The sequence below is a fragment of the Vigna unguiculata genome, chromosome 1 (genome assembly GCF_037176805.1).
Source record: "Vigna unguiculata cultivar grain cowpea cultivar isolate G323 ecotype 2 chromosome 1, ASM3717680v1, whole genome shotgun sequence".
Lineage (NCBI taxonomy): Eukaryota > Viridiplantae > Streptophyta > Magnoliopsida > Fabales > Fabaceae > Vigna > Vigna unguiculata.
In genome coordinates this window covers 46,906,988-46,976,070 of record NC_140792.1, presented here as the reverse complement: position 1 = coordinate 46,976,070, position 69,083 = coordinate 46,906,988, and the positions used below count along the sequence as shown (strand labels likewise).

Sequence of the window (69,083 nt, the reverse complement as noted above, 5' to 3'; positions counted from 1 at the left end):
CCTGTATAAATACAGTGACTACCAAGTGTGTAATACTGAATGAAAAGGTATAAAAACTATGAGAATAGAATTTACATGCATGATAATGATCCCTGGTGTAATCTAGTGGTGTAGGAGCAAAGCATGTGAAGTTGGTGAGAATTGCTTACCTACTTCTCTTAGCCGAGCATAAGTGCGACGCAGAAACTGCAGGCCTATAACTATCTTTCTTATTATTGCCATTGTTCTGATAAGATGCCATACAAGCGATTCGACAAAGAATAGGACAAAAACATAACAGTAAATTTAAGAAAAAGATGTCAAGATGCATGCATTCCACTCTCTTTAAAACACCAAAATGCTCATTATCACAACATTTATCCTACAGGAACAGCAACTGCACCAAACAGACATCGCACGTTATTTCAGTGTTGTGGAGCTGCAGAATCAATAACAAAATTAACAAATAATACATTCTTAAAAATATTAATTATTGTCTAATTTCATGTTGTATACAAAAGATTTTGTTATAATAAGAGACATTCTCGTATTTTGTTTCCATGTGAAAAATATTTCAGCAAGGGAGAACATATATCTCCAAAACGTGGAAAGTGTATTTGTGGTGGGAATAATGAAATGTTGGTGTGGACCATCAATAATATTTCATGTGATCTCCACCACCGATGTTGCCAGAACATGGTCGTATCGGAGAAAGATTACACCACCATATATATGTACGGTAACCTTTTAAGACTAGCTCCTACCACAACCATATCCTGTGGAATTCCACGTTGTTCTTCACTTCCACTGGTGCACCATGCATGCAGATTTTACTTCATAAAACTACTACCAATATTATTCAACAATATATATATATATATATATATATATATCTATATAAATCATTTTTATACTGTTATTTATAAACTATCATATCTATAATATATTTATGAACTATTATATATAATGCTTATCTAAAATTCGATCTAACCCCTAAACTCCTGGCTTATTCTCGTAAAGTGTCTACTTGTGTAACTTAAACTTATCTAGATATATAAAGGGGAAAACAAAAATATTATCTACTACTTTGAAGGATGATATGTGCTAGCTAGCATTATTCTCTTTCTGAGATTCTCAAAACGCTTTTGTCTTTATAGAGTGCACCATAGTGGTCATTACATTTTGTATGCATATAACAAAATAAATGAGAAACTTTAATGTGTATATATATATATATATATATATATATATATATATACATATATATATATACATATATATATATATATATATATATATATATTTCAATTTTAAAGTACAAACAATTTAAAAAATGTAATTTATGGATTCCATCTCAAAAATGCCTTTAAATTATCATTATCATCACCTAACATGTTTTCTTACTAAATAAAGAAGACAATTTAAAAGTATTCATATTTGATATTATTTATATTTATGAAGTATAATATTTTTTTATTTCATATATTTTAAAGACTTTGAGATATAATTTCTAAGTTTCACTTTATTTTTTTAAATATAAGAAAAGAGAGGTAATCATATTTTTTTTTATTGATACATTTAACATTTTAAAACTATTTTGGTAGTATTTAATGAAGGCGAAAAGTTAAGAGAATAAAGGAACATGAAGAGAATAGAGGTAGTTAAAACTATCATAGTTTATTGTTTAGTCGGAATTTAATCTGCACTCAACTGGTTTTCTCCTTACTTGACTAAAATATAGATTAGAGAGCGATGTATCATGAGCATATATGTCTCGTCCAAAAAATTTTATATGTGTTTATTTCTGATTATTGATTTGAGGGAGATGGAGGAGATAGATTTGAGTCGATTAGAAAGTGAAGTTTACCTTATTCACTTCAAAAGATTTAGAGGTGAAAATGAGAAGATTTAGAAATAAAGTTTGTGAAAATTTATGAATGATTTGATGGATATGATAGATTAAAAATTAAGTTTAATAGAAAAAAAAATAAAATTATTAAATTGTTTTTAATTTTAAAAGTAATTTAAAATTATAATTAGATGAGTAATATTTAATTTAGAAAAAATATTAAAATGAATAAATTAAAATAACATATTTTAATAAAAAAATTATAAAAAATTTTAATGAACAAATTAAAATTAATAATTACTTTTTAAATTTTTTTTATAATTTTTAGATTGTCAGTATTAATTATTTTTGTAAACATAATTTTAAAAGTCATATTTTTATAATATTATCATAATTAAATTAAAAAAAATAAGCTAAACATATAAATGTAATTTGACTGATATCTCCTAGAATCATAGCATAGGAAAAATAATTAAAAAATAGAGAAATTTCTTCTCCCTTCATCTCTCTCAAATATGTTGAAATAAATAATTACATCACTTACAAATCATTTATATCACCTCTCTATAATCAATAAATATGTCCGAGTTAACACAACATTACTATTATGAGATGAGAACTGGAATTGAAAAATTGTTATTTCCTTGACCAGGCATTTTCCATTTTAAGAGGAAGGGTGGGAAATAAAATTTTCAGATATTTAATTTTGAGTGAAATATATGAAATAATGTAAGTGGGTGTTATGGTCCATAACATTGTTTCAGATATTAAGGAAATGTGAAGACAAATTAGATAGGGAATGTATAGCATAAATATGGGACTCTTCCCTCAAATGAATTGTGATATTTGGTTTCGCATTTCCTTAGCCAAAAATTCCAACTTTCTTCAGCCCAACCAACCAAGCCTATGGGCTTTGTAATTAGAGAGTTCTATTCTCATCCCTATGTTAGTTAATTTCATCCTAACATTTTTTAAATTTGTAAATTTAGTGCTTAATTCCTTGATTGTTTGGGTTACGATTTTCATATTCATTTTTAATTTGTATTTATGGATGAATTAAGACCTGCTGCTTGGTTGTAGATGCAAAAGGCCTTTAATGATACATAAGTTCTTCATGTAAAGCCACATTTCTTAAAGATACAAACATAAATATGTTTCCATTCTATAAATTTCATCAAAATTGTATTAAAACACGCAAAGAAGAGTTATATATATATATTTAGTAACATCTTATGTAAATGCATCTAAAAAAATATATCGTACTATTGTTTTCAATGAAATTTTGATAATGGAAAATAAATTATTTCAAATAAAAATAAATAACTTTTGTACGATTTTTTCTGTTAAAACCAGTCATTTATAAAAAAAATTACAATTTAAATATATTAAAGTAATCTTAAACTTAAAAATTTAAAAATTACAATTTGATAATAAAAAATATTTTACTTTTTTATCTATTTATTTTATTTCTTAATATTATTCATTTATATTTATTTTTTTGCCATGTGCATAGAATTTATTTTACTTTTTTAACCATCTATATTTTTTCAAACTAATTTCTTTATATTATTTTTTATTCTTGTATTAAAGAATAACTTATATTAAAGTATTAATTATTTTCTATACTTATTTTTTTTCATTTTTATTTTTAATTTTTTATGATTTTTAATTACTTGATCATTTACTAATATTAAATTTAGGAAATTTTATTTTATTTTTATTTCTTAAAATAGTATTATTTAAAAAATAATATATATTTATTAACAAGTGCCATACAAAAAATTATCTCTCTTATTAATTTTATTTTTTTTAATCAACTTAAGTCATGATTGACATCACTAAAAGTTATTTTAAAAATTAGTTGATTTTTAAAATAAAAAAATAATTAGTTCTTTTAATTTGTATTCTTAGATTCATTTTAATCATAAATAAATAATTCTTTTAAGGTGTATTTTTACACACATTTTAACGACTATTAAAATTTCTTTCTAACTTATTTATAACATATATATATATATATATATATATATATATATATATATATATATATATATATATATATATATATATATATATATATATATATATATGTTAAAGAATAATTTATATCTAAATTCATAAATTTTCTTATATATTACTTTTTTTTCCTTTTTGTGATATCTAATCACTTCTATTATAATCTATTGTCTATTGTAATATAAGAAATGAAGATATTAAAAGTTTACTTTATTATTCATTTTATTATGTTGACAAATTTTCAAAAAGCTAGTTTTTTAGTCATCCATTATAATAAATATATATTATCTATTATAATATGAGAAAATAATTTATTAAGAGATTTACTTTATTATTCATTTAAGTGTCTAAAAAGTTAGTATTTTAGTCATTTCACATTTATAATTTATTTTTTATTTATATTTATTTTTGGTGTCACATGTTTATAAAACTTATTTTACTTTTTTATCAATTTATTTTTTTTTGAACTAATTTGCCTATATTATTTTTTTATTCTTATATTAAATAATAACTTACATTAAAGTATTAATTATTTTCTATTCTATTTTTTCATTTTTCATTTTATTTTTTTTACTTTCTAATTAATCAATCATTTAATAAAATTAAATTTAGAAAAAATATATTTTATTTAATTTCTTAAAATAATATTATTTAAAAAATATTATATATTTATTAAAAATAAAAAATTATTTATAAACTTAAAAATATTATTATTTTTTAAAAATATCTTTAACATAATGTATATCTAAATATTTTTTTAATGTAATATATATTTAATAACATTAAAAAAACAAAAAAATACATCTCGTGCATATACACAGATTTAAAATTAGTGATTTTAATTAAAAGATTAACTTCTTAACCTGAATTGAAAAATTTTTGTTCTTGCTATTTTTGTACCAAATGCAAAACAATGTGCTGAGAGGGTTTACAAACCAAAACGTCAATGCTTCATTAATAAAGGTTTTGCTAACGGGGTGTATTAATAGAATAATTAATAAATATTTCATTTTGACATTAAATGAATTTTTATCTTAATAATATTAATGAGGTTAATATATCAATTATTGAGTAGTAAAGCATTAAACATCTAATTGTATAACATTTATAAATTTATATTATTTTAATAAAAAATGTTAATCAGTGTCCTAAAAACACTCTTTAATAAATAATAAATGTACATTGGCTTTATTTTTTCACATATTAAAAGTTGAAATAATTAATTTTGTTAACTAAAATAATATAAATGTATATATCTAAATTTTTAAAGACGAAAATATTTTTTAAATCTCCAAGCAATAAAAAAAAAGTATTTTCAAAACTCAATAAAATCTAAAATTCATACTTTAATTTTTTGTAAATTTTTTACATTTTTAATACTATTTTTTTTATTAATTTTTTTTTATATTTAATTATATTTTAATTTTTAATAATATTAAAATATAATTATTTTATTTTTTAATTATTTTTTAAATTTTATCCGTAAATATCATAACAATTGTATTATATTTATGGATATTTTTGTATTTAATATAAATAAAATAAAACTATATTAATTTTGATTAGATCATATTTCATTTAATATTATTATTAATTATAAACTTTTGTATATTTTAATATATATTAATTATCTTTAATAGGTGTTTTTAGAACATCGGTTAACATGATCATATTTTAATTAATAAAATTAATTATTTTAAATTTTAATATAAATACAATAAAATAAAAAATTATTAATTATATCTTACTTATTAAGACTCTGGTTACCAATTTTTCATTAATAAATAGCTGAGAACTAATTAGAGCATTCATGACACAAGACAAAGTAATGAACGTAGATGGCTTTTCGGACACGCGTGTCCTAGCTCTTTATTTTTCTCATATTTGCATTAAGGCAGCTTTACTTTACTTTATTTAAAAAAAATATCTATAAATATTAAAAATTTAATTCATAATTTATTTAATATAAAAAAACAACATTATTGTACCGTTTTTCTTTCATAGATGTTACTAAAAATTAAAATATAATTATATGTAAAATACTTAAATTAATAGAGAAAACAATAAATAAAAATCAAAGAAAGTAAGAAATTTCATATATCAATTAACAAATAGTAAAGTGTTAAACATCTAAAATTATTTTATTATTTAATGTTTTGTGTGCATCAAATAAATAATGAATTCTATAATATATTTATAGGCATTTTTACTTTTTTAATAAAGTAAAACTATATTAATAATTATTGATGTTAGAATTTATTTATCAGAATCAATTATATTTATATAACACTTATAAATTTAGGAGAACATTGATCAGTGTCTTTAGATACTGGTTAAAGAATAATTAATATGCATTAATATCATTATTTTTACATTAAAAACTAAAATAATTAAATACATTAATTAAAATAGTATAAATGTATATAATATACTTTTTCAAGACAAAAATATATTTTTAATTTTTAGACAATAATTTTTTGATACAAAAATAAAAATTTTGGAATTTTTAAAGTCTTTACTCAAATTGATACTTTAATTGTTCTTTTTTTTTATAATTTTATATGTTTAACACTATTTTCTTTTTTTTGATTTCTCTGTTAATTTAAACTTTCTTATGTTTAATTATATTTAGTTTTTAGGAACATTAAAAATATATTTATTTTATTATTTAATTTTTATTGATGAGCATTAAATAAAATATTAAACACACATATACAATATTTATGGACATTTTTGTCCTTTAATTAAACTAATATTGCATTAATGGTTATTAGGTCCGGTTTTATTTAATATCACATTTAATTATGTATTTTTGTAGGATTCCGTGTATATTAATTATCCTTAACCAATATCATTAGGACACTTATTAGCAAAAATCCATAAATTTATATTATTTTAATTAATAACTTTAATTATTTCAGATTTCAATTTAAATACACTAAAACAAAAAAATCATTAATTATATCTTACACCTTAAAACACTTGTTACCGTTTTTTCATTAATAAATAGCTGAAAACTAATTAGAGCATTCATGGCACAAAACAAAGTAATAAATGCCCTAAGTAATTTTTTGCTCTATATATACAAATAATTTAGTAGTTTCTTCAATAACACAAACAAAAATTTGAGTTTTTAGAGTTTGAGAATGATGGCTTTTGAGACACGCGTGTGCTTGCTCTTCCTTTTGCTCACATCTGCAGTGATGTGTTCTGCAATCAACAGCCCCAAAGGTAATTTTTTTTATATAGTTCTTTGCTTAAATGATTGAAAACATCTCCTTTTTAAAGTATTTTTACTTTATTCTTACAATGAAAATATAGTACTTTTTGTTTGATAGATCTGGATTATCATGTGAAAGAAAATTTATAACTAATTTGGTAGACATATGATGGTAAGATACTTAAAATCGGTATTACTTTTTATAAAAGTATAATATACATGTCTAAATATATATTAATTACATTTTATTTTATTTTAATTAAAATTTATTTAATTAAGAAGATGAAGGAAGCAACAGAAAATTTCTTTAACTTTTAACTAGATCGGTTTGAATTTTGTTTTAATTGAAAAATAAATAATATTAATTTTTAATTAGGTGTTTAATCATAACACATTTTAATTTCTTTTATATATTAAAACTGATTTTTAATTGTATTTAAATTTTAATTAAATTTAAGTTTTATTTTAATGGAGACAATTTAGAAAAATCAATGATTCTTGCGATTTAATAATTTTGTTGGATGACCCTAAAAAATTTATTATGCTACGATCGTCTTTAATATCTGAATCAAAATATTATATCAAATCGTAATAACTTAATATTTTTTTTAGGAATTAAATATCAATTTTAAGTACAATAATTATAACCAAATCAATCAAGTATATATCAATCGGTCAAATTCACCTATCTATTCCAAATTTAATAACATTATTTATGATGTTTTGATGTCATTATAAGTCAAACTAAACATTATTATAAAATCATCTTCTCTTAATTATAATAATTTATTATCGGAAATCAAATTGGTGTTGCAGCACAGATAAAAAAAAAGAAAATTTTGGTAAATTTTACATAATAATTTTTTGTACATCCCTCTTTTAGTCGTGCTATTTCCAATGCTTAAGGATTTAAGTTGGTACAGATATTTCTTTGTATGTCTTCTTCATTATATTTGTAATTTTAAAATGCATAATGTGAGCTTAAAGGGAGATGCAAATTGTATAAATAGAATTGAGTTTTATTTTCGGTTTAAAGTTACGTTAAATTCGATTATTATAGCAAAGTTAAAAATATATAAAAATGATGATATAACTTTAACAGGAGATCTAAATGACCATTTCGAAGTGGATGATTATCCAGGCACAGGATCTAATCCTAAGCATAAGCCTCCACCTCCAAGTCAATACTCTTTTTATTTATATTTTAATTAAGTTCTACTGTTAAAATATCTTATACGCATAACATCAATGTTCTTAAACAAACAAATAAGAAAAAAAAATAGAAACACGACTTTTTACATAGTCTTTCTATAATTGATTGAAATCTTATAATTATACTAGTGATATATTATATATTTTACTAACATAATTGTTATTATTTACATATTTTACGTTAACTTTAACATAATTATATATTTTACTAACATAATTATTATTATTTGCCTAACTTATATTAACTTTAACAGGGGATCTAAATAACCATTACGAAGTAGATGATTATGCAGGCACGGGATCCAATCCTAAGCATAAGCCTCCACCCCCAAGTTGGTCCTCTTTTTCTTACTTTTTTATGTTTTAATTAAGTTCTACTGTTAAAATATCTTATACACATAACATTAATGTTCTTGAACAAACAAATAACAAAGAAAAATAAATAAAAACATGACTTTTTACATACTTTATCCATAATTGATTGAAATCTTACATATGTTCTAGTGAAATATCATATATTTCACTAATATAATTGTTATTATTTACATATTTTATGTTAACTTTAACATAATTATCTGTTTTACTAACATAATTATTATTATTTGCATAACTTATGTTAACTTTAACAGGGGATCTAAATGACCACTACGAAGTAGATGATTATCCAGGCACAGGATCCAATCCTAAGCATAAGCCTCCACCCCCAAGTTGGTGCTCTTTTTGTTACGTTTTTATGTTTTAATTAAGTTCTATTGTTAAAATATCTTATACCCATAACATCAGTGTCCCTAAACAAACAAATAAGGAAGAAAAAAAATAAAAAACACGACTTTTTACATACTTTATCCATAATTGATTGAAATCTTACAAATATTCTAGTGAAATATATTTCACTAACATAATTGTTATTATTTACATATTTTATGTTAACTTTAACATAATTATTTGTTTTACTAACATAATTATTATTATTTGCATAACTTATGTTAACTTTAACAGGGAATCTAAATAACCACTACGAAGTAGATGATTATCCAGGTACAAGATCCAATCCTAAGCATAAGCCTCCACCCCCAAGTTGGTGTTCTTTTTCTTACCTTTTTTATGTTTTAATTAAGTTCTACTGTTAAAATATCTTATACACATAACATCAGTTTTCTTAAACAAACAAATAAGAAAGAAACAAAATAGAAACACGACTTTTTACATACACTATATATAATTGATTGAAATCTTACAGTTATACTTCTTCAAATATTATATATTTCACTAATATAATTGTTACTATTTGCATATTTTATGTTAACTTTAACATAATTATATATTTTACTAACATAATTATCATTATTTGCATAACTTATGTTAACTTTAACAGGGGATCTTAATGACCACTACGAAATAGATGATTATCCAGGCACAGGATCCAATCCTAAGCATAAGCCTCCACCCCCAAGTTGGTGCTCTTTTTCGTACTTTTTTAATGTTTTAATTAAGTTCTACTGTTAAAATATCTTATACACATAACATCAATGTTCTTAAATAAACAAATAAGAAAGAAAAAAATAGAAACATGACTTTTTACATACTTTATCCATAATTGATTGAAATCTTACATATGTTCTAGTGAAATATCACATATTTCACTAACATAATTGTTATTATTTACATATTTTATGTTAACTTTAACATAATTATCTGTTTTACTAACAATTATTATTATTATTATTTGCATAACTTATGTTAACTTTAACAGGGGATCTAAATAATCACTACGAAGTAGATGATTATCCAGGCACAGGAGCCAATCCTAAGCATAAGCCTCCACCCTCAAGTCAGTGTTATTTTTCTTACCTTTTTATGTTTTAATTAAGTTCTACTGTTAAAATATCTTATACATATAACATTAGTATTTTGAAACAAACAAATAAGAAAAAATAAAAATAAAAAGCCAACATTTTCCATATATCTATATTTGATTGAAATTAGGGGTGGCAATGCGAGCCGACCCAACCCGTTTAGGCCCGACACGCATAAGGCCCGCACAACGTGGGCTGGCCCGCCCCGTCCCGCATACTTTGCGCGGGCTGAAAACACTGGCCCAAAACCTCACATACTTCTTGACTCGCGGGCCCCTTTTTTTTTAAATTTTTTAAAATTTTTTTAATTTTTTTTAATTTTTTTTTATGATAAAACTTTCAATGTTTAAAAATTGGGAAACATTAAGAAGTTCACAAAATTAAGTAAAGACTTTGGGGAATTAGATGATAAATTGATAATTCAACATTTTCATCATATTCATACTATGACATACACAATGTATTCTTTAAATTTTAGCACATTAAAAATTACATAATACTTGTTTTTTCCAGTTATACAAGAATTTGAAACGTTAATGCAAGATTTCACAAAAGAAGTAATTAATATACACAAGTGTAAATTTTTTTTTTTAATTTTATGCGGGCTTGCCGGCCGGTCCGCACGGACCGCGGGCTTGCCCATGCGGGCTACGGGCCTATGCAGGTCGGGCCCACGTAGGCCTGCGGGGTCACTACCCTGACCCGCCCCGCGTTTTTTCTGCGGGCCGGGCCCGCGGGTCAGGTCCTAATTACCATCCCTAATTGAAATCTTACCGTTATACTAACAAAATGTTATATATTTCACTGACATAATTCTTATTATTTACGTATTTTATGTTAATTTTAATAGAGAACCTAAATAACCACTATGAAGTAGACAATTATTCAAGCACAGGGTTCAATCCTAAGTATACGTCTTCACCCCAAGTCGTGCTCTCTTTCTTATTTTCTTTATGTTTTAATCAAGTCCTACTATTAAAATATTAACATTAACGTTTCTAAGCAAACAAATAAAAAAGAAGTTAGGTGATCGATTGAAACCGTGTTTTTCTAAAAGCTCTCTTTCACTTATATTATTTTAGCAATTTTTTTAGTACATTAGTCTAGGGAAATAAAAGTGTAATGTAATGTAACTGGGGTGATCCTTTTACAGGTTTCGGAAAGATGCAGATCAACGAAGACGATTTTGAAGTAACAAAACCTAAACGTAAACTGTCCAAATTTGATGAGTGAATATCCTGTAATACAACTATCCAAATTCTCATTGAGTTGTAATCATGTTTCATGAAGTGTTATAGTGAGTTATAGTGATATTAAATTATCACCTATAAAGAATAAACAATTTTATGTAAACAAATTACTATACTTCATGATTTGGGTGATTATAGATTATAATAAAACTACTGCAAAATTTAAAAGGATATCATAACTTTAACAGTTCTCATACGAGCAAGAGTTTGATATTAAAGAAAAAAAAAATAGAACTTTTGAATCTATGATTTTATTTTATTTTTTTCATATTTAGATTTTGAAATAGTCCGCATGAAAAAGTTTTTAGTTTTAGTGCTTAGTTAGCAGCTAAACTTTTTAATATTTATCTTGTAATGATGAAAAGTGTAAGAACAAAGATTTTATCTTTTCTCTTTTATGAATAAATCATTCCGTAGTTTTTAGCAGCCATGATATTTTTCATCAAATAAAAGATTCTGTTGACAACTTGTCCTTTACATAGTTTTACTTCACTTAAAAATTAGAAATTATGGTGAAAAGTATAAACACCTTTATTCTTTAATCCACCAAAATAGGACAGAACTGTAACAGTGCGTCGCATTTGTTTTGAACTAGTGGGGTAGAAATCACAACTCCACGAATGGTAAAGAATATAAGAAGAAAAAAAATCAGCTGTTGAAGCTGAAGCTAGAGCATATTGATAGTGTAACGTTCTTTTGTGGGGTTTCTGTAGCATTGGGATATGCTTAATAAAAAAGATTAGGAACTTAGTGAGCCGTTAGCCTATGGGTAAGATATTTGAAATTCAAACTACAGCAGCATAAGCTATTTTACCGTTGGTGCAAAGCTTGTTAACTTATGGAGTACAAAAACTGATTTCTTTTATGAAGGTGACGAGGGTAGATTACTGACACAGATGTCTGTATTTCTCTGTAACTATTTTGTATGAGACATTGTGCATGCACGCATCATTACTTTGATGGAAGCATCGACTTAAACTACAATAAGACCATCGTCGATGGAGAATTAAAACAAACGGCATCCAATTAAATATGTTAACTCTGAAATCAGAGTAGCATTTGTATTTGTTGAGGGGCTATTGTCCATTATTTTCACTTTCCACATAAAGAAAAACCCTGTTCCGGAATCATCTTCCCTTTCCACTAGTCTACAAACAACTTTTTTTTCCTCGTGTTAAAAAACCTTACACATTAATAAAAATAAAATGGAGGAAATATTTTATATCTAAAGATTAGTGAAGAATTAACAACAGCTACGATTTCATACTAAATAGGAGTGTGTGATGTTTTATATATTTTATACATTAATAAAAAAGGGTACAACTTTCCCTCCGTGTTATTTTTCTGACGAGCACACTTATTTCTAGTTTTTTCTTTCTCCTCTACCGTTTCTCTTGTATTTTCTCTTTTTCTGGTATTCTCTCTCGAACCGTGAGAATCACGAGTCTCTAGCCTAGTTTCTGAGAAAAAAAGGGGGTCGAAAAAGTAACATTTTTTTCAATTGACAGAAAATTTGAAATTATAAATTCGAAAGAAAATATAATACATGCATTCACCTGCTGAGAATTTCTGCAGAAAAACTGCATATATGCCGAACATACGACTCTCCATTTCGCTGAACCACCAAATTCGAAAAACGAAACACCTACGGATGCCTGAGCACGCTCCAAGTCATCCCCACAAAAAAAATCTAGATCACAAAATAAAGAAAAATTGTTCTTTTTCACATACTCCAAAACAGCAAATTAGTGCAGGACTCATAAAAAAAAGGTCATTGGAAGGATTCACGTACAGGGTTATTAATTTTCTTAAAAAATGATAACGTATCCATTAAAACCGAAAGGCGAACATAATAAGACACGCTGACAACCCTTACACGGTCCTAATGATTGATCCAATAGCACTAAACAGAGGTACTCTGTAGTGGGACAATTTGCTCATCAACCCCAGATAATTCACTTCTAGTTTTATGATGAGTAAGGCCATGTTTGGATAATTAGTTTCTATACGCACTTACAGAGAAATAAAAAGGGGAAAAATGTAAATCCCTCTCAAACTAAAATAAAATTGTCCTTATCCGATGAACTTAAATTTTTTAAAATTTCATTATATTGTAAGTTCAATCCAAAGAAGGTCAGAAGGAAGCAACTAACAGAGTTTGTGAAATGAGACAATCCCGTATTACTCTATACACCATTCAACTTAGTACAAACCTCAAAAAAGAGCATATTGTTTTACTTCCCCCATTACAATGCTTGCAAGTTGTAATAGACGATACGATCAAAACATAATTCTACACACCTATTTGAATCCAGATAACCATAGAGGCCGAAGAAAATTACAAATTCACCAATTCATTGACTAAAATGAAACAAAAATAAACATACTAGTACTTTGCAAGCCTATCCCCTACCCACAACGCTAAATTTGTAATTAACACAGAACTACGCCGAATATCTGAACGAAAACGAAAGGAACCCGTTGCTATTATCAGACGAAATCAGCTTTATTTCACTTCAAATATAAAAAGCCGCAAGAACGGTAGCAAATCACGACAAGCAGCAAGTAAAACAACACTGATGCATTCATCAATCCAACACCCAGTCAAACTATATACACAGAGATGTAATAGTTATATATATCTATAATCTATACTGGAATAGTATTAGAGCGAGTCCAAACGGAGATAGCTTATGAATTTTGAAACCTTACGATAACACAAGCCAGTAGGAGTTGTTTGGTTCAGTAATCCACTCGATAATCGCTGTAATCGTCGCGCGCAATACTAGCAGCGACGTCGTTCTCGACCCTCTCCGCGATTTTGTCTTCTTCGTATTTAAGCCCCTCCTCAAGAGCAAGCCCACCGAGCGCTCCAGCAACAGCGCCAACAGCGAGGCCAGCACCTAGGCCCATTTTGGAAGGTCTGGGCTTGGGGTCGTAGGAAGTGGAATAATCAAGCGGAGCGGAAGGCCCACTGGGCCCAGCGTAACGGTCGAAGAAGGGTCTCGGAGGAGGAGGAGGAGGAGCACCAGAATAGTAACCAGGGTAGTAAGAAGAATTATAGGAATCGGGGTAAGAGGGGTACGATGGGTATGGGGAGGGTGGTGGAGAAGGCGAGTGGGAATATCCCCTGTAGAAGACGAAATTAGGGTTATGGTTGGGGTTGGGATTGGGATTGGGACTGGGGTTAGGATTAGGGTTAGGGTTGGGGTTGGGGTTAGGGTTGAGATAGTCGAGGGATTGGAATTGGGGGCGGCCGAGGAGGCCAAGTTTAAGGTGGATCTTGCCGTGGGGGCGGCCGGAGGGGCGGGAAAGGGGGAACTTGCGGAGGCGCGTGGAGTCGTGGAGGTCGTGGAGGTCTTTGAGAGGGAGGCGGAGGGTGGCGACGAGGGGTTTGAGGGTGTCAGAGGGTTTGGAGTGGAAGATCTCGAGGGTGAGGAAGGAGTCGTGGAGTGGGAGAGGGAGGGGGAGGGCGAAGCGCTCGTTCCAGACGGGGGAGGTGTTGCCGGAGTCGTCGGATTTGGTGGCCAGACGGCGCTCGGGGTCCACCCAGAAAACGACGTAGGGCTTCAGATCGCCGTTCTTCCAGTTGACGTTCTTGAGGTGCTTCGCCGCCACGATGGTGAGGTCCAGATCCACTGATTTCGACGGTGGGGGACGCGATGACGCCATCTTTCTTTCTTCTCTGTGCGCTTCTCAAGAGCTACAACTTTCAGTACTCAGAAAACAACCAGAACAGAAGTTTTGTTAAATATGATATTGTTTATGTTATTTTCCTTTTAACTTTTAGTTCATCATTCCTTATCCACTTGCTCAACATAAAAAAGGAAAAGATTAAATTATATTTTTAATCTCAATTTTTGTAACAAAATTTGAATTTGGTCCTTAATTAATTTTTATTTCAATTTAATTTTTATTTTGGGAAATTTGACCCAAAGTTTTTTCGTTAGTAGTAAAGTAACGGTGTTAAATGAGGTGTCACGTGTCAGCTTCTGGATTTTTTGAAATTTTTTTTTATTTTTTTTTATTTTTTATTAATATTTTTAAAAATTAAAAAAAATAAAAATTTTACCACGTGTCAAGCTGACATCGTGGCAGTGACAGTGCCACGTGTCACTATTTGGGAGGTGTCATTTTCTCATTCTCAATTTGGTCCCTGTATTTTATCTTTTGTCTCAATTTAGTCTCAATTTTTGTAAAAATTATGCAATTTCGTCCCCCTCCAAATTGAAACAAAAATTATAAAATGTTATACAAATATTTTTATTAAATTTGATTTTTTTATTCAAATTGATATTTTTATTATATATTTTCAATAAAACCAAGTTTCTTTAAATTTGTTTCACATTAAATTTTACTTAAAATTGTTTTCAAATTTTAAATTTATTTATTTTTTATTGTTACATAAACTAGTTAATTTTTCTTAAATTATATAATTGTTATTTTTATACTAACTAAAATATTTGTATAGAAATTATTGAATTTTACACATTTTAAAAATATGCAATTATTTAAAATATAAATTCAAATAAAAAACAATATTAAAGTATAATGTAATAAAATATCAATATAATTTATGAATATTTTTATTAACATTATTTTCTATTAACAACTTTAAAACAATTTTAAATAAAGTTTAACGTAAAATATAAATTAAAATAAACTTAATCTTGTTAAAAATATTTACTTGAAATATCAATTTTGATAGAAATATTTGTGTATATTTATATAGAAATTAAATTTGGTTTCAATTTGGAAAGGGACAAAATTGCATAATTTTTACAAAAATTGGGACTAAATTAAGACAAAAAGTAAAATACAATGATCAAATTGAGGATGAGAAAATGACAACTCCCAAATAGTGACATGTGGCACTGTCACTGCCACGTGGCACGATGTCCGCTTGACACGTGGCAAAATTTAATTTTTTAAAAAAATTTAAAAAAATTAATAAAAAATAAAAATAAAATTCAAAAAATCCAGAAGCTGACACGTGACACCCCATTTAACACCGTTACTCCACCCCTAACGGAAAGGACTTGATTGGGTCAAATTTCCCAAAATAGGAACCAAATTGAGATAAAAAATAATTGAGGGACCAAATTCAAATTTTGCTACGAAAATGGAGACTAAAAGTATAATTTAACCAAAAGAAAATTACATATAAAACGGTCCATCAACAAATTAATAAGATAAAAAAATGAAAATTAAAGTATTCTTTTATGTTGTTATAAAAAAGGCACCTCGTTTCTCAATATGGAGAAAGTAAGAAAAAATAAAAAATTTACATGTTTTCGCGTGTTATAAAAAAGGCACCTCGTTTCTTAATAAGGAATATTTCCGAAATGAAATATAAGATTTTCAAGAGTTGAATAGTCTATTTCACATGTAGTCTTTGGATTGGATATAGGTGAAGAGTATGATGGATAAAAAAATTATTTTAATTGATAAAAATATATAATTATCATTACACTTTACAGAGATGTGATATAAATTTAAATGTATGCCGTGAAAATTGTATTAAAATAAAATAAAATGTATTATTTATAATAAAAATAAATAAAATTGGAAAAATAAAAATAAAATTTATAAAAAAATATACATGAATAATTTTTAAATATATTTTCTTAAATAATAATTTGTATATTTTTACTCAATTTGATACCATTTATTTAAACTTAATTTAACTAAATTATGATTATTATATTTTTATACATAAATTAAATTAAGTTAAATTCTAAAATAAGGTAATTAAAATTGTATGTATTAAAATAATTGAATATAATTCTAATGAAATACAATACATGTGACAAAATTAATGTGAAGTTAGGCTCTTTTTCTAATTAAACTAAATTTATCTAAACTATAATTACCATTTGTTTTTATATGTTTAATAAAATTAAATTACTAAATAAAAGAATTACAATGAAATATACTAAAATGCATGAATTCAATTCTAAAAAAAATATAAAATATGCATATCACCTAAGACCCCTTCTTGCGATCAAAGTGTATATACATAATTACCAAAGAATAAATATTATAGCTCCAAACTCAACATTGAGAATCGATTTCAATCACGAACATACTCGAATTCAATTTAAATGATCCAAAATTTGATTTTTGTTAAAATCACAAAGAAGCCCATAACCGATTCAAAGTTTTTTTTGAAGACGTGTGAAATCAATTTCGTCCAGTATCAAGCACCCCAAAATCGATTTCATCAACATTTCAAATGCACCGGAATTGGTTTTCTTTTCTTTAACATAGGAAAGAATTTATTCAACTTTTTGGTATATGATTAATTATATCCCTCCACACATGAAGCCCCTTTCAAACTCACAGAATTTCATACAACAGATGAATTTTTTTCCTTTAATCGAATTGTATGGATGGATAAAAGCTTCCTTCACAAATTTGCTCTTCCAAATTCATTCATTTGTTCTCACACAACATCATTAACAATATCATACTCTAATACAAACACATCCTAATAGATTTATTTGTAAAAGATTTTTCCGACTATCAAATTAGTAAATAGTATTGTATATGTTAGTATATTTAATGATAACAAATAATTTTGGTGAGTAATTTATGTGGAAAGGATATTTTTGACCCTTCAATAAAGCTGGAAAAATAATCAAAATAAATATGAGATAGATTCGTTATTAAGTACCTACGAAAGATATCATAATTTTAACCAATATATCTTATATTATAATATCTTATTTACACAGCTGTTTTAAAACTATCTGACAAATAATTTGTTTGATATATCCTATTACAAATATATCTATGAATATCCTAAAGTCATATAGTAGGTACATAAGCTCCTAAATTTGAAATCCAGAAATTTGAAATACAATTTGTTAATATTTATTCAGATAGTAGGTACACCTCAATTTGATCAAACGAACGAGTTTTATCATTCAATAAATATTAACAAGGATAATTAATTGTATTTTTAAAATGACTTTTGAATATTACTTTCATTACATTAAGTGACAATTTATTTAATAATGACTTTCACGTATTTATCTTAAACTACTGTCATTTGATTAACGGTACATGTTAAATAATTTTTATTTAACATATTTTAAGTATTCATCGAATAACTTCGATTTAAATATAATGAAATATATTAAAGAACTTTAGTTTAAGATGTTAAGTAAACATCACATGACTTGTACTCGAGATTAGTTAAATATGCTAAATGACTTTGATTTAACATTTAAGTAGATATTTTTAAGTTTTAATGAATCTTACTATGTAATAGCTTGTGGATATATGAGGTTAAACTTAATAAATGATTTTAATTTAATTAGATTGTGGATGTTATCTCAATAAATTTGAGGTCACTATTTTTCTTCTAATTTTGTAAAATGTGTAATTTTGACTTTTAATATATTTTTCTAATTTTAAGTGTTTTAGTTTTTAATAATTTATGATTTTAATTTTTAATCTAATTTCCAATTTAATTATTTATAATTGTTTATCATTTTAAATGAGTAAGCGATATTACGACGAAGCACATGATACTCGTGGCTCTTTACAGTATAAAAAAAAAGTAATTATTAAATTTAATTTATTGTAATTTAACATATTTTTAAATAATATATTAAATTACTCTCTCTATATATATAATAAATTTGGTTAACTAAATAAACTATAAGAAAAATGCGCGAAAGAGACAAGTAAGCATTTGAAGAAGATGAAGTGGATATACTAGTAATAATAAATAGGTTTAGGTGAGTGAAGGGTAGAATGGTCTGTGCATATTTCACAATTTTGACATATTCTTTTCCCAGACGCAACAACCGAAGTGAAACTTTATAGTTGAGTCGAATCGTGTCGTGGGGGACATCACATTCATTTTCATTGATTGGTACCAATCCAACACCATTTTTCTTGTGCCAACGGCGAGATCGCCATTACTACAACACAGACAAGTAGCAAACACGAGGAGGGAGTGGGTGCATTTCCAGCTTCTTCCCTGAGACCGAAGTTATAGTGTAAACCCCTTAACACTAAAACTCAGATTTTCGTTTCCCCCCAGTGGGGAAAACAGAAAAAAAAAGTGAGGAAGACGAACATGTCGGACGCTTTGATCAATGGATTGGCCGGAGCTGGAGGCGGGATCATTGCTCAGCTCATCACATACCCACTTTCAACTGTACGAATACGGTGTCAAAAATCGCATTTTTTTACCTTTTCGTTGAAAAAATTTCGTCAGGGTCGTCGTGCAAGGATCCTAAGATTTAATTTGTCTAACGTGATCTATAGGTAAACACTCGTCAACAAACCGAGCGTGATCCGAAGAGAGAGAAGAGGAGCCAAAGTGCCCTTGAACGAATGTGCCAGGTTAGCGAGGATCACACGATTGTTTATCTGAATTTAATTTTGTTTTTTCTTTGCTGCGGTGATGGAAAGAGAGAAGGTGATTGTGGTCGTGTTTATGTATAGGTTGTAAAAGAAGAAGGGTGGGAACGGTTGTATGGAGGCTTGATGCCATCTCTAGTGGGTACCGCTGCGTCTCAGGTGAGCTCATTTTAGCGCGTGTTTGGTAATATTGCTATTTATTTTTTGTAGTTCTGGATTTGATTGCTGAATCCGTGAGTAAACTAAAGTTATGAATGATTGAAGTGGATTTATTTTGAGGATGGTATCGTCATCACATGTGTGTTTATACCCAAGATGACTACAAGATTAACAAGGTCTTGAACATCTGTATTTGACATTGATTTTGGCTGCAACTTTTATGTTTTTGAGCTCTTTACGACTTGTGACTGCATTTGCTGCAATATCAAGGATCATGATAAAAACTGTGACTGTGACCAAAATTTGAAACCTTGATGGTTAATGCCAAACAAATAAAATTGAAAGCAGTTTAATTGTGTTCCAAACTTTGATGTAATCATGTAATGGGAGTAGTCAAACACTCAGTTTGATTGTTTGGAGGCTTGATAGTATAGGCAAGTAAAAACTAGTTACTTCTTCAACTATCAACTATCTCGTATAATTATTGACTAATAGAATTCACACCCAGTTGTTTCAGATATATGGTACAATTGATTTTGATAGCATTAATTTTAATCCGTTGGATATGATTGAAACGTGCGTCCAAATTAATCTTAGCCACGAATTCTACATTTAACCATATGCCACTGCACGGGAAATTGATTATTGCTGTAAACCAAAATCCTAGTGTTTGATGTTGTTGATGGTCTGTAGTGTAGCTTGCTATCTTTTTAAAAAAGGATGGAAGTTTTCCAACTATCATTGGTTCCTGCGTGATATACTCTCTGGTAACTTGCTTGTGCAATGTTCTGACTTAGGTTTCAATGTTTTAATATCTCAATTTTATTGTACAGGGTGTTTACTATTATTTCTATCAAATATTCAGGAACATGGCTGAAGCAGCTGCACTAGAGAAAAAGAAAATGGGTGTCAGTGATGGATCAGTTGGCATGCTCTCCTCTCTTCTCACTGCTGCTTTATCCGGGTAGTTTACTTTGTCTTAGTGTACAAACCCATTTGGTTCTACTCTGCTATCACCCCAACAAATATAAGTTATTGTTAAGCTTTTCTTTCAGCTACGGCAGTTAAGTTGGCATATTAACATCATCGTTTAGTTCTGAAGGCTCTATTTCGACATTTTTCAAATTTGACTTCGTAAAAGAACAGCTGAATTTACATTCCTCTAATAAAAGCGCAAACTGTTAAATGCCGATTATGTTGGTAGAAATGATTATGAATTGTCTCACTGTCTCCGTACTCATGTGTAGTGGTATTACCTAATTGCTAGATAAATCTTTGTGTAGGTGTGTTAACGTGCTATTGACAAATCCCATATGGGTAGTTGTTACCCGTATGCAGGTAATTTGCTTTTTGTTATTCATCTATTGTTCTCTGTTTTTTTTGCTTTCCTTTCTCTTGTTGCTTATCCTAGCCCTTTTTTGTCTTGTTTCTTGGTATACACTAATTATAATGAAATAGTTAATACTGATTAACTCCTGGGAGAACTTCCTTTTCTCCTAATTTTGTTTGTTTGTTTATTTTTTATTTTTTGTATATGATTATTAGAATGTAAATAAATTATTAAGACTATTGTTGAGGATTTTATTTCCTTTCTAACAAGCTAAAACATTTCCATAAGTAATCAGAATTGTAAGTAGATAAACTTGGAAGAGAAGTTGTCAAAGATACCTTTGAATGCTGGTCTCGACTTCACAAAGTTTAGAGCTTTCATGGATTGGGGAACTATTTGGGAATATTGTATCACGCACAAAAGATTATTTTGTTGCTTTAAATTGTTTCAGTATATAATATATAATACAAGGTCTGTAACTGATTTCGTTTTACTATTTGTTTTTCTTGTAGTAATCAAAATTGTGTTCTCTTGTAATTTAGAAGAATAAATGATAAACAAAAGCTGTCTTTCTCTCTTTGATTTTCTCCTGCCCAAGTAAGTCTTGGATTCTGACTTTGCTATTTTATTTCAAAACCCTTTTTTACTGTTCAGGCACATAGAAAAGAGTCGAACCATGCACCTGATCAGGGTTTGTTAGTTGCCACTGAGCAAGCAACTATTTCTGCAGTTGAGCCTCTTCCTTATGGAACTAGCCGTGTGGTAAGCAAAGCCTGTATTGGAATCTTAGTAATTTAGAGAAGTTATTCAACTCGGCTATTCTGATATGATATATTTGAAAAACTCGTTTTACAGTCTTGTTTCATATACCGGGTTTTCATATTCCAGTTAGAATAGATTGTCTGAAAGTGTTCACACAAATTGATTGATGATTCTCCCCCCTCCTATAATATGCAGAGTTTAACTAGTCCTGATAATGCTTGATACTTTTCAAACCCTCTTGTTTCCTTTATTTGTTTAATTTTTAAATACAATTTTTCAGATTCAAGAAATCTTTGATGAAGCTGGTATTCGGGGTTTCTGGAAAGGTGTATTACCATCACTGATCATGGTATGTTGAAAGTGAATATCTTTCATGCTGAGGGAGTATTACTAATCGTTTGTTCTTTAACTCAGGTAAGCAATCCTTCCATACAGTTCATGCTGTATGAGGCCATGTTGTCAAAGATAAGAAAAAGACGTAATAGCAACAGAGTAACTGCTTTAGAGGTATTATGTCATTTCGCCACTCTGCATAATATCTCTTTTCATTCAGTGATGTCCTTTCCATATATTTTCTCTTATATTGCCTTGTTACTATATTGCTATTGAAACTTCCCTATGAGGCTAGATATTTCTTCTTGGAGCTTTGGCTAAGCTTGGAGCTACTGTTGTAACTTATCCACTCCTTGTTGTGAAGGTATACTATACTAGCTTTCTCTTGGTTATGATTGTGAAAGTATATCATATAGCGTGATTTAATGTGTTTGGCATTGTAATAATCTGTCACTTTATTTTTAAATTTAATTCAGATAACTTGTTTTAGATATAGTAGACAATTTGTTATAATACTAAATGCCTTATTTTTAAAATTGTGTTAGCATGTTGTTGATCTGTCACAATGATTTCCATTATTCACTAGATATAGTGAATGGGGAGGACTGAGAATACTATCTCTGAAAAATGGCTTTCTCAATTTCTTACTTGATGATATCTTGTTCCCCCAGGCGAGGCTCCAGGCTAGACAGGATAAAACAGGAGACAGGAGGCACCATTACAAAGGTATAAGTTATGATGATATTTTGTTTTACCTTGTTGATCTAGAAATTTTTGGACTTGTGAGCCAGTCTTGTTACCTGAATAAAAAATGAGTTTTTTTTTTTTTATACAAAAGTAACCATTGATACTTGTGGATATTTTAAAAAAATTAAATAATATTATTTCAAAACAATTCTTTAAAACATAATCTCAAATAAAAGTTTAATATGAAAGTATAATCCAAATAAAACTGCTTACTACAATATTAGTGCGAATAAATTTAGTTTTTCTAAAAAACAAATTCAAATAAGTTGCACCACAAAGTATAAGTTCAAAAAAAAAAAAAAAAATCTCTTTAAAAGCAACGTGAACTCAACTTTTAGAAATATTACTCTTCGTCCTTTCCTCTCTAAAGTTACATAATTTTCTTTAAATCCAGGTACTAGGGATGCTGTTATAAAAATGATCCGGTATGAAGGGTTGAATGGGTTTTACAAAGGTATGGGCACAAAAATTGTACAAAGTGTGCTTGCTGCTGCTGTTATATTCACGATGAAAGAAGAACTGGTTAGGGGAATTCACTTCTTGCTTGCCAAGGACGCTGCCAAACCTGTAAAGCTAAAGCGTGTGTGATTGATTGGAGGTCACTCACTAGCTTCATCAATATTTCGTTTACCATCTTCAGTTAGCAAAATAGCTCTAAAATGGTAGTGATTCAAACAATATATTAGAATATGGCTGCTGCATCTTCATTATTTTTATCAGGGTAGTTTCCAGGTAGGAAATTCATGCCATAATCACAACCTGGATTCATGGTTCATTTTATGAACAAAGCAGGGTTGTGGGTTTGAAGTATGCTGGTGAAACAAGTATTCATTCTACTAATGAGTATCACCTTTTGATGATTTCATTGGTAGTTGAGTTTTTTTTTTTTTTTTTATCAAAATTCAATTCAACTGAAACCAAAATTATTATTCTCGTTCATTATCTGGGAACAATATGAACCAAAAACCCTAAAGCCCACCAAACATGTTCCTTGGTATCCCAATACAATGTACGATGCTTATGGATTTTCTTGGCTGGAGGCGAGGAGGAGTTGGTGTAATAATGATTGATGGTTACGTTTCTGTCATGGTGGCTGACTACAACTACTCATAATTGGCGTGTTTTTATATAGTTCTAGGGTGAATCACAACCATGGAAGTGGAAGTTGCTGGTCATAAATTAATAACTGTTTCAGCACCAAGTTGGTGGTGAAAGGATTAGTTTAATGTCTCATAGAATACAGTTCTCAAATAATGATATAATTATGAATTATTCGTTGCTGGAACTAAATGAATAAACAATTAATATATTGAAAACTTCAAACGTTTATAGAGTAAATACTTATTCCGCAGGATGGTTTACTTTACTTTACACTTATAGTTTGACTAGAATTTTTATTAGCTCAGATCATGTTGTTACTTTGTGCCTATTTGTTTGTTCATACCATTAGTAAAATCATAAACAATAAATCTAATATTTTAAACGTTATTGACGTTCATTTTCAAGTTTATATATGGACTCTACTTTATATTTACTATTACACGTTGTATTCTATTATACTGAAATAAAATAACAATCTATATTTTTTTTATTGAAGTTTAACTTATTTTTATTTTATTTTATTTTAAAAAGACTAACGTTTTATAGCTTATCCTGTTTAATTCGCATCTATTTAAACATTGGACCCAATTAATAAAATTAACTCATCATAATTGATCAACCTAATTGAACTTAAAAATGGGTTTTACTGTTACTATATATCAATTCAAATAGTTGTACCTCTACGAATTAGGTCATGTTGAGAATTAATAATGTTGGAAACTTGAGAGTAATTGAATTAAATTTGGTTGTTTTGTAGTGTTTGGATAGTGAGGCAGAGATAATAATGAGACAAAAATTGTTTCATTCTACAATTAAAATTTGACTATATCCAAGAGGAATAATCAAACTAAACGAATTAGTATAATAAATAAACCTTTTTCTTCAAAATCAGCAATAGTACGTAGCCATATCATTTGACTCTAGTCATGATAGAAGGAATAGTTTAAGTGGATGAGAAGTTAATGGTGAAATGAAATCCCATTTAATTTAGATATTTAAAGTGCAAAACCTTGATCGAATGCCCCCGGATTCAATCATCCAGTGTAGAAACCGCAAATATATATATATATATATATATATATATATATATATATATATATATATATATATATATATATATATATATATATATATATATATATATATATATATATATATATATATATATATATATATATAAAACTAAAAGTAAACATCATCTTAAAAAAAGAAAATTACGTTTAAAATTTGCTCTTTAATATAGAATTAGAGTTTTATTCTAACCAGATTTTTGTTTTTATTGTATCTCTTGCTAGAACATCTACAAATATATAATTACGCACTTAAAATATATTTGTTGGATGTCAACTTAAATTATAAATATGATAAATTTATCATATATATATATATATATATATATATATATATATATTTTGTAAACTAATTTATACTTTATGTTTAAAGTCAAATTTTTAATATAATATCAAAATTATTTAGAAGCAAGTGTGTTAAAGATCTACATTATATAGCAAATTTAGGATATATGACACATCGATGAAAAATATGATAAATTTATTATATATAATGCATCGATAAAATTACTATATATAAAACATCAACATCGATTAAAAATAAAACAAATATATTATTTATAAATAAATAAAAACCTTATTATATAGCAAATTTTTAAAGTTAAAGTTAAAAGAAATAAAAAAAAAAAAGACAAATTATAAGAGAAAAGCACAAACTCTTACTATAGAGGTTGGATAGTGAAGTGGAAACCCTTGTATGTAAGAAACCTGAATAAAATATGAGACAAGTTCCGATGTCCTGTAATTAATGCGTTTACTTTTTCATGGCCCCAAACTCACGTTTATGTACGAAAGTGATTATCATTTCTTTCATCTCACTGAACGGACATTGGGTTAATCTAATCGGTGTCCAAACACGTCCCTAATGGGTTAAAAGATAAAGGTAATTGTTATCGAGACACATAGGTATATATAAAAAGTGGTGCTTTGGTGTCTTAGGTGGAGGACCACTCATACACTAGTGAGGTCTTTGTCCAATTGTTCCCATGGGGTGTCCCACATGGAGTTGGTTAATGCATTATTTTTAATAATATAATATAATCATTTAAAATTAATTAAATAATAAATTAAAAATAATCAAAATATTATTATAAAAAAAAATCATTTCAGTGTTCTTTGTGGAAGAAGCTCGTCATCCACGGAACTCATGTCTTCCACTTTCAAACTGTCACCAGTTTAATTATCTTGGTTTTCCAACATGCTATGCTTTTATTTTATTTTTTAATTTTACTTTTTCAAGAAAAAATATATTATTTTAATAGGATAAAATCGTTATGAACAACGAAAATTTACTTCTTATATTGGATCAATTAAATGATGTGAATCTATCAAGTATGTAATATTTAGAAAATTAGATGAGATAGTTGTAACTCTGTTGACAATGATGGATCAAGGAACTCTCTTCTTTTGGTGCGTATAAACAGTTGGCAGATTTTTCAACTAATAAAAAAAAAGGCACTTAATTTTGGACTATTGCATTTAAAAATGTGATTGGCTTGCTAAATAATCACGTTAAAAATAATATGTTAGTTATCTAATTAGTTAATGATTCAGACAAATTTACATTGATAAGATATTATTGACAAAATTAATATTAAAATAGTCTTTAATAAGTCGTTTCAAGACAGTTTGATTATATTTCTTTAAAATGTTTTCATTAAAATATGTTCAACTCTTTGTTGTTGTAGTTAAATATATTATTTTTTAAAACACATTAACATGTTTTTCCAAATTATAAAAGAGGAAAACTCTACCAAAATTATGTTGGGAGTTTTTAACTAAATTTATTCAAATGAACCTTCTATAAATAAATCTGCATCTTCTCTTTTTTTCTTCATGAGTTTGCATGCTGAATGAATGATACAACATTTGTTTTTTTTATTAAATTAATAAAAAATAAAAATTCGTGCTTTTAACTTTAATTATTGTTGAATACGAATATTCAACATACATGATACATTAAATAATAAGTTGATGTATTATATTACAAACTGCATTCAAATTTCTCCATAAAAAGATGTCGCGTTTTGAGAATTATTACGAACGTGAAAATAAAGATTAGTTTTTTCTTTAACTTCTATAATTACAGTATTTTGACTCTTCAACAATATTGTGAAAATTTCCCATGACTTTCACCTTTTTATTTGGTATTTAAGATTAATATTTAGTTCGTACTTAAGTCGCGCAATGCTCAAATTATAAATTTTACAGGAACAGTAGATATAGTACTAATGGAGTGAAATCTTAAACAGGACAACCTCTTAAACTTTTATGGATTTTTCCGCACCAAATAAGCTAAGTCTGATTAGGTTATCTTAATGTGAGTGTTTGATCATCTAATTATCTTAATGACGCATTTAACTTGGCTTGTATGATATTCATATGTAAGGATCACATAATCTCGGTCCTATCCCATACATACAACTATAGTAAAACAATGAGTTAAATATGTTTGTATTTCAGAAACTTGGAAGCAGAAATTAAAATTTGTTTAGCTAAATTTTTTTGAAATATTTTGATTTTTAAGCTTTTAAAATAGATAAATATAATCTTTTTAACTCAACATCTTAAATTTTTGTATGTATTAATTGAGATTTTAAATTGAGATTTGAAATATAAAGTGTCAAGCAATGTAAATAAATGAAACGTTATCTAGAATGCAATTTGATATGTTAAAGATAAATATTTAATATAATTGGTGCAAGAAGACTATATCTCTTTCTTTTTAAATTTTAATCACCAACTTTTTATTAAAGTTTGGAAAAAAAATTGTGTTAAAAATTTCCAACTTGAAACTTTTGAGTGTATTTTTTATTTAGCTCAGGATGCATGTGTTAATATTGGGCTTATATGTATTTTGACTACACATTTCACTATTTTAACTACTAAGTTCATGGTAAAATTTTCCCAAATTAATAATTTTAAATTTAAAAAATCTTAATTTTCTAATTCGTTTATTTAGAAAGTGAATTTAATTAAAACATAACGACTAAATATCAAATTTCACTTAAAACTTTTATAAAAATCGATAGATGCTCTAAACCTCTAAATATTTTTTCTAGAAATAAGAACAAATTCAAAAACTAGAATATAGTATACAAGTTGGCACAAAATATGTAATTAACCAAAGGAAATCCAAACTTGTATTTGCCATTATTATATAAAGACATGCTCAGAATGTGAAAATAATGTCTTATCTAGCTAGAGTTTCTTCCCTTATGTACTTGCAAAATAGAAGCCAACCACCAAGAAAAAAACCAAGAGCTACATGACAGTAACAAATCTATTTAATATGCTCAAGTTTTTATAATGATCTGTCAAACACCAACTTGCCCTCATTTAAATTATAAATATCTTTCGCCACAAAAATAAAATAAAATAAACAAATTGGAGTGGCAATAATTAACAAAACGAAGAGTTTAACGATGATACAAGAAAAATAATTTTACAGCTAAGTAACTATAAACTATTACGCGCATTTTCTTAAAGTAAGTTCAGTATATATTCGTGATTTACAATTAAGAAAAATATAAAATTATTTTATATTGATAGTGTGTAATATTTTTTGATAAAGTAATAATCCAAAAAAAAAATTAGGGTATAGAGGATCTAGCTGACAAACCGCTGAGTCGTGTTGTATAGTGGACCCTGAGATGCAACAAAAGATTATACTTTAAATTAGATTCCAAAAGAAAAAAAATAGTTTATGTAAAGTAGATTTAAAATGTCAAAAGATGAATTAGAAATGCCTTATGGACAAGAAATATATTCTCCATTATTGATTGGTATGGAAATATATAATTTATTTATGATAAAGTACGATCTACTTGCGATGATAGATCCTTTAGAGCAAAATTCAATGGTTAGAGCCCCAAATTTACGTTTGATTTCATAAAATAATGGCTTAATTAGGTGCGGCGGGTTAAGTTGCATTATTGCCAAACACGGTGCCACTGCCCGTAATCTCCATCTTCTTAAAGTTGAAGTAAACTTAACGTGCTTTTCAAAATAACAGTGTCACCTTCTAGATGATGATTATTATTATTGCTCAAAAATTCCTCTTATTACACAGGGTTAAATCGTTCCTCTAACTCAAACACCAAAAGTCTGCTTAAAAATCAATGTCGTCTCTTTTCTCAACTATTCTTTCTGTCTCATCATGCAAATTTCCGAGTTTATTTTGTTTTCTTTCTTTTAACTGTTCGTGTATATAATCCATCACAAAACGCGATAAATTAATGTGAGATTTACGATTAAAATTTGATTAAAATGACTAAATTCATGTATTTTGAAAAATCAATGATTAAATTAGTTTAAAATTTTGAAATAGACTAATTCCAAAATTTACCGAAAGTTAAGGGACTAAAATCATATTTGACCCTAGAAAATACAATGTCTACATATGCATGTATTTCATCGTCATAAATAATCATACTATACACACATTTAAACATCGTTGACGCATATAAACATATAACATCACATATTCCTCATTACCACCACCCTTATTGTTTTATTGTTATATAGACATTATTTGACGTATTCATTCAACTTTAATGATTTTACTTCCTTAAAACGACAACGGCGAAAACTTTATTGCTTAAGCAACTTTACTTTAGTAATATAACTCTAGATAAAAAATTGGTTTTACATATGATTGACTTAATACTCACATAATGTCTGATAGTTAATTAATCATCATTATAACACTTGACAAATATCACTTATTGTATCACTCAATAAGTTTCAACATCGCTAGTCATTGCTTTAACAATTATTGAAAGATCATATTATTGCTTAAACCTTAACACGAAAGTTCTATGATTCCACACATTTCAAAATTACATGCTCACAATCACTTCACTACTTGAGCGACTCCACTAATATTCACTTTAAAAGAGAGATAATTGTCTCAATCTTAGTTAATTCCATTTTTTTCAACAAATTTACCATCATCACATCTTCTATATTAGGAATATCTTTCTTTATCAATTGTAGTACAACTTGAAAATTTATTTAGATAAAATTTGGAACATCTATCTTCCCTCATACATGGTGAATTAAATTTTACATACCCGCATGAGCCATAAATCATCTAACTTGAAATAACGGTTAGCAATTTTGGATAAAAATACAATTCAAATAATATTACTTTATCAATATATGTTAGATTCTTCAGTTAACTCTTCATCTAATCATAACAGAATGAGTATGGGGTAATCTTTTTTTTTTTTAAATTATATTGTGTATATCCCAAATTATATAAACAAAATAATTGTAATTAGTTATAGATTTATAATTATATATATATATATATATATATATATATATATATATTAATTATAAACTCTAAAAAGTATATTTTGAAAGAAAAAAAAAGTCAATCTTTATCTTTATTAGTAATTTGATATACAATATCTACCACCAAATATCATGTTAATAATTTGTATCTCTTCTAACCTATATTTTTTACTATATAAGATTAAACTATTAAAGTATTAATCTTTACGCCTATTATTTATACAATTTCGTTAGTACTGACTTATTTATATGAAAAAAATTATTTAGAAAAGTACTATTTCATTGTAATCCTAACTTATTTTCTAACTCCAAAAGTATTAAATACAATCAAATATATACTTTCAGATCAAATAAGATACTTAAATATCATAGTTTTTTGAAATTTTATCTGTTTTTTTTTTTGACCTAACAAGATTTCAATTACTACGATGAGGTTGCATTTTATTTATACCTATACGTTTTGGTGTTACACCTGATTTATTTTGAACGTGACAAAAGTTAAATAGTAGAAATAATTTTTTAATCATTTTTTTCAAACATGTTTTTATTGTTTATTTTTTACTATACAAAGTTATATGAAATTAATTAATTATAAAAAGTTTATAATTTCTTATGGTACTGTTTTAAATGAGCATAGCAATAAAGGAAAAGAAGATTTTTACAAGATTAAGTGTTTTGTTCAAATATTATACAATATTAAGTCTCAACTAATTATTTATTTATTTTGTTTGATTATTTTTTATTTTATTAAAAACCCAATGTATACTCTTATCTAGGATATATAAGTAAATATATGATGTAACAACCTTAAAATTTCACTTGCCTATAGAACATATATAATAGATATGTTATAAGTCTCATCAATATAAATATGTAATAAATATATAATCAATAAAGTAGGTAAGATCATTGAAATAAAGGTGCAAAATGTTTTAAAAGATGGAAACCATTCAAGTACATTCAATCCAAGAATGACATGAAAACACTTATTTATTTATATTTATAAAACACTTAATGTAAAAATGTTCTATAAATATTTTATGTTTGTATTATGTCCCGAATAAAAATTTCTATGGATTTTATATTATGGGACATTTTATCCTAGTTTTAGGACTTGATTTCAAAGAATGCTAACCATTAATTTTTATATATAAAAAAATAATTTTATACGAATTAAAATTCTTTTTATAAAGATTTTTATAAAAAAGGATTAAGTTTTATAAATATAGTTTTTATAGGAACCTAATATTTCACCTTAAAATGTGTACCTATTTGTATTATTTTTATTGGACAAGTTAACTAGGTGAGGACCAACTACTTTCCTATAATACTCTTCAAAAATAGTTCGAAAATAGTCATTGATTATGTGAGATAATTTAGTAGATGTTGTTGAGGTATTAACATGTACCAAAGTCATCTCATATAATTTGTCATTCTTACATTATAATTCTAATAGGATTTGTATAATTTCATGAAACCTTAACAAAGAAAACAGTTAGTATAACATAAAAAATGTGAATACATGTTGTTTTACATATTAAAATTATGTAGGAAAGGGAGAGAGAAATGCAATACACATGTGACTAAGGAAACTATCCATTCCAATACGGATAAAGAGAAAAACAAAACAAAAAATTGACTTTTAATAAAAATAAAAAAGATAATTTTTTTAATTTGAAGTCTCACAATTTCTTTTATATGAAGTATTTATTTTAATATATATATATATATATATATATATATATATATATATATATATATATATATATATATATATATATATCATCTATAAAAATAATCTTAATCAGTAAATCACAGTATGTCAAGAAGTGAATAAAATTCAAATGTAAATCCATTATCTTACTTGATTCACAAATCATGATAAAAAAATTTATTCCTTAACTTAATTTGTTCCTAAATTTAATTTGTTCCATCCTACTAAACAATTTCAAACGTTATCATTTTTCATTTATTTGTCTTTTCTGAACCTCTTTTTTCTATTATATAATCATTTTTTACATATTTATTTGTTTTTATGCGCACCATTTATTACAGCTCTCTTGCTTCAAGACAACACACGTCACACACAGCCACTCACACGGTAACCGGAAACTGTGTTCCTCGTCCAGAGATGAAAATATCAAACATTGTTATAACAGAAAGACCTTTGAAGCAGTGACGTGTTACATCACATCACGTAAATATAGGTAATAAGCTCACAACAAGTTTTGTCCTTTCACCCATTCCATTTTTATTGGCCCTACCATTTTCTCGCTCTCAGACACACACATACACTCTCTCGTCATCTCTCTCGCCTCCTCCATCTTTCTTTTTCTTCTCTTCACTCCTCAGGTTCCGATCCAATAGCAACCCATGACGGAGGAGAAACACGTGCGAAAAACACGTGTGGTCGACGTGGTTCTCGACTGCGTCATACCCTACATCGATGACCCTAAGGACCGGGACGCCGTTTCTCAAGTGTGTCGACGCTGGTATGAGCTCGACTCCCTCACCCGGAAGCACGTCACCATCGCCCTTTGCTACACCACAACGCCGGCACGCCTCCGACGTCGCTTCCCGCATCTGGAGTCACTTAAACTGAAGGGGAAACCCCGAGCCGCAATGTTCAACCTGATTCCCGAGGATTGGGGAGGCCACGTCACCCCCTGGGTTGAGGAAATCTCTCAGTACTTTGATTGCCTGAAGAGCCTCCACTTCCGCCGCATGATTGTCACTGATTCCGATCTTCTGCTCCTCTCTCGCTCCCGAGGTCACGTGCTGCACGCTCTCAAGCTTGACAAGTGCTCCGGTTTCTCCACCGATGGACTTCTTCATATTGGTCGCCTTTGCAAGTAATTAACTTAATTCCGTTTATTATAACTGCTATTACTTCTGTTAGTTTGCTTTCTTTCCTAATTAAGCATCCTGTAATAAAAATTAATGACCAAAATATGATTTTCTCTTGTTAACCATGGAGTTAACTTTGGGGACAGAACTTTTTAAATTTATCTGTGAATTGTTTAGATTTAGTAACTAATTGGTTTGTGTTTGCACGAAAGGGTTAATTTATGACGGATGTTTGGAAAGTTATGTATCGATGAAGGGGTTTAACAGTGACTAGCTTAGTTGCCCTAACTATTGTTGTGTTTAAAATCATTTAATTTTCTTTGAAAGTTAACTATCCCTTTTTTATCTCTTTCCATGCACCAAAAAATAACATGGCTTTGGCAGGTTCATGTCAAATTCATTGGATTAATACCAAACATAGTGATGAAAAATGCAGTAATTAAATTTCATTGACTTGAAATTTGCATATATAATGTTCCGATACTGATGTTTTGTTGAAGGGGTTTAGCAGTTTGAGTTCCTTTTCTTTGAATATGTTCAGTTGTGTGTTATTCTTCGTTGAGGAGTTGGATTCTTTGACCTAAGATTCGTGTGTAGTTAGAGCTGTGGATGATGCTTTTTATTTATTCGAATTTGCGTGATGATGACTGTTTAGTTACTATTCACAGAGCCCTGAATGGTTAACCAGAAACGCCAAGTGTTCTTACTTGTTTTGCTAATCCTCCCTGCTTTTATTGCTATGTATCCGTTCCAGTTGTCTGGCAAGAAGCTTTGTTTTAATGACATTGGGTAATAAATTGTTCTGTGTCACGATATCAGTTACTGTTAACTGTTGAGGATTCCTAAATTTATGACCAACATACCCATTATATGAGTGTATGAGGGGAAAAAGAGAAGAGGTAAAAAGAAAATGAAAATAAAAAATGTAGGATGTTAGGGAAAATGATATGATGTGAAGAAAAATATTTAGGAAAGAAATTGAATGAAAGATAAGATGAAAGAAAAGGTACGAATTTGTATTAGCTACATTCATTATTTATTGGTGTATCCTGGGGAAGAGGTAGCTGGTTTAATTTCGTTTTTGTTTCAATGTCGGTTACTAGCTTTTTATTTTTCCTAACAGTTTCAAATGATTAAATGGTTTGAATTTCGTTCTCCTGAAGTTTCGAATCTTCAAATTGATTGTATTTTTTCTGGTGATTAGTCATTTATGGAGTAAGTTAAGAGGATGGAGTTCGTATATTTATTGACTAAAACTGTGGTCATCAGTTTCTGTAACTTAGAGGATGAAGATATGAGTCTTCTTCTTCTCGTAGTATATGCGTTTCTTTTTAAACTGAAGTATTGCCATTCTTGTACTTTATGCTTCATTTAAAGGAGAAAGAATATTATTACTTTTTTAGTTTTCATTTTGTTTTCTTAGAATAAAAATTACATGATAACAGACATCTTTGTTTTAGGGAATAAATTCTAGGCATATTACAATTTATAAGTACATTGGTACGATGTACCTTGTTCATTGGAAGCTAGAACTTATGCCTGCAGCTAATCAAATTTTGGTGGCTCTGACTGTAAATTTTTCTGTGGCAGGAATTTGAGAGTTTTGTTTCTGGAGGAAAGTTCTATTGTTGAGAAGGACGGAGAATGGCTACACGAACTTGCTTCGAATAATACAGTTCTTGAGGATCTGAATTTTTATCTGACAGACATTGCTTGTATAAGGAATCAGGACCTTGAACTCCTGGCTAAAAATTGCCCGAACTTAGTGTCTGTGAAACTTACTGATTGTGAAATACTTGATCTTGTGAACTTCTTTAAGCATGCTTCTGCTCTGGAAGAGTTTTGTGGAGGCACCTACAACGCGGAACCAGAAAATTACTCTGCTATATCATTACCAGCAAAGTTATGTCGATTGGGTTTAACGTATATTGGAAAGAATGAGTTGCCCATAGTGTTCTTATTTGCAGGCGTACTAAAAAAATTGGATCTCCTCTATGCAATGCTGGACACGGAGGATCATTGTACCTTAATCCGAAAGTGTCCAAATCTGGAAGTCCTTGAGGTAAGTTCCCCAACTTGTACTTGTCAAGGATTTCAAGTTAACCGCTTTTCCTCTTTGCTCAACACGTTTTTACTCCTATACAAGCGGTTTTTGATTTTGTTTCTTATATATATATATATATATATATATATATATATATATATTCATCTTTTTGTAAAATCTTCCTTTCTTTTCTTATTTTCCCTCCTTTTCAAAATTATTAGTGTTTAACCTTTATTTTAGAATAGATACGTAGTATGTATTTCATAAATTTTGAAAATTTTCTTGAAGACATCCTATAGTGAAATTATATCACTATACCAATAGTCATTACTTGAAATAATCAATTGACATGATTCAACAAAAACGTATATGGGTGCCAGATAAATTAAGGAATGATTTTAAATTTTAGAGAGACTAAAACTAAAATTAAAATACACTCATTTTATAAAAACCAGAACATATTTAAACCTCGTGTCTATCGAAGGTTTTATGTAAGGGTTTGATAATATACTTTCATTTGTCTTTTGAAGGAAATTTGTTAAAACACTCCAGCATGAAAAAATATATATACACACACTCACACACAATTGTCCAAATATAAGTAATCATAATTAATTTCACTTTATATAATGATACCAGCCCCAAAATACCTTTCATTTAATTGTGATTCTGTTTCTGGAGACCCCTTTTTTTATTCATGGTACTACGTTCCTAGGAATGATAATATATGAATTTTTTTTTTTTTAAATTTGAGTATGGAGGAGTATATACATCAATATTTTTTAATTTAACAGAACTACATTTGAAACGTTTATGGTTGATAGCTTTCTTTATGGACAGACGAGGAATGTAATTGGCGATAGAGGGTTAGAAGTTCTTGGTCGTTGTTGTAGGAGGCTAAAAAGGCTTAGGATTGAAAGGGGTGATGATGATCAAGGAATGGAGGATGAAGAAGGTACCGTGTCTCATAGAGGGCTAATAGCCTTATCACAGGGCTGTTCAGAGCTTGAATACATGGCTGTTTACGTGTCCGATATAACAAATGCATCTCTGGAACATATTGGAACTCACTTGAAAAAACTATGCGATTTTCGCCTAGTGTTACTTGATCATGAAAAGAAAATAACTGATTTGCCACTTGACAACGGAGTGAGGGCTCTTCTGAGGGGCTGCGAGAAGCTGAAAAGATTTGCTCTGTATCTGAGGCGGGGGGGTTTGACTGATGCAGGTCTTGGTTACATAGGACAGTACAGTTCAAATGTTCGATGGATGCTGCTGGGGTATGTGGGGGAGTCTGATGCAGGGCTTTTGGAATTCTCAAATGGGTGTCCTAATCTTCAGAAACTCGAAATGAGAGGGTGTTCTTTTTTCAGTGAGCGTGCACTTGCTGTGGCTGCAACGCGATTAACTTCTCTGAGGTACTTGTGGGTGCAAGGGTATGGAGCATCTTCATCTGGGCATGATCTTTTGGCAATGGCTCGCCCCTTTTGGAACATTGAGTTGATTCCTTCTAGAAAGGTGCCTAACCATCAGGATGAGACTGTAGTTGTTGAACATCCAGCTCATATTCTTGCCTATTATTCTCTTGCAGGCCAGAGATCAGATTTTCCAGATACTGTCGTGCCTTTGGAAGCTGCCACGCGTGTTGTTGACGCCTAGACTTCTGTATATACCATTTTTCTTTTCTTTTTCTTCTCCACTTTCATATGTGCTTCTATCTATGTATGTTCTTACTCTATTTCTAGTTCATTTTAGACCATTACTCCTGTAATAAGCCTGTTGTCATTCAGAAACGCTTCCCCTAACGCAATTGGTTCCCTTTAAAACTCAACATTCTCAATTTTGTGAATAAAAAGCCAGGGTAGGTTTTTTTTTTCATATTTTCCCGTCAAACTAAATGGTAGATCTGCATTCTTTAGTCACTATCATGACCTTGATTTGGTACATCAACTTTAACCCTTCAGAGAGAAACAAAACACACAGAAAGCAAAACACTAATTTGAAACGGACCACAAAGAAAACTGTAAGTGGAAACTTAAAGAAAATCAATCCTTTCTTCCCCGAATCTACTTAGTTACGAAGTCTTTCTTGGCTGGTGTCACATTAGGATATAATAAAAATATCTGTTATCACACATCTCATCACCACCAATTGGCATTTACAATTGGCACATTTGTCATTTTGTCGAAGGTAGTCTCCTCATTGAACGATGCTCGTTCATTCTTATCCAAAGTGCGCGTCAATTATAAAAAATGGTATGAAATGATAATCTTATTAAGAAACTGTCCTTTGTAACGTGTATATGATCCTCTGCACCGGAGTTCTCCGAGAAAGGTGCAGTTGCCAATCTTATTCACTCATTTTATTCTGCTTCACTTGGTTGTAGCGCCAAAGGGATCCAATTTTTTTTTTCTGAAGTTTTTCCGTATCCTAGTCTGGATAAATTACATTTTTCTAAGTTTTATCTTTATCTTTCTAACCAAAAGATACGGTGATCCTTTGCAACATTGAAGTTTTGTTCTTTTGTTCCATCTTGGTTTTCAAGGGCTTCATTTATAACTGTTAAGAGATTTTATCACGTGTCTTAATTTATGTTTTTTTTATTAACTATTTTTCCGACTTTACTAATTATTATCTTAATTTTTTAGGTAAAATTACTAGGATTAGGGACTATGATCTGTCTAATATAAATTTGTTCCTGTAATTAGGTGTTAAGAGCAAATAAGATTGTTTGATATGAAGAGTTGTTATAAAAGATTTTTGGATTAGGAGTAAGATGCAAATGTCGTAATATGTTGTGGGATGATGATGATGTTGTGGCCCATATAAGGCGCAAAAGGCACAATGCGACACAATGGCTGAAGCAGGGCACTAAGTCGTACTATAATGTTGTGGCCATTGTAGGGAGTTAAAGTGAAAATATCGTGCTATTCGGCCACTGTACGTGAACGCTGTTTCATCTTAATCTATTTAACCCTTGAAATCGACTAAAAATTATAATCCTTAAGTATTGTTTAAATATATAATAATATAAAAATATTTCTAATTTTACTACTATAATAATATTTCTTTTCTAAAATAAAGAAATAAATTTTATAACTTTTCTTGACTGTAATGAAAAAATTAAAATATTTCTATTTTATGATTTTTCAATTTTGTTTTTCATATTTAAAAAAATTAAATATTAGGTGAAATAATAAAAAAACAATTTACTATTTTGAAATTTAAGAACTAGAGGATAGAATTTTTCCATGACAAAAATATTTTTATTGAAATATTAATTATTTATAATAGTAAGAGAAATACGGCGAATGACATTAAAGTTAAATAATATCACCGAAATGTTTAGAAGTTAATATATTAAATAGATAAGACAAAAATTGTATGGGTAAAAAAAAATCATGATGAAAATACAAACTTATTAAAAAAACAAACGTTGACGTATACGTTGAACAAAATTAATCGTAATAAAATCTATCATTACATTACTCTCCAATTTTGAATGATAAAACAATTCAAAGAGTTGATAATAATGCATTTTCTGATCTAATTGTTCACTATTATTGAAGTGTACATTTATTCAATTTGGTGTTGATAAAAACAATTAGCGAAGAAGTACGATGATGTGTGAAAAGATGAATAATGGAGATGGTGAACCAAAACAAAGTGTACGAAAAAGAGAGGTTTTTGCATGGTGATAGCTAAGAAGGGGAATGCATCTTCGGTGTAAAGTTGAGTCCAATAAAGTTGCCCAAGTAAAAGATTTGTCCTAAATCTTTTGAGATATCAAAAGAACGATAAAGAGATAACTAATACGTTTTCATCTTTCTTTAGATTCGATGAAAGCAAAGTACGATGTGTGAGTCTCAATGTCGTGTTATTTCTTTTATCATATACAGATTTTATAATTTTATACTTTAATAACTCTCTGTAGTTTAATTTTTGTAAAGTTTAAAGGACAATTATTTTATGTTACATTTGCATATTTTAAGCAACTATCTTCTAAAATCTAGATGTTAATATGTTAAATTTAAATTTATTTTATTTTTTAAATTTTTTATTTAGGTAATATAATTTAAATTGAGTAGTTTTATTTATTTTTGTCTGAATAAAATATTTTAATTATTACCAAATTCAAAAAATTATTTAAACATAAAGTAGTTGTTAAAAATTAAAAATAGTAATATTGATTTTTTTTAATTAATCTTGATTGATATTGTTTTCTTTTTTTTTATCAAAGTTCTTTAATATTTTATTTTATATTTTTAATTTTTTTTAAAAGTTATAAAATGTAAATCTAGCTAGATACAAGTAAAATAATACTTGATTGAACTTATGTAAGATTGAGTAAAATTAGCTAAGATAAGAGTTAAGTCAAGTATACTCGAAAGCTGAGTTGGTTTAGGTCGTGCTAAGTTGGTCTGAGTCTAATATTACAAGAAAATCATTAAATGACAACCAATTTAGAAACAAAATATAATTAGTCACTATATTAATTAATTTAAATATTAATTTATAAACTAAAAATTATGTATCTAAAATAATCTTTATTATGAATAAAAAATAATAATTAATTTGTGAATTAGGAAGATGAATTAATGTATGATGATGTATTTGACCAAAGAATTAACATTAACTATCAATGTACTAACATTAAGATGTATGATGATGTATTATATATGTACTAACATTAGCAAAGAATTAATTTAAAATTGAATTAAACATCAAGTCAAAATCATCTCAGATTAACTTTGGTCGATCTCATTTAAGATTGAGTCAAGTTTATCCAAGTTGAACTTTATCCAAACTATTCAAAACCAAAATATGTATTTGACCAAAATTTCAAATTCTTATTTATTTTTTTGTGGAATTTAAATTTTTTTAATTTAACTAATTTGATTACTTAAGGAAATCATAAAGTTTTAATTTCTTTCAAAAATTTCTTACTCAATCAACATACTTTTATCATAAAGCATTTTAAATTCTCCAAAAAAAAAAACTCTCAAAATACCTTATTCAAACACACTATATGAGAACTCAGTAGATGTCTTTGAAATATAACTTGATTTATTTCCCTAATAATCTTTTAAGTCACGCATTTTAAATTTAAAATAACATAATTAGTAACTCTTCATTATTTATCACGTTTTTTAGGTGCTATAATTTTCGGAAAATATATCAAATTCACAAATATGTTCGAGTACCAAATTTTAAAGAATTAACTCAATAATTACGTAAAACAACATTTGATTGTTCAATGATAAGTGAATGTTCTATTTTTACTAAATCACTTTTCATTCAAACAATCTCAACAGTTTAGTACATTCATATCTTATTTAATTATACAAATTTTGATTCCTTGAATGTAAATAGCTTAATTATAATCAAATACTCATATCAATAGATCACATATATAAAAATGCATAACTAGAACTACTTATTCCTAACATCAATTTTGTACGGTGGGAAGGAACTCAAGTTAAGTCCTTTTCTTTTTTTCATTCCTCCTTTTTTTCAGCATAAATGTTTAATCAATTAAGTATTTAATTTAAAAAATAATAATAAATACTCAAACAAATATATGGATCATATATCGAAACCTGAAACTTATTTCCACATCTAAATATATAGTACATATATATAATACACATACACAGCACGTATCTAAAGTTGGCTTCTTCCTTTGTTACTATTACTAATAGTTGTAGAGAAAACAAAAATCCGCATAATGCACAAGGCTATCTATAATATGTTATTGGGTTCCCAAGTAATACAAAGAATCAAAATAAAGCATGATTGTTCCAGTGACCAGTAAAAGAAGAAAAAATGGTGGCTGGCACAACAGTATTGTCACCACAAAAAGGTGGATTTGCTGAAAATTGAAATCAACAAAAGATGAGTATGATAGTGTGAGCCACATTGGAATTGGTACGTGAATATGCCTGTATTCTGATCCAATGAGCATGGGATTCTGGTTAAGTGGAATGCAAACTCAGATTCTACTACCAAATCTGGTCAACTTGCTCTCACAAAGCATATGATTAGAGATGGTGGAATGTCTCTAAAGACATAAAAGCTTACTATATCATCAGAATCTACACCCAAAATTTCAATTCAAGTGCTCAACTGAGTCATCCAAATCAGCAAGGTACCAAAATATACTATTACAACCTATGCTTATGAAGGTACATTTTATATAAATAAGTATCTAATAAGTCCATTATTTTGACTTGGGGTTAATATTTTCATATTGGTCTGAGTGGAAAACCAACAGCAGCATATTGGTCTCGGGTTTTGAGGACAGAACATTGATACCATTATGTGCTTTAATCTGTAGCTTATTGGACAGGAATGAAAAGCTTCCAAAATAAATTACATTTTAAAACCTTCATATTTACACACTTGTGATCTAATGGAGTTCAATAAACATTGTCTCGTTGCCCGAGGCTTAGAATAGCAGAATGGTGCATCGTCTGATGCAGATTGAGTCTATACAAACAAATAGACACCTTAATTGTCTGACTATGTGATAGACAAGAAAAATTGAAAAGGGTTCACTCCAAAACAGTTCAAGGAATGAAACATTATTTAAGTTCATAACATAAAACAAGTACCCTTAGTTCATATATACTTGTATTCATTCAGGGTTATATATTAATATTATCTATGTAGCAGAACTGGTGTGTGGTTCATCACATGATCAGAGCGGGCATTACAGTGCATGAATACCAAAAATAGCTTCCTTGTTGAAACCTGGATTTTTAAGGTTGGCATAAGTCTCATGAAAGGCGCATTCATAGAAATCCTGAGCAGATGAAGGTGACATCAACGTATCATAATTTGGATTGAAAGCCATGAGTGAACCAATATTGTTGTGGCGATTTATCCATTCAAGTTGTAATTTTGACATGCTATTCAGCTTCAGTTTCTGAGAGGGAATGTGAGATTCATTGAGCTTCTCTTGGTCTGATGTAAGATTAACAATGGTGATGTCATGGATACTAGGCCTCCTCTTATTGTCTTTCCCTCCAGAAAGCTTTTGCCTTATGTAATACTTTTGAGCATGGCTTGCCACTTGGGTGGGAGTCTTTGTGATCACAAATTTCCGAGAAATATTTCTCCAGTCCCCTTTACCATACTTTAGAAGTCCCATCAAAAAACGTCTGAAATTTCAACACCCAAAAATCACAGAGATTAAAACTGCATAAGAAGTTAAACAGACTACATTTTGATGCAGAGTAAAACATTAAAAAGAAAGAGAAATGAAGATAATGAAAGTGATGACCTGTGTTCCTCTTCTGTCCAAGGGACCCCTTTTTTCCTCTCCTGATCAGAAGTCTTGACAGTAGCAGGCTTCTTTCTGCAGGCATCATAACATTGGTTCTCAGCCATTTCCAATGAGAAAGAAGAGGTAAGATATCCAGGAATTGGAACCCTCCCTGCTTCTATTTCACAAACATCTTCTTCCAATTCCCTGTACTGTTTGATCACATCACAGACACTTCTTCCCGGGAGCATGGCCGCAACCCTCAGCCATCTGTCTGGGGTATCCTTGTCATATATGGCAAGGGCACTTTCAAACTTCTTATTCTCTTCTCTGCTCCATTCTGTGTAGTGACCCTCTTGAACAAACCAATTCGAATTCGACATAAAACAAGATGGATATGGGGTCTCGAATTCCATACCTTACAACAAAATTCCCCTACACTCGAGACGAACGAGAAACTGAAAAAAAATAAAAATGAACAACAACAACAAAGAACTTACGCAACTATGATTCAAGGGGCAAGATATTAACAATCCTTCAAGTGTTGTCAGCACTCTACTTTTACCCTTTAGAATCGAAGGGAATCTTGGAAATATCATGACGTACCTGGAAATGAGATCATAGTAGAATGATAGCAGAAATAAATAATAAATCCACAGCAAGATGACGAAGATAGTGAACAGTGAAGTCCCAGATTAGAAAAGAGAGATTCTTTACAATCAGGAAAGGAAAACCAAGAAGAAGGTGTTTTCTTTTGTTATTTCTTCCTGGTGAAGAAACTAGAACAATGGAGGTGAGTGAGTTTCAATGGTTTAGACTTGCATCTGTTGGTAACTCTTGTGTGGAACTGGTGTGAGAGAGAAATGGCTTGGGATAAATGTAAATCATTTGCTAGCAATTAGAACTGGTCACAAATTTCAGCGCTCTTTTATAAACTTCCGATTAATTATGTTAAACAAAAAAAAAATTACTTCCAAGGAAAGGGGAATTATCTATTCTCTCTTCATCCCGTATAATAAATATATGTAAATAATGTCAGTATTAAAATACCCATGAACATATTATTGTAATCAATATGATCACGAATTTTACAAATAATAAATAAGTACAAGTAAAAATTCTACAAGAATACAACATTTTGAAAACGGGGACAATTTCCTAATCTCAAATATTTTCTCATATTTTAGTTAGAGCAACTCAACTTCTCACAATCAATTAGAGGACGATGATAGCTAAAGGAAAAAGTATAAAAAATCATTTTAATTTAATTTGTTCTGAAATAATTTTATATTAAATAAAAAACCAGTCCTTATATTATATAAAAGTTGGTATACGGAAAGTATCCTTGATAAAAATACCCTAAGTGCGTAACCCAATTCGCATATGTCTTCCAATTGTTTAATGCTATGACTCTCTTACACATGCTAAACTGAATGTTTCTTGTGATATTAAGTCCAATTTTAAAAGATAGATAAACACAGACGTGTCTACTTAAAGAATATGTTTTTTTTTTTTCAGTAGAAAGTTGAAAATAGATATTGGGCTCTCTCAACTTAGGTCCTGAATAGAGTTAGCTTTATGCCCATTTACTGATGGGCTTCGATTAATGAGAAAAAAAAAAAGAAACAATGAGAGAAGGTTTCAGAAGCTAATAATCCCAGAGAAAAAGAACATACGTATCTCGAGTCTTGAGTTTCCGAAGCACTTACGACGATCAAATTAGCGTTTGTTCCGAATGCGGCATTGTCGATGAAGTACAGGTATAACACTTCGCCTCTTCGCTCTCACTAACTGTTGCCCGTTTTTCCCCCAAATATTTTTCGGCTCTTATACCTCGTCGCGCATGCAAAGATAGTACCAATTCATCGTCTTTAATTAATCTTTCGTTTTTTCCTTTCAATTTTAGTCCCATTATCACTGAAACCCCCCTTTCCCCATCCTTGATCCCTTCTATAATCGAAGCATGCACGTGCATGTAGGTGAAGGTGAATTATAGATATCACGGCTCAGAGTCTCTCCATTTGAGGTTGTAAAAATATCTTGATTTGTCAATTTTGTGTTATTATTCATCTTAGGAGCAAAGGCCTGTGCAATTGTACCCTCTCAAGAGTTATTTTAGTTTAATGTCATTTTTTTTCATTTGTTAATAGTTATTTCCTTATATGCTAGTCTTGGCAAGTTGTTCTTATTATTCTTTGCGGTGTGATTGGTAGGGGTTCAGATGGGAGAGTTGACAATTAGGATAGGAGCTTGTTGTATTTTATGAAATTGAAGTTGGTTGGTTTGATTCTCACTAGTTAATTGCGTGTAAAATTATCAGAACATTTTCTTTATACAAGAATGTCCAGTCCGACTTCTAAAGCTACTTGGACACCTGTGTTCCATGGTATATTTGTTGATTTGTGCCTTGGAGAAATGTTGAAGAATGAACCCGGGTCAACGCGAATTACCAAGGTGGGTTGGAGGAACATTGTTGGATCCTTTTATGCGAAGACTGGTGTGAGATATGACAAAAAGCAATTTAAGAATCACTATGATTCTACCAGAAAACTATGGAAAGTCTGGGTCAAGTTGATTGATGATAGCAACATGAAGTGGGATCCAGAAACGCGGACGTTTGGTGCTTCTGAGGAAGACTGGCAAAATTATATAAAGGTATGAATAGTGATTATGAATTTATTATTGATGTAAGTCCAAGATTGTAAGATGCCCTTTTGGTTCCAGATTAATAATAATGAAGCCAAATTTTCACAGGCAACCCCAGAAGCTGCGCAGTTTCAGTCTAAGGAAATCCAGTTTACAGACAAACTCGATATCATCTTTGATGGAGGAAATCGAGTTGAGGAAATGAAAAGGTGGGCCAGTCTCAAGTGGCAGAATGATGCTTCAGCTACATCTCCTTTGCGTGGAAAAGAGCGAGAGAGGAAACGCAAGTATGTTAGTAGGGATTATGAATCAGATACGACCATTATGGTTGGCTGTTCGCCAACACCAAAAGCTTCTTGGACACCTGCATACCATAAAATGTTTGTTGATTTGTGCATCGAAGAGACATTAAAGGGGAACAAGTCTGCTACACATTTTACCAAGGAGGGCTGGAGGAATATTGTCGGATCCTTTAATGCAAAGACTGGTATGAAATACGATAAAAAACAAATTAAGAATCATTATGATTCAACTAGGAAACTATGGAAAATCTGGGCTAAGTTGATTGGTGATGATAAGATGAAATGGGACCCTCATACCAATACGTTTGGTGCTTCTGAGGAAGACTGGCACAATTGTATAAAAGTATTCATTGTAATTATTGATATTCATTCAATATTATAAGTGATCTTCTTCATTGTTCTAAAAGTAATGAAGTCATTTTGTCACAGGCATTCCCAGAAGCTGCACAATTTCGGTTTAAGGAGCTCCAGTTTTCTGACAAATTACGTGTCGTCTTTGATGGAGCTATGCCAACTGAGGAAATGGTAGTAATGCTTAAAAGGCAAAATGATGCCTCAGCTACATTGCGTGGAAAAGAGCGGGAGAAGAAACGTAGGAATGCTGGTCGGGATTGTGGATTAAAGAGTGCCATTATGGTTAATGCCATCCCAATCAGTACAGTTCCAAGTGAGCAGAGCATGTCCAGTTCATCACATCCCAAGGTCAAAGCTGCCTGGACTCCTACAGTGCACAAGATCTTTGTTGATCTATGTCTGCAGGAGACGTTACAGGGGAATAAGCCCGGGACACATTTTACAAAGGAAGGTTGGAAAAACATTATGGAATCATTTTATGCAAAAACTGGTTTAAATTATGGTAGATTACAACTTAAGAATCACTGGGATTCTACCAAGGAACAATGGAAAATTTGGTGTAAGCTTATTGGCACCAGTTACATGAAATGGGATCCATCTAACCTGAGGTTTGAGGCTAGTGAAGAAGATTGGAGCAACTATTTACAGGTAGGTTAAGTTTCTGAGTGCGGCTAATTTGTAGCCCATGCAAGGTTCTATATCTTAACGGAAGTTCATGATTTCCATTTCTTTTGGTACAGGAAAATCCAGAAGCTTCACAATTTCGCTTAAAGGAGCTACAATTCACTGACATATTGGAAGGCATTTTTAATGGAACTACTGTTACTGGAGAGACTGAACCTACAGCTCAACAGAGGAAAAGTGATGATAGTGTTATTACTTTCCCTTTTCATACAAAAGAACCTGACACTGTCAACTTTGACGAGAAAACTGAATGCCATTGTGATGCGGTTGCATCAAGAAATGGTGCAAGTATTCAAAAGAATGGTAGTGCAGTTTCATCCACTGAAGGCAAATGCAATTATAGCATCGGTGAGTGCATTGAATGCCTTGATAGAATGGAAGAAATAGAACAAGGAAGTGAGCTCTACATGTTTGCTTTAGATGTATTCCTTAAGCAGGAATATAGGGAAATTTTTCTGCAATTGAAAACGCCTAATCTGAGGATCTCGTGGTTGCAGCGGCTTCAGTCGAGCGGTCCGCCTCCGATCTAGGCCTTTGTCATGCTTTCGGTATATATTTTTTTATTTTATAGTACCTCATAGAAAGTGGTGGCTAGGCAAAGGGGTCCGTTCCTTGCAATATGACCGATGACATAAACTTTCAAAGGGTTTCCTAAACGAGACCATACTTGGAAGCTGAAAACTGTATATCAATGACCCATAGACACAATAAGTAGTAGCTGATAAATAGTTCTTTAGTCTATTGATATTATTATAGCGTTATTTTAATGTGAATACCTACCTATCCATTTGCACTTCGTTTTAAATTAGTCAGATGTTATTTTTTGCAACCTCTATGCAGATGTTATCCCAATCTTTCTGTTTTGAATTCTTTTATTAAAGGATTTGACACTACCAAGTTATCAATAGTCGGAAAGAAAAAAAGCAAAATGGTGAAACAGGTTAAACAGGGAATCACGTTTGGCAATTATGGGTTTAGGACATTTGAAGTGTCATTAATTATTTGAAGTCGCAGAACCTTGTTCTTGATTGGAAATTGAAGCTCAAAATACTGCAAAGAAATTACATGATTTTTAGTTCCGCAATTTAAGCTTGTTATCAAATATTCCAAAGGAACGTGATTATGAGTATTTCAGTCATTTCCTGAAATTCCTGTAACAGCTAGTTGTATCCAAGCACTAAAATCTTTATGTGTAACAATGTTTACTGTCAACAACCGTTAACTAACTTTATTTTAATAATAAAATATTCTATTTGAGTGAATAAATAACATATCAGTGAAAAAAAGTACCTTTTAGAATTTACTTTGGTGGTACAGTATTGTATGAAATTAATTAATTGTCAAAATTATTAGAACTCCTTGAAAAAATATATATAATAATATATATACATGTTTGGATACACTTAAAGGCCATATCGGCATCAATAAAACAAAATTTTCCTTAATTTGATTGAACGTTTTGCAGTTCTAAACTGGTTTTCAAACATACTCGTAATGTCTCACACATGGGTATGCAAGGATCTACAAAAAAAAAAAGAAACTCTAAGTTGGAGAGCTATTTTATTCCTCGAGAAAATATTAGATTGTGTAGGATTGGTGTTAAATGAGTGGCAAGAACAAACTTAGATTCAGAGAATAATAAAAGGAACTCTCTTTCTGAAGGATGAATGATGAAACTAAAATTCAGTATCTATGCTCTATCTGCTTCTCAAACTTGTCACACAGAGGGTCTGGAAGTAAAAAATTTCGCTCTCCAGTCTCTCGAACGGTCAACGCATAAATATGGCTACTTATCATGCTCTTTATTCGGAAGCCTTTCTTCCTTACCGTATTCCTTTGACCACAAAAGTACTCGTACCCTTTTGCAGGATCTGAGTCTTCTGCTCTGTAAAAAAAAGTAAACAATTGACAGGATAACATTTAGTTCTTACTTGATACTTGTGGTAAACCTGAACAAAAGATGAAGTATTTAAAAGGCTTGATCTTTGATATATAAAAAAGGAACATTATCACTTACCTCATTATCAATGCAGACCAGCTTCTAAACCCCGCAGCGAGAAGATGATTAATGGTGACGTTTCGGTATGTTTTAGGTTCTCTTGATAAAAAGATTATAGACCATCCACCAGTATGCAGGTACATGTATAATCTTAAAACAAACATGAGCTTTACATTGTTTGCTTCTTTAATACAGTTACTAGTGCTGTCATTATAAAACCTACACGAAAAGACACCCCTGTTAAGTTTATATTCGATGCAATTACAGATAATGAAGATCAACATCAAGGGTGTGTTAAATTGAAAATCAATGGAGTTTTGAGAAACAAGAAATAAAAAATTGGTGAACAGGTGCAAGTTTAACAAACCACTAATAAAAACTTTTAGTCAGCAGAATACTATAATCTGATGCAATCTATATCCTCCGTCACCCTGTACTAGGAGTAATTGATTTGAAGAGATTACCTGTGAAACAAATTGGAAGAGTAATTCCAAGGGAAAATGTCATCTATGTCCATCAAAACCACATCCAAACCATCCTCTAAAGGTTTAACATTCTTGAAGTAATCGTCAATCACAGACATAGTCAAATCCAACTCTCTAGCATATTGACCTCCTTTGATATATTGAACAGCCAGGTTTCTGCATATTGTAGGAAGATTGTATCCTTCTAAGTCATTGAGCTCAGCATGCAGAAAATACAACCTGCAATAACTGTAATAATCCTTTATATTCAGAAGCTCGATTACTCCAGCACTTTTACTTTGACAGGACTGCAGCATAATCACCAAGGAAATCACCAACGTAATTAGTAGAACTCCAAGGGTGAAGAGTGAAGCAACAAAGATTGTTGCAGTAAACGATTTCATGAAGAATCCTGACTCTAGCTCATAATGGCTTCTTGTCTCTGCATAACACGAAAGAAAAAACTTCATTTGGAAGATGAACAATGCCAAGCCAAGAACATGTATGATGTATAAAGTGAGTAAATTTAGTTTGTCATCAAATAAATTGGCACTCATAATTCATAGCTAAAGAGTGACAAAAATTGGCACCACATACCGGAATCATCTGAGAGACTAGGTGCAGAGTATTGCTGCTGTATTTGATGAGTATATGAAGACATAGCTTCGAAGTCCAAACTGCAAGCTAATACGAACCTACAGTCCAGTTCAAGTGGCACCTTCTCTTTGCACTTTGCTCCCAAGTGCCAAAGGGATTACCTATAATTTAACAAGAATTCATTTGCTCGTCGTTTATCATTCATGATATCAAATCAAAAAGCTTCGAGCTTTGCACTTTGCTGTTTTCTTTAAAAAAACAAACTTCTGAAAAGTATTTTCAAACTTTCAGACGGAGATGAGATTATACGAGAAAAGCACCTGAGAAAGACATCACTTAGCGAAAGCAATGATCTTGCAGAAAAAAGTTTATATATTTTCGTTAAAAATGCTAAAAACAAATGCGTTGCCATAGATACGGGTGCAAGGATATTTCGCCGCTTCTCTGTTAGTCGCCGTACTCTAATTGGAGGATTCTGCATTCACAATCCAACGACTTAAACTTTTTTTAGTTTCTATTTTTTTAAACTTTTAATATAGGAATCCAGAAGTTAAAGGACGCGGAAGGAAGCTTCCTTTATTTTTGCTGTGTCTTTCCTTTGTTTTTGTTTTGTTTTTACCTTTTAGCTTGACGATGGTTCTTGAATGTGTGTACTTGTCGGAAGTGTGAAGTTGCATGTCTTTATTGTTTATTCATATTTAAAATAAGTTAAAGTAACTAAAAATTTAAAATGTGTTAAATTATAATGATTAAATTTGGGAATATAGTATAAAGGAAAATATGAGATAAGTTATGTTACTCCAATATGTATATTTTAGAATGAAATTTTGTTTGTTTAATTAAAATTTTAATTTTCTCATAAATTAGAATATTTTTCAAAAAATTGTTTGGTCGAATATTTGAGGTATTTTTTTTTATCAAACTAGTGTCTGATTTTACTTTTGTTTTTCTGAGTGTTATGCAATTGTTATTTTTTTCAATTTTCTTCAATTTGTTAGTTAACTCACTTATTTCTTCTAAAATATGAGCTGTGAGACATTGCAAAGAAAATGAGTGAATTGATAGGTGAGTTAGAGATGCAAAGATGGAATTAATGATTACATCATTCCTTTAGCGACAAAAATAAAACATATGCTTAGAAAATGATATTTTTAGGATTTGATTAAACTGAAAATTTTAGTAGAACTCAATTAAAAATATTTATATTTATAAGTTAATTAAAACTTAATTAAGTCTTTTTTTTTTATCATATTTTAAGATGAAAATTTGTCATAAATACTTAAGTTTATTTGAAGTGAAAGATTTACTCTTATTTAGTAAAAGATATAATTATAATTTAATCTCTAAAGATGCAAATGTGTGTTTATTTATTAAAGTATACAAATATGTTTAGTCTTTTCATATAAAGGTGTGTAATGCTTGTAGGTTTGTTCATTTGCTTATAAAATTTATTTAGAGTATAGTCATTAAAAAAAGTTAGATAATAATAAATTTTAGAAAGTAAAATTAATTAATTATTATTATTATTCATATAAGAATTATAATTAATGATCGATTAGAATCTAAATTAATTACTGACAATACGTACTAAAATTTTTACTATTAAATAAATTAATATCTAAATTAATCTACGTATAAACTCCAACCTATTAATGTTTTATTCATGTAACGTCCCATTTAATTATTAAACGAAATTAAAGTAAACGTCACGCGATAAAATATAGCAGCGTAGTCTTGGGGTCCTTAACGCAACTCCTACAACCTGGCACACCACGATGCCAACATAAAACAGATACAATTCTAATAAGGTGTGTAGAGTAAGAAATCATAAGACGATACAGGGGCCGTAGCCCTAAAGAAATCGTAAATAAAATGACTCCAGCCCAGATGGCTAAGCTACTGAATCACCACTCCCTTGCTGACCACGAGAGCCTCGTCCATCTGCTCCCATCAACTAAGTTGATGATCATCGCAAGGAAGAACAGCCACATACAACACAACCATGCAACAAAACGGGTAAGCTATAGCCAACACATACTCATCATACAGTCAAATATATTTTCATCATCTCACATCCATATAACAACCAAACATGTCATGACTCTTCATTCAATACACTACGACTCGACTCGACTCATTCGGATACGTATAACTTAGTCGGATTCAGCGGATGCTTGCACTTGTGGTGGATACCTCTGCTCGAACCTGAGCTGCTCATCCCCGAGCTATGTGTTACAAATGTTACGATGAATCAATTCTCCCTTACCACAAGGTTAGCCCTTAATGAATTTCAGGCCTCCTGCTACTCTCACCACAGGAGTCAGTCCGCTCTAAGTGAGACTAACTGGCCCCTTAGAGTGTCAGGATACAGTCCTTACCTTGAATCCTTACTTAGTTATACAGATGGGGCACCACCATGGACACCCACTAACAGGGGCCATGGGATTACGTCCCGACCACTAAAGCGCAACCCCGGAGGTCTCACCTAGAGACCCCAAGGAATTTATACGCTGACACGGACCAACATTCATAATTCAGCAATAAGAGAATATTAAAATCATATTTACATTTCCATACCAACCCCTGAGATAATTCCTCATACGCGTCAGATTTCGAATCCATACCTTTGATCATCACCACCCCATGAATCTAAGGTCTCATCTCATATTAATCACGTATCCCTTTAGTTCCAACCCATTCATTCATTTCACATGACAATATCATACCCAACCCGTCATACGTCGTTCATAACTCATGCCAAACATGCAAAATATTCTATTATATACATGTCCATCTTCACACAATCATACTCAACCAAAATAGATCACTCGGGAAACATCAAACATCCAAATCACAGCACTGTCTCGCCCAACATCCAGCTCAGGCTGAGGGGTCTCGCTCAGGCGAGACATGCTCGCTCAGGCGAGCCTCCCCCTCGCCTAGGCGAGAGCACAAAAGCAGGAGCATGAGCAACGCGGGATCTCGCTTAAGCGAGATCCCTCTCGCCTGGGCGAGTTGCCTGCTCGCTCAAAAGTTGAGCGAGTCGCCTGGGCGACTTTTCGTGCAGAGGCCCTAGGCTAGCTCCCTGTTTCATCTCGCCTAGGCGAGATTGACTCGCTTGGGCGAGATTAACAGGTCTCACCACTGTTCCCCACTGCAACAGCCATGTTTTCTGACCAAACAACATATGCAAAGTACTTTCACACCTCAAACGACAGATCCAACCATACAATCAACAAACAACGCATAAACAGTTCCAAAAAGACTCGAAACTAGAACCCTAACTTCCCGTACCTGGGAGATGCGAGCTAGAGCTTCCGATACTCGAGCGGCGAAGGACAGTAGCCCAAGGAACGGCTTAGTGAACTGAAACCAGCAGGACAAGGTTTAAAACGAGCTCACTAAAAGGCTCAAACTGAAAACGTAAAGAAGAGACGGAACGAACATAGAGCTTGAGTTGGGGAGACTTACGCGGAACGGAACAAATGCGGCTGAACTTGCTAGACTGCGACTTCTCCAAACCCTAGCAGAGGTAAAGGCGGTTGTGGCTCAAGGCAAGGACAAAGCTTTTTCTGAAAATGGCAAGGAACTCTAGGTTTAGGGCAGACCTAAGAATTTTATACATTGAGCCGGCCTTAAGCCCACTCACAAAGGCAGCCCATCAACTTTAGGGCAGAATATAAAAATGGGGCCTTACAATTCACGGTTCCAAAACATTTTTTAATAATTTAATACACCAAAAAGTATTCATATTCTGTGAAACACATTTATAATAAAGGTGAAACATAAGAAAACATAAGAGTAATGAAAAAAATTATATTGTGCAGGAAAAACTACAAAAAATATAAGTACATTACATCAATTTAAATGAAAAGTTTTTTTAATTTTGTGTGTTGAATTGAAATTGAAATCTGTAATTGTTTATCATATGCCAAATCATCCACACCACTGCAGTAATAACTACAACTCTAACAACTTTAAGTAAAGGACTGCTTTGACATTTCATAAACTGAATAACGAACAAAATAGACTGAACATAAATATCCTGAAAAACCTACTGCAATAAGTCTAAACCTGCACCAGTATATCAATAACAAATAAATAAGTTAGCATAATCTTACCCCTTATGTTACACATCCAGATCAATAGGCAATATGTGATGTAAAATATTCCATATAACATTAAATTTTGGCTGGTGGAACTACTTTCAAACCAAATGAGACTTTCTAATTTAATATATTTTAGGATTAAATATATTTTTGTTACTCAACTTTTAGTGAAATTTAGAATTAATTTTTTAAAATTTTTTTGATCAATTTAGTCATTCTTCTTTAAAAATACATAAATTTAGTCATTTTAACCAAATTTTATTAAGTTTATCTAATGTTTCAAGCGTATTTCATGATAGTATATTTGAATTGTTTACACCGTTTGATACATTTCTGCATCAATATTAACTCAAATATTATCATAAAATGCGTTTAAAATGTCAAATAAACTTAATAAAAATTTTTTTAATAAAAAAGACTAAATCCATATATTTCTAAAGACGGAGGACTAGATTGTTATAAAATTTCAAAAAACGACTAATTTCAAAATTCACCAAAATTTAAAAAATAAAAAACATATTTATCCCTATATTTTAATATTTTACGAGCATTTACTCGTATACTAGTTCTCATTATAAAACAATTAATTCAGATTTTGTATATATATATATATATATATATATATATATATTTTTGGTTTAGTTTAATATTGCTGACATAAAAACCCTTTTAGATTAAATGTACCTCATATTCCTTTACCCTAGTCTCAATAAATTCTTATCTTTAACCTAAATTTATATTTTGGTTGCTAAAAAGTGAAACAGGAGCGACCACAGCACACGTAGCAGAAGACAGAGTTAAACACAAATCAGGTAGTAACAAACGGTGGTGGCTAGCATCTCCCCCACCATATCTCGTTAATAAAGGACCATAGCACAACCACATAAATACATGCGATGCTAAATATTCATACCAAAATGCAGTTTCATTAGCCTATCTACTCGGCACCTGCCACGTGGCACTACACACATAGTTAGCCACATATCTAAAATTGCTATCCCCTCCTCTCCCTTCTTAGTCTCACTATCTATCTATCAATCAATGCAATAACATAAAATAACACAACTTCATCTTTAACCTTTGGACATCCTCTTCTTTGCAGCCATGGAAACTGGCATAGCATGCTACACCCGCGGCCCTTTCTTACCAACTGTTTCTTCCAAGCACTCTCCACCCTCCATCTCTCCATCTTTTGCCTTCAGGGTATGCAGATTCAATCTTTTTAATTCTACTTTTACCTACCATGCTCCTTTTTCTTTCTTTCTGCAACTAAATTCTTTATATGAGATATCGACCACCACATTGTTTGCAATGATAGAGTCTGAAATCGAGCTCTTTTTTTGGAGAATCGCTAAGGGTGGCATCCAAATCGACACTGAAGGTTTCCAAGACAAAGTCTTCTTCAGTCGTAACCAGATGCGAAATTGGTGACAGTCTGGTGAGTTATCTAGACAGTGCAAAGTTCATATATCAATATCAAACTTTTGGTATTTTGGTTCACATGCACGTGAAATAAACTGATGTTGGTGTTTGTGTATTGTAGGAAGAATTCCTCACAAAAGCAACACCAGATAAGGGGTTGATCAGGTTGTTGGTGTCCATGGGAGAGGCATTAAGAACGATTTCCTTCAAAGTGAAGACGGCTTCTTGTGGTGGAACGCAGTGCGTTAATTCTTTTGGGGACGAGCAACTTGCAGTGGATATGTTGGCTAACCAGCTCCTCTTTGAGGTTAGACCAGTATTTTGCAATAAGTTTCTACCCAATTAAACAATCAAAATCAGATTCTTCTGCATCATATTTCTCCACAGTTATAGTTTAACTAACCCAATTCATGCATTCTTGATTGGTGCAACAAAAGGGACCCATAAATGTGTGGCTCTTGTGCAGGATTATGAAATGAATAGTAGTAGAATTATTAGTAAGAGAAAAAGTACTTTAGTTATCAGTTGTTATGTTGGGATCTGTTGTTCGAAAACTTTTCATCGACAATTTTATTTCTCAGAATGAAAACCAGTTCAAATGATTTCTTAGGGACACTCTGTTATGGTATGACCAGGACAGGTGATGAACTGTTATCAAAAGTCATTATTAGTATAATTTTTAAATCAGTTAACATAAAAGCCGATGATAAATATATCATAAATAGATGTCTTACTTTCAATGTGATGAAATTGACATCTTCAATGTTGTATTGAAAGGCGTTGAATTACTCCCATTTCTGCAAGTATGCTTGCTCTGAAGAAGAACCAGAGCTCCAGGACATGGGAGGTCCAGTTGAAGGTCTGCCATAATAATTATGTTAAACTGGCAATTGAATTGAGGTGTGCCTGTATTACAAAATGTAACTTTTGAGGTGATGCATTTGTGTGAATATGCAACAAACAGGTGGATTTAGTGTTGCATTTGATCCCCTTGACGGCTCCAGCATTGTGGACACAAATTTCACAGTGGGCACCATTTTTGGCGTGTGGCCGGGAGATAAGTTGACAGGGGTCACCGGAAGAGATCAAGTTGCAGCAGCCATGGGGGTTATGGGTCCTAGAACCACATATGTGCTTGCTATAAAAGGCTTCCCAGGCACCCATGAATTTCTTCTTCTTGATGAAGGTAAGATAACATTTACTAGAATCCAGTAAGCAAGAAGTCACACATTACTACATTACTCCATGCTCACTTAAAATGGAACTTGTCATTGTCAATGACTTTCCTCATTACTCAACAAGTAAACTCTTTATGTTCGTTCCTTCGTTGTTTTTCGTTTCTGATGTATATATTTCATATTTCAGGAAAATGGCAGCATGTCAAAGAGACCACAGAAATTGGTGAAGGAAAACTATTTTCTCCAGGAAATTTGAGAGCCACATCTGACAACCTCGATTATGCTAAGGTCTACCTGTATTCTCATACCAGTAAAGGAAGCTTTTAGTGTTCTAATAATGTTTAATATTACTTACAGCTTTCTTTTTCCTCCAACAGTTGATCGACTACTACGTCAACGAAAAATACACATTGAGATACACCGGAGGAATGGTGCCGGATGTGAACCAGGTTCTTTTCTTAAACACAGTCATGCATAATGTTTTAAGGCAGAGCAGTTTTTTATATTGTTTATGAGACATGGATGTTCTGTGAACCTGGTATAACAATCAACATGATTTAAAAATTGCAGATTATTGTAAAAGAAAAAGGCATCTTCACGAACGTGGCATCACCATCGGCGAAAGCGAAGCTGAGACTGTTGTTTGAGGTAGCTCCTTTAGGGCTGTTGATTGAAAACGCTGGAGGTTACAGCAGTGATGGCCATCAGTCTGTGCTGGACAAGGTGATCAATAACATTGATGAGAGAACTCAAGTTGCTTATGGATCCAAGAATGAGATCATACGATTTGAAGAAACATTATACGGTAAATCCAGGCTCAAGGGTGGTGTAGCTGTTGGAGCAGCTGCTTAATATGTTAAACCAACGATTCATTTTCAATTTTCTCTGCATCTAGAAAAATATATATGCTATCTTCAGACAAGTACCTGTTACTTTAGTCACATATTTCCTGTTTGTTTATCGCTATAAAAGTTAATTTTATGCTAATATGACTCATTAAATCTGGACAAAAAAAAAAAAAACTACATGAAATTTGATAAAACAAAACAAAAGATAGTGAAAAATGAGGTTATTTCAATCAAAAGAAAAAGTGAAAAATGAAAAATAAAATGTTTGTGATAGTTATTATAAGTTATTTGATAGACATAATAGTTTTTAAAAATACATAAAATTATATATTTATAAAATAATCAAAATTATTTTACTATTAGAAATTAATTTTATTTAATATTTAAATTATATATTTTATTTTAATATTAATAATAATATTTTTTTTTGTAATTTACTATTACAATTATTTTTATTGTAATATTATATATATATATATATATATATATATATATATATATATATAAGGTAATAGATTATCATCTACGTTTATGCATATATACAATAGATTATATTTGTTCAAATAAATTGTGTTTAACAAGAATGAATGCGTAATTTTATCTTTACACGGGATTTTCGTTTCATTTCTTTGCAATTCTGAAAATGGGTTAAAACACTATTCAGGGCAAATAAGTCTTTTTCTTTCTATATATAAATTATTTGATACAAACTAGGGAAATACTCACTTTTCTTTCTGGGAGAACAGTACTCCCCAAAAACAGAGACAGATAAAACATATATTAGTCAACATATGTGTCATACCATCCCTTAATAGTGACCCTTAACAATAAGAACTAAAAATATTATGAAAGAAAATGTCTCTAAACACTGAGGAATTAAAAATATATTTTCCCTTTTCAATATTTTACACAGTTTTTGAAAATGTCAGTTTCTTATTTCTGACATTTAATACTTTTCTTTTTCAATATAGTACTTATTGATTTAGTGTTTTATTTTTTCTCAGAAAGAGAGATATTTATTATGGTTTAAGATACACAATTCAAGCTTATGAAAATAAGATAATTTTATTTAAGTATGATATTTTAAACTTTAGGGTACATGTATATTTTAGGATCATTGTCCTGAAAAATATCTTAATTAAACGTTACATATACCATGTGCTATTATGACAATGTGTAACGAATTTGATAAAATAATTTTTATGTTGACTTGTTTTTAAAAAATGCTGGGAGAAAATTAAAACAAAAATCACCATAGCATGTAACAAGAAGAACAAATAATTCTCAAATACATGTTTATATCCATTCCATTTTATAATTTTTAATAAACTTAAACTTAATATTACTTTATGAAAGACATTTTATAGATAGAAGAGAATGTTAGATTTGAGAAAAAACCTTGCTTGTCGGGTGGAAACATTCATCACGGACCTAAACGATATGGGGCTAACGCCATACTGAGATTCTTCTAATTAAATACAAGCGTTAACTATAGGTACTACTCTCTTACTACCACACTATTGTTTAGCAGAGAAATAGGCAACAGCACCTACAAAGGGTGCATTGATGTACGTTGCTGGTTCTGATTGCTGATAGTTGTTTCGATCATCGGAAAAGTTATCATTGCTGTCAGGACCACCAACTATGGCTCCAACAAGCTCATTTGGATTGGGAGAGCCTGAATACAGATACTGAAACCCTTCGTTGCAGGAAATGTGCTGAGTCCTGGCACGAACCGAAGGTAGAGAGGAACCCCTGTGGTGGACATGCTTTGGGTACTGCTCCCCAAAACCCACCATATAAGACATCTTTCTTGGATTATCTCCCAAAATGTAATCAACTTGTGTTTTGGCTAGGTTTACGAGGTTGTCACCCGTGACCGTTGAAGTCCCACATCTCACACTGCCCCCGTTTGCAGAAAGATACTTAGCGTATGTCAACAGAAGGAGACTTGTCGATGTCACGTACTGTAAATTGCTCTCACTCCCCTTGTAAAGAAGCCCCCCTGCACAATTTCACACTCAAACATTTCACTACAAAACAACAAATAAAACAATGAATGAAAAGTTTTTATGAAAAACATCAAATATGTTTCTTTTCTGAATACCAGATCTTGCTAGTCTCTTACTTTTTCAATATTTTTTTTCTAATGAACCATGAGGATAAATAATAAATAATCGAGATTTTCTTACCTCGAGTGTACTGAGCCTGAGAACCAGGTATTCCAGACATTAGCGAGCAAATGTAATTATCTGAATGTGCCTTGTATAATTGGAACTCTTCTGAATTTTTCTCCAAGAATTCCTGACACCGAGTCCATGCAAAATAAACCTTGTAAGTGACACATATATATACAAAGTTTGAACCTAAAATCAATTTGTATGTTTAACTTTTATCTCATCAATTCTGTAAAACGTAAATGTTTTACTAGTTTATTTTAGTTTATGAAAAAAATTCAGTTTTTTCACTCTAAAATAGGAAATTTGAGTTGAAAGTAAACAGAGGGTACCTTGGAAAGGAGGATTTTAGTTCCGGGTCGCTTGTCATCCCAGCTGAAGGAGAAACCATCGTCATCGGCGCCTAAAATGTGGCCATTGGATCGAATATATTGCATGTACGAGCTAGTTCCTGAGGCTTTATAAATCCATGATGCACCCCACAGAAGTTCATCCTATATAGCATTTACGACAAAAACAAGTCCAATTAGAAACCACGTATTCGTGCCACATGTTTCATTGTTACAAATGTAATTAAGTTTTTGAAGCTGCATGTGCCTTACATGGTATCCGGAGTAAGAGCAGTAGAATGGACAGACAACAGAACCAAGAGAATCACTGTAAGAACCCCTGTAACGGTCTGCAAAATTGAATACCTGAAAAGAAACATTGATTAGACAATTAACATACAGAACACTTATCAAGAAATGAAAATGGAGGAACGGTTTATGTATATTTATTAATTACTTTGATGGCTGCTTGAAGCAATTTGGAGGAATATGCTGAATCCGAATCTCTGAAGACTATTGAAGAAGCTGCCAGTGCAGCTGCCGTTTCTGCTGCTACATCTGATCCTGGGTTTTGAGCTGATACCTTATATACATTACGTGGAGTGTCCATATCTTCAGGCCTTTCCCAACACTTGTGATCCATGTTCGGGTCTCCTACCTGCATCAATCAACATTTCTTGTTCATTTCTATCAATTTTCTTTCATGGTTTTTCTTAGAATCAAACTAGGCATGGAACTTAAATTGGTGGCTGTTAAAAAAGTATGCTCACTTGGACATATAATGTGTCAGGGGTGGTAGTGGCAGCCTTAAGAAGGTAATCTGTGCTCCAGCGGATAGCAGCTCTAGCGTTTTCAATCTGCTCCATCATCGAGCTTCCAAATTCAATCACACTCCATGCTAACAATGTAGTAGTAAAGGCCATTGGCAACCCAAACTTAACGTTATCTCCAGCATCATAATAACCACCTACCAGGTTTACCTGAATTACAACATTAATCATGATTAAACTGTTAGTGAGCAACAAAACCATAAGACAGTTTAGTTCAAAATTTTAATTACATATCAATGTGTATATATACATGATATGAAGAGCCATCGGACAATCCAGAATCTCCCCTCCATGTTAGTCGCTGGTTGGAAGGCAATTTTCCAGACCGTTGTCCCTCAAAGAAGAGAATGGATTTCTCAAGAGCCTCCTGGTACTCTTGCGATGTGAATGCTGAGCTTGGTTGATGAAACGAAGAACATAATATTAACAACAGAAAGTGTAACATTAGGGAAAATGTGGTGGCTGAAGCCATCTCTTTTCGCATGTGCACTTCTGAGACAGACAGAATTAGAGGGTTCAGGGAATGGAGTGATGGTTTGTTTATATTTATAACGTGGGACATGGGAGATTACTTAACTTGTCATCGGGTATATATGAATGAATTAATTAATTAACTCCAAATTAATTGTTTCAAAAGTTGTCATTTTTAGTGAGAATAATATTGGACTCAGAAGATTGTGTTTAAGAAGGGTTGGTTAGGTGGACGTTATGTGATAGGTCACATGATCAAGTGCGGCAAACGGGGCAAGCAGAAAGTCCAAACATGTGACTTCTTTATTGAACACTTGAGCTGAAGATAAGCCATTTTGTGATGAATACATTGAAAATAAATGCATGTTTGATTAGGATATAGTAGTTATGTTACTGTGGTTATTATTGGCGAAACTTACGCCAGGAAATTGGACATAAAACTAGTTAGAAGACGGGTATCTTGGAGAAGTGTAATTTGTCTGTAGCAAAGGGAGGAAGTCACGGACACAAAAAAAGGAGTCACATGAGAAAATGAAGGAGTTGACGGCCACGAGTGCATAGCGAAAGAGAGACGGGTGCTGTAGAAGGTTTGCATGAGAACATTTTAATGAATATAGAAATGCCACAGAACCAATAAGAACAACCATGGTATATATCACGTGACAGGGATGTTCACATGAATGGTCAAGGATTCGTGCATTTTTCGGTGGGAAGAGAAAAGAGAGGAACAGATGTGTCATGCCACGATTAATCATTCGATCTTGGATTCGGTCTCTTGCTCGACACTTTTGTTTATTAAATTGTGAATTTTGAAATTGGATTGCCATTTGATTTACAGCATCCGTGATTTCAGAAAGATGGACCGTACTTGTCCCAATAACCGCTGATTTTACAACAGACTCAACGGTCGTTAGTATTTTAGTAGGAAAAATGATCTACGTACAGTAAAAAAAATCATCTATACTCCTAGAGCGAGCAAAATTATTAAAAGGACGTATTTGGATTCCTGTTAAAAAAACTAAGTGAAAAGAGTTAAATTGACAACTCTTCCATCTTTTACTTCTAAACACAACCTTTCACACCGCCCTTCCGACTTACGCTAAACCACCTTATAAAATTAAATATAAAATTTAATATTTCAAAACATAAATCAATATAATATTTCATAAACACTTCAGGCTAGCAAATCACGAAAGTAATATGAAATATATATATATATATATATATATATTAAAAATTAATATAAAAGATAATAAAAAATATTATAATAGTTAAACTTTAACTAAATAAAACAAAATGACAGAAGACAAGCATATCCAACACATAATAATAACAAGTATTTTCCTAGTATATTAATCCTATTCAATTTTTAAGAAAAATTATTCGTTACAAAAGATACAAGCATTCAATGTACAAACTTTATCATTTCTATTAATCTTATCGAATTTAAACACGGTTTTGTTATAAAATGTTTTTCGTTTATATAAAATATCAAATAAATGTAATAAACCCTTCAAATTTAATACTAACTTTCCTTTTTCAACAACTTTAATTTGTCAAGTTTCAACTGCCTATGACAAATATAATTAATGTTGCTGATTATATATATATATATATATATATATAATTTATGTTTATATTTTTTTTATATCACGCTCTCTTTTATTTCTAAAGCATACCAATCGTTGAGATGACGGAGAATCCATAGGCGATTTTAATGCCATGGCTTGCTAGCAAATCAAGCTTTCATTTCCTAGGTTATGCTCAATTATTACAAGGGGTGACAGAAATTGAAAATAATAGCATCAACACGAACACGAGATTTTTTGTACAGTGTGTAAGGATAATTCCGACCATAACATACATCAGAATAAAAAACACGAGTTCAGAAAAATCAATAGGGTAATGAAAAATCCTAAATTACTTTTTCACATGCAGTGGTGTAAGTTCCACATCTTTCTATGGTGGTGTACAGCATTACAGATATCATAATTAAAAATTCCTTGTATAAATATCAGCCTAATCTTGCTTCTCTTTGTAGCACCTGGTAGGTAGAAACCGAAAAGGAAACTATCAGTTTGTAATTTAGCTATCAGCATACGTACACGTAACAAGTAAAAGCAATGGAAGTATACCTCTTCAGCAAATTTTATCAAAATTGTCGTCCGTGGTCGTTGTTGACCTTCCATGGGCACAAAATGCGCAGTTACTACAGCTGGAAATCCGGCACCGTCCAAAACGCCCTTCATCCATAGATGAAACAAAACAAAACTACTGATTTGGACACTTTCTATAAGGATTAGATAATCAGATGACAGTAACTGAGCATGGCAAAATACATACCCGTACTATTCCAGCAACAAATGCTCCACAGTTAAACGTCCCCATGTCCTTTGGGATAGAAATGAATCTATAAAGCAGAGATCCATACAAGCTTACTCACAACTAATTGATGAACGAAAATATAGTATGTAACAGTCAAATAAAATGCCGCGACTGAAATTACTTGTTTACTAGAAGCTCTTTTTCACTAATCATGTATTCATCTTCATGTTCGGTTCCTTTCTCCAGTGAATCAGCTACCTAATATAAGAAGAAAAGCATTGAAACTTAAGGAGCTGCTAAAAAATTAATATAGTTGACAACTTAACGCATTCCAAGGGAAACGAGTACATGACATGAAAAACCAGAGTAGAAAACTAGTGCTCGATTATTAAAAACAAATGGTATCAAAGTTTCATTGGGTTCAAGTCATATCTCTTACTTAGATCATAACTACAAGATATATGCCTAGGCAGGTATTGGACAATTCGCACAGCTAACGCACTGTGTTTCAGGTCTCTCACTAGATCAGCAAAGGGGAATTTCCAAAAGACAAATGGGAAATCATGATGTAGAACGCATGACTAAAATATACAGGTTCGCCAAGAACCAACATTTCATCAATGATTAATGATTCTTTGTATAAACAAGTAAACATGACATGATGATGATCAACCCAACCCAGCATGCTCCCAAGCACCAGAGATCAGTTCAACGGACATCCATGATTAGGGGAATAAGACCTAGTAACCAATAGAATATAAAATAAAACCACAATATATTTACTTGCTCAACATTTAAAGGGCCTTAGAGTAGGCAGTGGTCTAATTCCAAATACCAAATCAAGATGAACCTTAAGATTACTGTGAAAAACCACACAAGCTTGCTAAAGCCAACCATCACAACTTTCAAGAGTGAACAATCAAAATGGCTTTGTATAAAAAGTAGTCTACATTGTCATGTAATGCACGATTCACAGCTACGATAATCTTCTTTTCAAGATTGCAAGGTGAATATTGTTCTTCTCTAACAGAATTTCACAGAACCTTTTTGCCAGTCTGCTAAGGCTATGCATAACAGGATGACAAAGGCTCAAAAAAATTAAAAAAAATCTCATGTATCTAAGCAAAGGATACTTCATATGCTGGTGTAACACAACATTTATTTCACTTTTCCAAACATCAAGAGAATTCAGGTAATGATGGAACAAAAGCAAATTTTGATAAAAGGTGCTAACCTTTCCAAATAGTACTTTCCACACTGTACTGTGTACAAAAGAAAGAATACCCAACAGCCGTGTCTCCCTTCTGTTTCCCTGTAGTTTAAGAATAACTATACATCAATCATGCTAACCTCATGCAAAAATAACAAAAAAGTACAGATGCATTCCACCCTCATGACGAAAATTAAATCAGTTAGGGTCAAGTTTCAATATACACAAACAATCAAATTGCTAAATAAACCAACATACAGGCCCCTCTTTGAACCATGATATCACATTGACAAAAAAAAGAATGTGCCTGGATTCTCTCACTTTATAGATCGATGGTTAACACGCCAAAGGGGTGGTTCAGTCTGATTAATACAGAGAGTAGAAATGTCACATCTATTAGTCTAGGTGCAATTAAGAGTTGTTAATTATAATGGTGGATGGCTTGTACAGCTACTGATAAGACTTCATTTTTCGTAGTAACGAATTGTCATTACCAAATAACCTAATCAAGAAGAATAAGCGAGTAGAGATGGTTATGAAAATGCCACAGGCTCAGAAATCACTTGGGATGATCTGAACACAAGTGTTTTATCTTCTGCTCCTCCTTTGTTTGTTTGAAAAATAATCGAACCCAAGTGATAGGTCATTTAGCTTACAACAGTCCAAGACTCCAAGCACAAGCTCATGGATCGAAATATAATAAGGATGCATAGTTTTATGCCATTCAAAGTGATAAATCCTTCAAAGAGAGGAAACTGCTGGATTACCCAGTATAGTATCCCCTCTTATCAGGGTCAAGGATTACCTTTGATTTCTAACCCCGGTTGTGATAAACAAAGAAAACGGTTACAAAAAGTTGTGCCCAAAACCATACCTTATCCCTGTGGCAAAGCAGCTCAAGAACTCGTGCCCCAACCGCATATCCAGCATCCTCCAGTCTGGTAGATTTGCATTGTTAGATGCTAAACCAATAAACTAATTCGCGTCAATTTGAAAATATATACAATAAAGGATCAGGAAAATGATGTTTTCAAGCCAAATCAGTCTAGAATCTGTATATCTTCAAGCTTCTTTAAGTTTAAAACAAAGTACGAAGGAACTATTCAGTTGTAACTAACATTTCAGACTAATTGTTAACTTTCTGGATCCATCAAAGCAAAATAAATCATCCTCAACAATCAAGTACCTACTTTTTATCCCACGATCTCACAAGTTTTAACCTACGGATAAAATAAAAACAAAACCGATAAACGATTTCGATTAATTCAAAATGCAATGGATGATAACCTTCGTTCGAGTTCCCCAATATTATCGACCTGCGTTTGGTTGTACTGAACAAGCTCCGAAAACAAGAACGCGAATGCACTCAAACTAACCTGCAACAACACATCATATTAGCAGTGGAATTGGAAGCACGGGATCAAAGTGATGAAAAATGCGAGATCTGGATAGTTGATCTTGACGAAGTGGTTGAAAGGGGGAGAGAGAGAGAGAAGGGACCTCTTGCTTGCCCCTGGTGAGGGGCTTGTCAAGGACGTTACCGTACTGCTTGGCCTTTCCGACGCCGATCATCTTCTTCTTGCTTCACTTTTTAGGTTAACACAGATTTGCCTATTTGATCATTTTCGCTGTATGCTATATATTCAACATTTTAAAATTTGAGAAATACCATCACTTATTACGATCAATTTTCTTTTTCATCTGCCCTCACCGGTTAGAATTACTTAAAATATATTGATGATGCAAAAATAAAAAATATCACACTAAATTTTAACTACAACTTTACTTTACACTATTTTGTCATGAGAGTTATTTTATAATCATAGATTGTATTTAATAAAGAATAATTTTGAAAAAATAAAACTTTACTTTGGTTCTATAAAGAAATCAATACAATCTCAATAATTTTATTAATAAACTACTATAATTATTCTTATTAGATTAACTAACTTATAGGAATTAGCTAAAGATATACGGGGACTGTATTCTAAAATTAAAAAACATAAGATAATTATAAGCATTATCTCGTGTATATATTTGTTGTTGTTTCATTTAATTAACATACAAATTTGTTTTTTTATTTTATTTCCTTTTTTCACATGGTATCAAGAGTGGTAAAAAAATGTGGTTAATCTTTCATTTACTTCTTTTTCTTTTTTTCTATTCTTGTTTCCATGACTAATAATGAACAAAACTATATTCTAACATTATTTGTCCTTTTAATCGTCTTGACTAAGAATAATTTATTTTTTCCAAGTTTTAGATGTTAATAACTATTGAGCTTAAAATAAAGTTACAATCATCTCTTTTCAATGTAAAATTCAAATTGGGTCTTATAGATAAAAGTTTAAAGACACCTCCAACCGAGGTTAGTACAAAAGATTATATAAGTTAAAGTATAATGTTTTGTAATGCTTTCATTTTAAGTGAAGATAAAATAAATAATATAATTAGTAATTTTGTTTTTATATTTAAACTTATAAAATTTAAGTTTTTACTACTTTTTTTACTCAAATGAGTTTTAATATTTGTTAAGTAAATGAATTTTTTTTTTATTAAACTAATATCATTTAAATTATATTATGTGTCAAAATTCAAGTATTTATTTTTTGCCTTACAACCTTTGTTGTTTTTTCCTCTTCACCATCATATACGTACCTTTCTCAATTTCTCTCCACCTGTTGCACAAGATAATAAAACATCATCCTATCAAAAGGGTATATTTATGCAATTCTAAAATCGAAAATTTCAACACAAAGTAAGATGTCAAACTTTAAGATCTCAATGTTATTGTCTTAACTACAACAATGATGACATTAAATTTCAATCTTAACCCACAAAATTAAATCAGAGTAAAATCTCAATTTTGAGTACTTTTTCGATTCAAAACTATAAATATTTCTCAACGAAATCCTCCATCCCAGGTAAGAATTGTTGGATCTTTCGGTAGAGAATCACCAATGAGACATGAGTTAAACCTACACATAAGATATTGACACCAACTCTAACCCAAAATTTTAAGTCAATGGATTTATGAATCTTTTTCATCCTTATACAGTATTCAACTTTCTCATGTTTACTCAATATGAGATTTAGACTCTCACTTCGATTCACAACAGTCTCTTCCTCGCGTGTGAGTCCTTTCACATTGGTATTTCCTCTCAAGCGGAAACATTTCAAGCCACGAACGAGTACTTGTACCGACATTAACATAATCAGACACTCTTTATTTATTCATCTTTATATTGTGCTCAACTTTCTTATTTTTACACAATGTGAAACTTAGACTCACACTTGGATTCATAATACTCTCCTCTTCAAGTGTGAGTCCATTCACATTAGTACTTACTTCCTCTCAAGCATAAACATTTCAAGTCATGAGTACTTGTACCGACGTTTACATAATTGGACACTCTTTATTATTACTAGCGAAAACACACGCGTTCTCACGTATATGTATTCATATTTTTTAATTTTTATAGAAATTTAAGTTAAGATCAATAATATTTAATTTAGAAATTATAATTAATTTTTAAAATAGGTTTAAAATAAATAACTGTTAAAAACAAAAAGTGATTTTTAGAATATTTTAAAATAATAAGTAAAATTGGAAAAATAAAATATTTATACAAAAAAGGTTTTTCAGATAAATGTTAAAGACATAAAAAGTTATTAAAATAACAGTTAAAAATAAACTATTTATAAAATAAATAATTTTAAAATAATAATTAAGAATAAAACTGAAAAAATAAAATGTACACACAAAAGATGAAATATTTTTTATATATTATTCTAGATATATCGTCATATCATAGATAATAATAATAATAATAATAATAAAATATTTGTAACAAGTATTTAGGCTTATTTCTTTGTATGTTTTGCTCCAATTACTTAAATAGTTTTCTCTTATTTATTTCACCATTTAAACAAAATAACCCTTTTGGTTTATTTTCTCCTTGACTTTTTAATATTTATTTTCACCTATTTTATCTACGCAATAAGTTGTATGAAATTTGTGCTCAATAATATTTTGTACGAAAATAAGATGTAGGTCATTGAATTGTGATCATACGCGTATTTAATTAATGTTATTCATAACAAAATGAATATTGTTTATATTTTTGAAATTTCGACACGGGAGTTTAATTTACTTCCGGTTTTTTCTTTAAAAAGAATGTATCAGTTTAGAAAAAAAGAAAGAAAGAAAGAGATCAATCCATTATTAATTAATTATTAATAAAAAGAAGTTTGAGCGTCTTGTAATTTTGATGGTGTGATTGGGTTGTTGGCCATGATGGACCATGTCTCAGAGACAGAAAAATAAAAGGGAAGAAAAGGAAAAAAAAAAAAAACAGCGTTAGTGGACTCTACCAAACGAATAAAAAAGTGTCTATGGAGACAGCAGGGATATTT

At 30.5% G+C, this 69,083-nt stretch overlaps 10 protein-coding genes across 28 annotated transcripts; 5 read left to right on the top strand and 5 right to left on the bottom strand.

The window, feature by feature from the left end:
- Positions 1-6,941: 6,941 nt before the first annotated feature.
- On the top strand, positions 6,942-11,553 carry LOC114185977 (uncharacterized). 9 transcript variants are annotated; one of them, XM_085675295.1, is made up of 8 exons: positions 6,943-7,075; positions 8,167-8,244; positions 8,531-8,608; positions 8,906-8,983; positions 9,276-9,314; positions 9,652-9,729; positions 10,030-10,107; positions 11,286-11,553. In XM_085675295.1, the coding sequence occupies exons 1-8, from the start codon at positions 6,991-6,993 to the stop codon at positions 11,363-11,365; spliced, it is 594 nt and encodes a 197-aa protein (XP_085531421.1). In that variant the 5' UTR covers positions 6,943-6,990; the 3' UTR covers positions 11,366-11,553. The 9 variants fall into 9 exon arrangements, with proteins under 9 accessions (XP_085531424.1, XP_085531423.1, XP_085531432.1 ...); XM_085675292.1 differs by having other exon boundaries at positions 9,276-9,353; XM_085675298.1 differs by lacking the exon at positions 8,906-8,983 and having other exon boundaries at positions 6,942-7,075.
- Positions 11,554-12,577: 1,024 nt separating this feature from the next.
- On the bottom strand, positions 12,578-15,131 carry LOC114185957 (Calcium-dependent lipid-binding (CaLB domain) family protein). Of its 4 annotated transcripts, none has more exons than XR_003604950.2 (3): positions 14,095-15,131; positions 12,939-13,072; positions 12,578-12,842 (listed from the first exon to the last, which is right to left on the bottom strand). XR_003604950.2 is itself a non-coding variant. In XM_028073951.1 (2 exons), the coding sequence occupies exon 1, from the start codon at positions 15,052-15,054 to the stop codon at positions 14,125-14,127; it is 930 nt and encodes a 309-aa protein (XP_027929752.1). In that variant the 5' UTR covers positions 15,055-15,131; the 3' UTR covers positions 12,860-13,072; positions 14,095-14,124. The 4 variants fall into 4 exon arrangements, 2 of the variants coding, with proteins under 2 accessions (XP_027929752.1, XP_027929763.1); XR_003604953.2 differs by having other exon boundaries at positions 12,939-13,037; XM_028073951.1 differs by lacking the exon at positions 12,578-12,842 and having other exon boundaries at positions 12,860-13,072.
- A 4,065-nt stretch (positions 15,132-19,196) lies between these two features.
- Positions 19,197-23,957, top strand: PXN (Mitochondrial substrate carrier family protein). The gene is made up of 11 exons (XM_028086553.2): positions 19,197-19,555; positions 19,666-19,743; positions 19,846-19,920; positions 20,754-20,884; positions 21,204-21,258; positions 21,905-22,012; positions 22,293-22,361; positions 22,427-22,519; positions 22,641-22,709; positions 23,017-23,071; positions 23,487-23,957. The coding sequence occupies exons 1-11, from the start codon at positions 19,475-19,477 to the stop codon at positions 23,678-23,680; spliced, it is 1,008 nt and encodes a 335-aa protein (XP_027942354.1). The 5' UTR covers positions 19,197-19,474; the 3' UTR covers positions 23,681-23,957.
- An 8,840-nt stretch (positions 23,958-32,797) lies between these two features.
- Positions 32,798-37,333, top strand: COI1 (RNI-like superfamily protein). The gene is made up of 3 exons (XM_028062306.2): positions 32,798-33,416; positions 35,002-35,473; positions 36,296-37,333. Exons 1-3 carry the CDS (start codon positions 32,938-32,940, stop codon positions 37,112-37,114), a joined length of 1,770 nt encoding a protein of 589 aa, XP_027918107.1. The 5' UTR covers positions 32,798-32,937; the 3' UTR covers positions 37,115-37,333.
- Positions 37,334-41,865: 4,532 nt separating this feature from the next.
- Positions 41,866-43,631, bottom strand: LOC114179731 (transcription factor DIVARICATA-like). Of its 2 annotated transcripts, XM_028066165.2 has the most exons (4): positions 43,329-43,630; positions 43,141-43,180; positions 42,741-43,062; positions 41,866-42,618 (listed from the first exon to the last, which is right to left on the bottom strand). In XM_028066165.2, exons 3-4 carry the CDS (start codon positions 42,971-42,973, stop codon positions 42,168-42,170), a joined length of 684 nt encoding a protein of 227 aa, XP_027921966.1. In that variant the 5' UTR covers positions 42,974-43,062; positions 43,141-43,180; positions 43,329-43,630; the 3' UTR covers positions 41,866-42,167. The 2 variants fall into 2 exon arrangements, with proteins under 2 accessions (XP_027921966.1, XP_027921959.1); XM_028066158.2 differs by having other exon boundaries at positions 42,741-43,180; positions 43,329-43,631.
- A 621-nt stretch (positions 43,632-44,252) lies between these two features.
- On the top strand, positions 44,253-47,541 carry LOC114179688 (Myb/SANT-like DNA-binding domain protein). 6 transcript variants are annotated; one of them, XM_085675277.1, is made up of 6 exons: positions 44,253-44,482; positions 45,043-45,377; positions 45,447-46,022; positions 46,100-46,672; positions 46,765-47,056; positions 47,206-47,541. In XM_085675277.1, exons 2-6 carry the CDS (start codon positions 45,063-45,065, stop codon positions 47,277-47,279), a joined length of 1,830 nt encoding a protein of 609 aa, XP_085531403.1. In that variant the 5' UTR covers positions 44,253-44,482; positions 45,043-45,062; the 3' UTR covers positions 47,280-47,541. The 6 variants fall into 6 exon arrangements, with proteins under 6 accessions (XP_085531403.1, XP_085531402.1, XP_027921928.1 ...); XM_028066110.2 differs by adding an exon at positions 44,702-44,748 and having other exon boundaries at positions 44,356-44,482; positions 46,765-47,541; XM_085675276.1 differs by having other exon boundaries at positions 45,477-46,013; positions 46,765-47,541.
- Positions 47,542-48,111: 570 nt separating this feature from the next.
- On the bottom strand, positions 48,112-50,268 carry LOC114179715 (uncharacterized protein At2g39920-like). 2 transcript variants are annotated; one of them, XM_028066147.2, is made up of 5 exons: positions 50,089-50,268; positions 49,769-49,929; positions 49,172-49,613; positions 48,726-48,926; positions 48,112-48,593 (listed from the first exon to the last, which is right to left on the bottom strand). In XM_028066147.2, exons 2-5 carry the CDS (start codon positions 49,830-49,832, stop codon positions 48,392-48,394), a joined length of 909 nt encoding a protein of 302 aa, XP_027921948.1. In that variant the 5' UTR covers positions 49,833-49,929; positions 50,089-50,268; the 3' UTR covers positions 48,112-48,391. The 2 variants fall into 2 exon arrangements, with proteins under 2 accessions (XP_027921948.1, XP_027921940.1); XM_028066139.2 differs by having other exon boundaries at positions 49,769-50,268.
- Positions 50,269-54,813: 4,545 nt separating this feature from the next.
- SBPASE (sedoheptulose-bisphosphatase) lies at positions 54,814-57,464 on the top strand. The gene is made up of 8 exons (XM_028060319.2): positions 54,814-55,080; positions 55,196-55,315; positions 55,421-55,606; positions 56,077-56,158; positions 56,264-56,485; positions 56,665-56,765; positions 56,855-56,926; positions 57,048-57,464. The coding sequence occupies exons 1-8, from the start codon at positions 54,982-54,984 to the stop codon at positions 57,327-57,329; spliced, it is 1,164 nt and encodes a 387-aa protein (XP_027916120.1). The 5' UTR covers positions 54,814-54,981; the 3' UTR covers positions 57,330-57,464.
- Positions 57,465-58,667: 1,203 nt separating this feature from the next.
- LOC114180211 (endoglucanase 1-like) lies at positions 58,668-61,223 on the bottom strand. Its single transcript, XM_028066512.2, has 7 exons — positions 60,912-61,223; positions 60,602-60,811; positions 60,289-60,489; positions 60,105-60,197; positions 59,835-59,996; positions 59,518-59,629; positions 58,668-59,330 (listed from the first exon to the last, which is right to left on the bottom strand). Exons 1-7 carry the CDS (start codon positions 61,221-61,223, stop codon positions 58,843-58,845), a joined length of 1,578 nt encoding a protein of 525 aa, XP_027922313.2. The 3' UTR covers positions 58,668-58,842.
- Positions 61,224-62,913: 1,690 nt separating this feature from the next.
- On the bottom strand, positions 62,914-66,348 carry LOC114177263 (Transport protein particle (TRAPP) component). Its single transcript, XM_028062541.1, has 8 exons — positions 66,168-66,348; positions 65,955-66,043; positions 65,542-65,605; positions 64,692-64,769; positions 63,639-63,715; positions 63,476-63,542; positions 63,268-63,375; positions 62,914-63,176 (listed from the first exon to the last, which is right to left on the bottom strand). Exons 1-8 carry the CDS (start codon positions 66,237-66,239, stop codon positions 63,147-63,149), a joined length of 585 nt encoding a protein of 194 aa, XP_027918342.1. The 5' UTR covers positions 66,240-66,348; the 3' UTR covers positions 62,914-63,146.
- Positions 66,349-69,083: the final 2,735 nt, after the last annotated feature.

Excerpts from the sequence above, each read along its gene's own strand:
- PXN (XM_028086553.2), top strand. The coding sequence starts at position 19,475 with ATGTCGGACGCTTTGATCAATGGATTGGCCGGAGCTGGAGGCGGGATC. Across the intron at positions 19,556-19,665 it reads TCACATACCCACTTTCAACT|GTAAACACTCGTCAACAAAC; the intron begins GTACGAATACGG and ends CGTGATCTATAG. Across the intron at positions 22,362-22,426 it reads TATTACCATCACTGATCATG|GTAAGCAATCCTTCCATACA; the intron begins GTATGTTGAAAG and ends TCTTTAACTCAG.
- LOC114185957 (XM_028073951.1), bottom strand. The coding sequence starts at position 15,054 with ATGGCGTCATCGCGTCCCCCACCGTCGAAATCAGTGGATCTGGACCTC.
- LOC114179731 (XM_028066158.2), bottom strand. The coding sequence starts at position 43,138 with ATGGAATTCGAGACCCCATATCCATCTTGTTTTATGTCGAATTCGAAT. Across the intron at positions 42,619-42,740 it reads TGGACAGAAGAGGAACACAG|ACGTTTTTTGATGGGACTTC; the intron begins GTCATCACTTTC and ends TTGAAATTTCAG.
- LOC114185977 (XM_085675292.1), top strand. The coding sequence starts at position 6,991 with ATGATGGCTTTTGAGACACGCGTGTGCTTGCTCTTCCTTTTGCTCACA. Across the intron at positions 7,076-8,166 it reads TGCAATCAACAGCCCCAAAG|GAGATCTAAATGACCATTTC; the intron begins GTAATTTTTTTT and ends TAACTTTAACAG. Across the intron at positions 8,245-8,530 it reads GCATAAGCCTCCACCTCCAA|GGGATCTAAATAACCATTAC; the intron begins GTCAATACTCTT and ends TAACTTTAACAG.
- COI1 (XM_028062306.2), top strand. The coding sequence starts at position 32,938 with ATGACGGAGGAGAAACACGTGCGAAAAACACGTGTGGTCGACGTGGTT. Across the intron at positions 33,417-35,001 it reads CATATTGGTCGCCTTTGCAA|GAATTTGAGAGTTTTGTTTC; the intron begins GTAATTAACTTA and ends TTTCTGTGGCAG. Across the intron at positions 35,474-36,295 it reads CAAATCTGGAAGTCCTTGAG|ACGAGGAATGTAATTGGCGA; the intron begins GTAAGTTCCCCA and ends CTTTATGGACAG.
- LOC114180211 (XM_028066512.2), bottom strand. The coding sequence starts at position 61,223 with ATGTCCCACGTTATAAATATAAACAAACCATCACTCCATTCCCTGAAC. Across the intron at positions 60,198-60,288 it reads TGCTTCAAGCAGCCATCAAA|GTATTCAATTTTGCAGACCG; the intron begins GTAATTAATAAA and ends GTTTCTTTTCAG. Across the intron at positions 59,630-59,834 it reads CTAAAATCCTCCTTTCCAAG|GAATTCTTGGAGAAAAATTC; the intron begins GTACCCTCTGTT and ends ACTCGGTGTCAG.
- SBPASE (XM_028060319.2), top strand. The coding sequence starts at position 54,982 with ATGGAAACTGGCATAGCATGCTACACCCGCGGCCCTTTCTTACCAACT. Across the intron at positions 56,159-56,263 it reads CATGGGAGGTCCAGTTGAAG|GTGGATTTAGTGTTGCATTT; the intron begins GTCTGCCATAAT and ends TGCAACAAACAG. Across the intron at positions 56,927-57,047 it reads TGGTGCCGGATGTGAACCAG|ATTATTGTAAAAGAAAAAGG; the intron begins GTTCTTTTCTTA and ends TAAAAATTGCAG.
- LOC114179688 (XM_028066104.2), top strand. The coding sequence starts at position 45,063 with ATGTCCAGTCCGACTTCTAAAGCTACTTGGACACCTGTGTTCCATGGT. Across the intron at positions 45,378-45,446 it reads ACTGGCAAAATTATATAAAG|ATTAATAATAATGAAGCCAA; the intron begins GTATGAATAGTG and ends TTTTGGTTCCAG. Across the intron at positions 46,673-46,764 it reads ATTGGAGCAACTATTTACAG|GAAAATCCAGAAGCTTCACA; the intron begins GTAGGTTAAGTT and ends CTTTTGGTACAG.
- LOC114179715 (XM_028066139.2), bottom strand. The coding sequence starts at position 49,832 with ATGTCTTCATATACTCATCAAATACAGCAGCAATACTCTGCACCTAGT. Across the intron at positions 48,927-49,171 it reads TCTTCCAATTTGTTTCACAG|GTTTTATAATGACAGCACTA; the intron begins GTAATCTCTTCA and ends CTTTTCGTGTAG. Across the intron at positions 48,594-48,725 it reads TGGTCTGCATTGATAATGAG|AGCAGAAGACTCAGATCCTG; the intron begins GTAAGTGATAAT and ends TTTTTTTTACAG.
- LOC114177263 (XM_028062541.1), bottom strand. The coding sequence starts at position 66,239 with ATGATCGGCGTCGGAAAGGCCAAGCAGTACGGTAACGTCCTTGACAAG. Across the intron at positions 66,044-66,167 it reads TCACCAGGGGCAAGCAAGAG|GTTAGTTTGAGTGCATTCGC; the intron begins GTCCCTTCTCTC and ends GTGTTGTTGCAG. Across the intron at positions 63,177-63,267 it reads TGATAAAATTTGCTGAAGAG|GTGCTACAAAGAGAAGCAAG; the intron begins GTATACTTCCAT and ends TCTACCTACCAG.